General features: G+C 40.8%; 2 protein-coding genes across 3 annotated transcripts; one reads left to right on the top strand and one right to left on the bottom strand.

The window, feature by feature from the left end:
* Nucleotides 1–13970: 13970 nt before the first annotated feature.
* On the bottom strand, nt 13971–56205 carry scn8aa (sodium channel, voltage gated, type VIII, alpha subunit a; the record flags this gene model as incomplete). 2 transcript variants are annotated; one of them, XM_080030505.1, is made up of 26 exons in its annotated part: nt 13971–15127; nt 15280–15550; nt 15672–15776; nt 15870–16007; nt 16526–16579; nt 16941–17225; nt 21725–21847; nt 26311–26484; nt 27097–27251; nt 28015–28132; nt 31245–31745; nt 31897–32253; nt 32465–32638; nt 33460–33698; nt 33934–34069; nt 35558–35863; nt 37209–37490; nt 37575–37781; nt 41747–41888; nt 42055–42118; nt 42386–42607; nt 45533–45624; nt 46847–46975; nt 47580–47660; nt 49040–49209; nt 55930–56205. In XM_080030505.1, the coding sequence occupies 26 exons, from the start codon at nt 56203–56205 to the stop codon at nt 13971–13973; spliced, it is 5958 nt and encodes a 1985-aa protein (XP_079886631.1). The 2 variants fall into 2 exon arrangements, with proteins under 2 accessions (XP_079886631.1, XP_079886632.1); XM_080030506.1 differs by having other exon boundaries at nt 31272–31745; nt 35588–35863.
* A 7397-nt stretch (nt 56206–63602) lies between these two features.
* LOC307253617 (transmembrane protease serine 11D) lies at nt 63603–71867 on the top strand (the record flags this gene model as incomplete). Its single annotated transcript, XM_080031730.1, has 5 exons — nt 63603–63612; nt 66042–66225; nt 68096–68370; nt 71403–71545; nt 71634–71867. 5 exons carry the CDS (start codon nt 63603–63605, stop codon nt 71865–71867), a joined length of 846 nt encoding a protein of 281 aa, XP_079887856.1.
* Between the last annotated feature and the right edge of the window lie 222 nt (nt 71868–72089).

Genomic DNA, 72089 nt, shown 5'->3' with positions numbered 1-72089 from the left:
CAGCACAGAGGCCCTGTAAGCATGACCCTCAGCTATATGATCCCTGCATTCAACTCCCTATCTTCTCTTAGAGATAATATGGAATATAGACTCAAACATTTACACTTGTCCTCCCTAGAGGTAATGCCAGAGGAATATAGCGGGGTATGAGATGTGAGGTAGGGGTGTCTGTGTGTGTATGTGTGTGTGTGAGTGTGTGTGTGTGTGTGTGTGTGTGTGTGTGTGTGTGTGTGTGTGTGTGTGTGTGTGTGTGTGTGTGTGTGTGTGTGTGTGTGTGTGTGTGTGTGTGTGTGTGTGTGTGTGTGTGTGTGTGTGTGTGTGTGTGTGTGTGTGTGTGTGTGTGTGTGTGTGTGTGTGTGTTTGTGTGTATCTCAAGGATCCAGCACATTCCCTATTAATACTAGATTAAGGCAACATCTCAACATCTACCAGCTACCAGATATTCTTTTGGCAGACCAAACTGATCAAATATTTGCTTTTTCTCACTTGTGTCTGGAATCTAAAAATCCAAATAAGCGTCAGCGCTGAGCAGGTGTACGGACATTTTAGGCTGCATATGCAAGAGCGGATTTACTCATGATTTACGTAGATATAGTTTACAAGTAGACAAGATTGACGGTATTTTCTTAAATTGATTTTCTTCTTTTTTTTCCACATGGTATTTTCGATAAGTAAAATTGTTGAAAATATATAAACATTTGATTTGTATACAATTGAAAATAAAATTTAAGCGAGATAATTGACAAAGACTTGCCAAGCTGTATCAATTGTTGATGTTATAATAATTTCAGACCTAAAAACAAGGTTCTGGTCCAGAAAAGGTTGAGAATATAACTCAATTTAGAGTGAGAGGCTCCGCCACTGGCCAAGTCAAGAATCTTTGCAGCAGTGCTGTGAAAGTCTGACACCTAGTGGCCAGGGCCTAGAAGCGCACTCCAAACAAACTGGCATAATGTTAAACACAATCCTTTAAAATAGGCTATCTATATTTAAATTAATTAATCAGATACAGAGGCAACTTTATAAAGCTAGGAGAGTCTATGTTTACCATTTCCTGTTGATAGAGTTGTTAAAGCAATGACAACAATCTTTGACAAGACCGAGTTGTAGGTTTGAGTTGTTAGGGACGAAAATCTTACCTTAAAATGGAAAAGGTTCCATTTTCCATTTTAAGAAAAAAAAAATGGAAAGGTATGCCATCAGGTGAAGCAACATCCCATTCCCTCGCAGGCTGTTTAACTGTGAATGTTGGAGAAGATATCATCTATCAAGTCTCACTGAAATTTGAAACAGATCATCTATTCATTTTTACATTATTGTTACTGTTTAAGCTGTAGCATGTTTTGAACAGAAGTGACACAAGCCCGTTTATTTGCAAACATAGTAAAATGTAGAAAGGATGTCATCCCTTTGCGTTTTATTGACAGTGTGATTTAAAATTTGTTTTTTAATGTGTTGTTTTTATACGGCCCCAAAAAGACTAGTGGCCACTCTGTGCAAACTAATGGGGATCCTAATAAAGAATAAGGGTAAATGCAGTCTATTACACATCCATAAGTAGGCTTAATCAGTAAGTGTGCTAGTTGCTAGCTGAAGGCTTCCGCTAGCACAATCAATAGCCTGAAGCATGATTAGCTCACTGATAGACTTAGGCTACATTGTTTTTTATGTTTTGATACAGACAGACACAATAACATACCTACCTCAAAACAACTTTTTGGATTTTTCTGCCAACAATCAAAGTGATCTTGATATAAAACGTTTAGTTTAGCCTACTCCTCTGGACGTGATCTGTGTGTCTGTGGTGTCATATCGCTCGTGGCAGTATCCTACAATTGTTTCCTGATTTATCCAGTAACCCTCTAGCGCAGGGGTGTCCAAACTACGGCCCGCGGGCCAACTGCGGCCCCCAGCCCGCTTTTTATTGGCCCGTGGCCGATTTTAAAGATATAATGTAATATGGCCCTTTGAAAAAAAAAAATATTTTTTTTTTGCATCTCTTAGTTAACCCACTAGTACAGGGTTGTCAAAACTGATTGATTGGCCTGTGGCACATTTTAAAAATATAATGTAATATGGCCCTTTTAATTTTTAAATAATTTAAATGCACTCATTATATTACAGAGAAATATGTCCCATAAAAGAAAAAGAGCACCAAGCCCATCCCAGAGATAATATTTTATTTTAAATTAATATTATTATGGAAAATCTATGTGTCCTTCTCCAATAGCTTCTAATTCATCTGGCACAGTGTCTCCATTTTTTTTCATACAAAATTCTTCAGCTTTAGCCTCTTAATTTCCCTCTCTAAGTGCACCTGATTCATGCATTTCACTTTAAAAACTTAAAAAAATCTCCCGGGGGGGCATACCCCCGGACCCCCCTTGGAGGGGCGGGATCTCGGCTGGCTACTATCTCCACCCAGCTGGACATTGGACGCAAAAGCAGAAAACACTGGGTGTATCAATGGCATTTAACAAGAGGGGGAATGTAAAGTGTTGCCGTGAAGAAGGATTACAATTTACCAAAACACTATGAAACTAAACATCAGAGGAGCTACATGTCCTGATAAATGTGTTATTTTTGCAAAGTGGCCCGGCCCTTCGTAGATTTTTCTGTATGTGGCCCTCAGTGAAAAAAGTTTGGACACCCCTGCTCTAGCGTAACAACACAATATTAGCTTACTATTATAATAGAGCACAGGAATTACAAAAATAAAAGTTTAGGAGGAAGTTTTTGCGCGAAAATAAACTCGAAATGTCGAGAATAAAAGAGGAAATAAAATTCCGTGAATAACCCCGAAATAAAATGTCTAGAAGAAACTCAACAAGTAAAAACTGAGGTAAAGTTGTAAAGATAGGCCTGGTTGTTCACCAGAAATGTATCTAGGACCTTTATCCTTTCTTTATACCTTATCACAACCTAGGTGTAGCTTACAACGTGCTACTAACCGTTGGAAAGCTAAATGGGACGGAAATAGCTATGGTTTAAGGGGAGGATAAAATTGTAATTTTTAACTTAGAGATATCATCATGAAACTTTTCCAGTTGAGTAGGCCTACTGACATTAAAACAATGATTTTGTGAATTGATGTTTTTTTCAAAATTGTTTGAAAATATATATGCAAATTTGGCATAGCCGGCTACTTCACTAATTATGCGTAGACTACATTTGCAAATCTTTAAAAAACTAAAATCTAGATGTTGGATGAAGCCAGAGTTAAAAATCTTCATTGCATTTTTACAACATGTTAGTGTCCAAACAGAACAGATTTGGGATACAGCTTTTTTTTCATTTTATAAATAAAAAAATACCATGTAGCCTATAGGTCTTAAAAATGCATTTTCATCATGTTTTGAAGAAGAAAATGTCTCATAAATCAGACAATAAACATATGAACAAATGCTGCTGTAATAACCTTCAGGATTGGTGCTTAAAATTATTATGGAAAGTTTAGTTGATGCTAGTGCTTTAGAAGTTGAGTTGTTTGGTTCAGAGTATTGAAAAAAACTATCAAACCATGTCTATCAAACCAAAATTATCACACGATTTCACACAGAGGAAGTTTGTTATCTAGAAACTTATCACACTAATATGTTGTCAAACTGCAATAAAGATTTTAACCCTGGCTTTATCCAACATCTAGATTTTTGTTTTTTAAAGATATGCAAATGTATGCATAATTAGTGAAATGTGCCAAATTTGCATATATTTAAAAAAAAGAACTTCAATACAAAAAAAACATTGCTTTAATGTCAGTAATCAATTGAAAAGTTTCATGATGATATCTTTAAGTTAAAAATTTCAAGTTTACCCTGCCTTAAACTGTGTTCTGATTTGCTATTTCCGCCCCCTGTAGCTTTCCAGCAGGTAGTTGACCAGGTTGTCCAACCAGGTTGTGATCCTTGAAGGTCCTAGATACAATTTTTGGTGAACAACCGTTTACAACATGCCATTCCCATAAAATCACTTTGCCCCCTGGGTATTTTTCTTTGGCATCGTCATGGCAAACAATGGGTTGGTTACAACCGGCTACAACCTAATTTTAACTGAAACCAGACAAGCATAGCTTATTTATTTCAGGTAGGCGGTAGGCCTAAATTTTCATTAACACATGTAAGCCTAAATGTAGGCTATTAAGAAACAGTCCCTATTGTTTTTTTGAATGACACAACTGACAAAGTAGCTTAGGCTTCAGTCAATCAATATAGCCTAAACTACAAACAAGAAAAGAAAACACCTATTGAATATTGGGGCCATGGCATTATTAAAGTAGACCCGTAAGCCATTTAATTATGGGCTATTTTTTTGGTTAATGTGTGTGTGTGTGTGTGTGTGTGTGTGTGTGTGTGTGTGTGTGTGTGTGTGTGTGTGTGTGTGTGTGTGTGTGTGTGTGTGTGTGTGTGTGTGTGTGTGTGTGAGTGTGTGTGTGTGTGTGTGTGGTGTGTGTGTGTGTGTGTGTGCCACAGCCACAGACGAACCCATCAGAAGTAGCCAAGAGCCATGGACTTTTTGATTCTTCATCCTCAAGGGCATAAATGTGACGTCATCGTCGAAATCGACGGACAACTTAAGAAGAAGAGTGTGTGCCTAAACAAGACCACTTGAGTAGACTATGAATGATCTCATCTCAAATGAATTTCCAAATACAGGGCAAACAAATCTAGGCCTACTATTGGATTCATTGTGAACCCTTTTGAATGGATTCGGTAGGGTGGATAGGATAGTTCATGGTTTAGGTAGGCTTAAGTTTTTTTAGACTGCGTCCAGAGCCGGCCCAAGCCTTCAGGGGGCCCTAAGCGAAATATGATTAGGGGGCCCCTCTCCAATGTTAGCGTTGCTGAAACTATAGACCTTTGTTAAATATCATTCACACACCGAGTTTCTTTCGCTAGTGTCTCCACTGTGCAGCTGTGCACATTTTTTTTAACCTTTTTAAAGTGAAATGCATGAATCTGGTGCACTTTGAGAGGAAAATTAAGGAAATTTTGTGTGAACAAATAATTTGGAGACACTGGGTCAGATGAATTAGAAGCTATTGAAGAAAGACACATGGATTTTCCATAAAAATATTAATATAAAATAAAATATTATGGAGGGTCCTCTGGGTTGGGCTTGGAGCTCTTTTTCTTTTACGGGACATATTTCTCTGTAATATAATGAATTCATTTAAATGTAGTGATAGGAACGAAGCAGAAGAACTCTGTTGTCCAGCTTTCTTTTTTTACAGACGAGGCTGAAATAGGCTATAGACTATACACAGTGCATGGGCAACTGAGGGCAGCCCCATTTCCAATTGTTTTTAAATAAACTCAATACACACTGTGCATGGATGTGAACGTGACATGATCAGATAATTTCGGATTACCTCCCAGATGAACTGATTAAATTTTTAGGCTATTAATTATTTAGACCAAAACATTTTATTCCTTTTTGTGTATGATAACTTACATTTGCATAATATGATGTTGACATCAAACACACAAACAAAAAAAAATATATAAAAAAAAAAAATTTTTTTTTTTTGGATGGGGCCCCCCTGGCGGTCGGGGGCCCTAAGCAACCGCTTAGTTCGCTTATGCCTCGGGCCGGCTCTGACTGCGTCACTATCTATTTTTATTAATTCATTTAAGATTTATGTTGTAAAGAAGAAAAAAAGATGAGCCGAGTATTTCCTGGAGTCCTTGAATATAAATGCAGCTGAATACACTTTAAGGTGAAATGTTAAAGTTTATGAGTCATGATCATTGACGTCAAACGTCAAAACCACAGATCCTCACACCTGCTGCCATCTGAGTAAGTGAGAATGGGCTCTGACCTCTGACCTGTCTGGAGAGCACATGCCATTCCAGTTCAGGTAAGCTATGATCCAAACCACCATAATGAGGGAGAGGGTCATGTACTGTGGAAGGTGACCTGTGTGTCACGCCTGTACACCTGCTGTCTATATAACGTGTGAGAGATAATCAGTCCTCGCAGGTTGGTCCACTCCCAGTCTATCTTCAAGGCGCAGTTTCAAGGTGTAGAGGGGGTTCACCGAGGCTTCATTGATTATTATTAACATAACAGTCCTTCACTGGGATCGAGTCGCAGTTCCCTAAGGTAAGTTTCAGACCATTCAGACCTAAACCTATCTTAAGAAATGCATTTTTCCCTTATATTCTTATCTTATTTTTCAGGATAAACACTGTGTATGTGTTCTTGGTTATGTGTTGACTAGGAAACCTCAGGATGAGCCTACACGTGTGGTGTATGTTGGTCCTGTTACTCTGTTCAAGCACTAAAGAGATGGTTGTGATTAAAACCAGACCAGCAAGGTATTAAAAAGTCTCTTTCTGAAAAAAACTAGCCGGTTCAGACGTTTATCAGCACTTTTAATTTTGTATGATTAAGCAAAATGTGTAATTATCTCCTAATAAATTTAGTATAGCCATTTTTACTGACAGAAAAAAACATAACTATACTGTAGATATAGATACTTGATAGTTTGTTGTGAAATATATATATGTATGAAAATAGTAACATGATGTGTAGCTCTGAAATTGACTGTCATTCACCAACACTGCCTTTCTTAGATATTCCTATCGGATGGAAAAAGGACAAGACATAATCCGAAGCTTCAAAAGGCATTCCGACGGGACATTCACCAACGACTTCACTCAGTACCTTGATAAATCTAAGGCTAAAGATTTTGTTGAGTGGCTGACCAGCACCAAACGAGAATGGTGAGCTGGGAAAGCGACATTTATACCAAAGTTGCTACTTTGCTGATGGTTTTGATTGAACTGTAAGAGGGAAGTAGCCTACTTAAGTTACAGCATTTGTTTTACTGCAGATTGTATAAAAAATTAAGAGAAATGTTACAAAGTTAGTCATTTTTGTGAAAAAATTCTACTTTTGCAGCGACTGAACATCTCTGTGTGGTTTCCTATTAAAGTAAAAAGGGCGCAGATGTTGTTTGAGTCTTTTACATTATATTTATACTGGTTTTGTTTCACTCATACTCATATTTTACTCATAGATGCCATGAAGACCTGGTACAGGTTGCAGCAGAGGTTAAAGATAGTCCAGATTATATGTACTGCAAGCTTGCTTCACGACATCGAGCTGCATCAAAACATATATATGATTTTTCTGCAACAAAAAAATGCTGGTCAGTTTATTTATTCAGAGCTATTCTCAGAAAAAGCTACATTACGTTTTTGATCTTTTGATCTCATTAACTTCAAAATAAAAGTATGATGAGATATAATAACTGTTATTTCAAATGTTTGTTGATGTTTTTTAATTTAAGAAAAAAAGCATTCATGTTCAGTTACCATCAACTTACTGAGAACACATGCTTTATTTCTTATTTTTATTTTGGTTTTCTCTCCAATATAAATAAACTATGATGAGAGAGACAATTTAAGATTATCAGAATCAGATAATCTATTCAAGAACTTTTTCTGAATGCATTGTGAATTGTGCCTTTATGCCTTTGTGATGTTGTGGTGCATACAAATGTATTTTCAAAAATTACAAAGATTTTACAATAAAATCTCAAAGCAGCCATGTTTTTGTGTTGACAGTCCAGATTGATCATAGGTTATGTCAATGCTATTCAAAAGAACTGAAAAGTTGGGGCATTTAGTGATCTGTATAAAAGGATACATTTTGTACATGCACAGGTCTGACCAGAGGTGGGTGCTGTTGTTCAGCAAATAGGAAAAACTGGGCAGCCAAACAGTTCAGACTCTGCACAGATTAATTTGGGAAATATGAAGAGGAAAAAAAGTCAGTGTGTGGGTGTAAAGGGATCTGTGCAGGTTGTATATGCACTTTGTTTAAACAAATGCACATTGTTGCGCAATAAGGTTGTGTGGGGCCGGGGGATTTTTTAGGTAAGTAGAGAAACTGTATATGGCATTAACTGGTGTGTGTGTGTGTGTGTGTGTGTGTGTGTGTGTGTGTGTGTGTGTGTGTGTGTGTGTGTGTGTGTGTGTGTGTGTGTGTGTGTGTGTGAGAGAGAGAGAGAGAGAGAGGGGGGGGCGGGGGAGGCGGTTTGTATGCCTCGTTTATGATGGTGCAGCTGAGGTGAGGCTTTTGGCTGCTGGCCATAACCATGAGAGCTCCCTCTTTGGGCTCCGTCCTCCCTCCACAGTCTGACTCTCCGGGGAGAAAAGGAGAAAGAACGGGGGAGGGAGGGAACACCAGCAAAACACAAACACAACCCTCTGATATCAGTCAAAGGTTGAAACGGGATCAGCTAGTAGGAAACCCCCCTTTAACTGCTGGATATTCACATTTACTGCCTGTCTGGTATTTACCAGCAGGGCTTCATCACATGCACAATATCACAGTGCAGTGGATAAAGAGTCCTTGTAGATTAAGTAGCCTACAGGTCTCATAAAAGGACTAGGATGACATTCAGTGCCACTAGGCAATCACTTGCTATATTAAAAGCCAAAGCATATCCTCTCGTAAAAAGCTAATCATGGCTACAGAAATGATGTGACAAAGTTAATCGTTATATTTAGCCACGCTCAGGCCAGGACCCACAGAGAAACCACATGCTATGTGGCAAAATACTTGAGAGGAAGGGCGGAGGGATGAGAGGAGTGTGCGAGCGAGCAGAAGAGGAGGAGGGGAGTGTAGGTGTGGCTGTCTCCGAATTAGGTCGAGCTCCTCTGCACAGTAAACACTTTTTTAACGGGTTGGTAAAGATTCACTCCGAACAGCGCTGTTGTCTTCCAATCCAGCCACACCCCATGGAGGCTCGGAGCCGGCCACAGGATGTTCGTCTTCGCGGTACCACCTCCAGCACCAAGGACAGCTCCTCTTCATACCGTCGGCCAGTGTGCAGCAGCACCGGCTTCCGACGGCACTTAACGCTCTCGGAGGTCTAATGAGCCTAATTTTAGGAAGTAATGTCCTTTTTTATTTTTATTTTATTTATTTAAGAAAAATGTGTAGCCTATGGGGTAGCCGGTGTCCTAGGCAGCCGTGCATGAGGACAAGCTGATGGAGGCACTGGGCCAAACTGGGAGTGTGCTGCTGACTCAGCCTCGACTGTTGCTTAAATTTATCTGCACTGCAGTGCTCCACCACCTCCCTTCCCTTTTACTCACCCCCCCTCCCCCTTCCATTTTTCTCTCTCTCTCATTCTACCTCACTGCACTCTCACACATCCATTCTGGAGCATGGAAGTGAAACGATTTAGAGAAGGGGGGCGGGGGGGGGGGTGTAGTCAATAAGAAGCAGATTCCCATGTGGAGATAACAGAAAGAGACACAGATTTTTATTTTTTTTCAAAGGAAGGGGTCAATAGAGGAGGGAGATGCCGAGTGTGGAAGACACCATGTGACTCAAGGGAGGGAAAGGTTTTGTAATGTGATTTTTTTTTAAAGGGGTGGGAGGGAGCTCCATGAAGAATTTGCCTTCCACTCATGGTCTACAATGTCTGAAGACAACTCCATACATCATTAACATACAATTCCACCTACTCTCAAAAATAAAATCTTCTAACCTCCCCCTTTTCGAAAAAAAAACAATGTGAAAAGCGAAAAACAGATCAATATCCCCCCAACATGACTGTTTCTACCTTGTTCATGAAGCTGCGAAGTCATGGGGGGGGGGGGGGGCGGGGGTGACTGTAATATCATATATGTTCTTTACGGTGGAGCAAAAACAAGAGGATCAAAGTACAGATGGACTGCATAATAATGGGTCTATAGTCCATCTTCTGCCCGTGAGGGGGATGTTAACACGGGGCTCTTAACAAATTCAATAAGTCCATTACGTTTGAAAGGCTGCCTTTCATGACACTTAACGCAGAACCACTCAGCTCCATTTCACGGGACTTTTTGTGATCCACTTGCATCCGCATACAGCACCACAAAAGTAAAATAATCCACACAAAATGGTGACCGCTACATTAAGTGCACACAATGAATTTTGAAAACAGCCTGAAGGAAAGTAGGAGGAAATCGAGAGGCTCTGCCATGTCAGTCTGCACTAAATGTCTTTCAAAGGGCATTAAATATCACTTGTTAGCTAAATTTAACATTTAATTAAAAAAAAACTACACACACATTGTAACTGGAAGGCTGCTTTATTGGTAATAAAAAGGTTCGTGCTCAAATGAAGACAATCTTTCATATATTCTTACCAAAAGTCCAAGTGGTTGTGCAACACACCATCATAATGTACTGTATATCCTCTTTTAACACGGTGTCAAATGATTACAAGTTTGAAAAGCAATTTTTAATTTTTCAACGAAAAAGAAAAAACGCCCATAATAAACCATGCTAAAAAAGAATGAGTCCTATGATCAAATATTGATACAAAAATAAATTTCAGATGGAAACAGAAATATTAAAGAAATAAAACAGAAATATAGAAGGCAAGCTGCTTTTTCACAAGCCGAGTGCGTGACACACATAGCACTAAGAACAGGACATTTTTGAGTTAGCCGTTTTGTTTTTTTCCATCACACACGGTTTTCAATATTAAGATGAAGTGGGGTGTCTAGATGATCCTTCGGCAGTGTTTCTGACTTGACATCCCTGATTAATGTTGTGCTCACCCCAAACGCCCACCCTCCACAATTTGGAAACATATTTTTACTTATAGGCCTATAGCCTATTTGTTTTTTGTCAGTGTGGCATCAACATCCAAATTCGCAGAAAAAGCAGAAAAAAGGCACATGCCATTGAGTGGAACACTAGGAACAAATAATTCAACAAAATAAATTATGAGAAATGAAAAGATGAGAAGCCAGTAAATGATTGTATGCATATTGAACTGTAATGGCACTGATGTGTGTGGTATGGGGAGAAGGCCCTGGAATAGGGACCCTCTCAGGGTTTAAGAGGCCATCAGTCACACCAGCTGAAGTCCTCCAGGCAGAGATCACTGGTAAAGTTGGTGGGCAGTGGGGGGTGGGGGGGTCAGTCACTTGTGTGTGTTTTTGTGTCTATGATTGTGGATGTGTCCTGTATAATCAGTGAAGGTGACAGATATGACAGTAAGTGAGGAATGTGCTGGTAACATAATCCTTTCATCATGATCAGGCTACAATCCATGGCAGGCAGCTCCAGTAACATCGCACTTGAGCTATTTCCCAGCATAGAGGGTGCTGGAAACAACCAGTTTTAGACATCCACTGAACGTGTTGCACATAAATCCAATGTGACAAACAGTGTTCTTCTGTTTTATGTATATACATATTGACATATATGTATACATGTATATATTTTTTGTATTATATATCTATATTTCATTCAACTTCCGTCAACAAAGTGAAAAGTGTCTCAAAAAATCCAAAAAGGTAACAAATGTGACAAAGGACATAGCTGGAAGCCATTCTATATTATTGTTATTCATTTTTTGATTATTAGTAGTAACATTTTTAAAATTCCTTATTTACAAAAAAAACACAACGAAGCATGCTGATAAAATAAAATATAATACAATATTTATAGTTTCTCTCAAAAAGTTCTTTCTTTTTCAGCGATTGTGCCATTTACATAATAGCCTGCACTGTACATATATGTGTTTTTTGTGTTTTCTTTTTTGTCTTTTTTTGCTTGTTTTTCTTTTTTTTTCCAAGTGTGAATGTATCATTCTAAAACATTACATCCAAGATGAACATGGGTAAATTGGATTACATTATTCGCTCCTCCTGTGGTTCTCATTAGGAATGTATTTGGTTTCAGTGTGCAGCAGCCAAACTGATTCGTAGACCTCATATTGTAAACAGACCTCAGTTGTTGTTACAGACAGAAGGGTTCTGGTACAGGCAGTGTTAAACACACCAAATGGCATAAGTGGTGTGGTGATGGATGACAGATTTTTTAGTCAAGTCATCCACTTATATATGGGACCATAACACCTGTGTAGAAAATAAATGGCAGGAACACCTAAGGAGGCAGTTGTGTTCCATATACCACTTGACAAATTCTCAGGTTGTGGATTTCTATCCATTCCATCCATCTCTAGCTAATAATTTTTGAAGCGGGTGATAGTATTTGAAGGCCTGCAAGAATGTGACGAGATGGTGCGAGCCCGGGTCCAACACCACACAGTGTTTAAGAGGTCCCACAAAAGCACAATGATACACTGACAAACATGGGACTTTCAGCACTTTAACTCAGACCAAAGCAATGTTCTCTTTGTCTGCTCTTCCATATTTTTCTTGTTCTAATGGCAGTCAGTCGAAAACCCTGTAGGGAGGGGCTTTACCTATTTATTGGTCCATACTTATACTGTGTAATGCATCACCAATCCACCTCCCTGAAATACCAGACAAAATCCATTTGTAATACAGTCCAAACCACAAGCCCTTCATGGCGATCCACCTTTCATACATGCTAGGCACAACAAGGCATGTCCTTGTCGTGCCTAATTCTCTGCTAACTCTGCTGTTTTTCGGATGGTCAGTGTCACTCTCACCAATAAAAACCTTTTCTGAGAATGATTGCATCAGAAGGACATCAGCGAAGGACTTCAATGCTTTGTTTTTTCTAAAGCTTGCAACTGATATTGTCCAAAAAAGCACTGCCTCCTAAGACATCACTCACTGTGAAATTCCGATGCGGGTCTACAAAAGAGGAACTTGAAATTAGTGAATCAGTAAGAGTACTGTCTAATGTATCAACCTTAATGCAGTTTTTCAGTTCTTCCACTGGCCAAAAACAAAACAGCAAAAGGAATATCAAAAAACTTATAGTAAAAACTTCCATCTCTTCTCCAGGAACTGTGGAGAGCAGTAGAGAGGACACCATATTGACACTTGTGCATAACAGACCCTTAATGGTGCCAGATATAGATTCCTAGGCGTGAAACATCGCCTGCTCTCATTGCAAATACAGGGTCCAAAAAACATTTTCTAGTTGGTGATGTTGGCTTATCTGACTGAGACCATGCCTTTGAGTGCTTACATCCTTCATTCACCTGACATTTCAATGAAAGACTAAAAGCTCTGTCAGTTGAAAAGCAAAACTAGTGAGGGGCAGGAGGATACAACTCATTCCCCTAAATTTCTATATATAGTTACCAAAATCATAATTTTCAAGGTTTAATTCCCCAGTGGACAGTCTCAAACTGAAGTCAAACCACTGCAGTGAATTAGTGTCTTGTGGACTCTGATTACTCATGCATGATTCCTGATCAAAACATGCCTTCATGCAAGTATTATTATATATTATTTGTCTGGAACTCGGCCTGAGCAAGTATCCTTCAGTCCAAGTCAAAACAATGACTAATGACCCTTACCCAGTCAGCGTGAAAGCACATGTAGAAAATGTATTTTTCTATGTCAGTATAACAAAGAGGAAATGAAAAGACTAGTGACATGGGCATTATGTCATCCTTTTTCGCTGCTCAAATAATGGAAAGATGCAAATTTACTTGGCACAAAAAAATAAAAAATCTTTGTCTACGCTTCTGGTTTTGCCTCCCCCTCGCTTGAGTTTCCATTGTATCTAAACTTATTTTTGATGAAAATTGTAAACATGTGTAAAAGAAGCTCCTTCAGACTGACAATACAGTTCTAGTGGGTTCTGTATGATCCAGTCCCGTAGCATTGGAGCTTTGTTGCGTGGGTCCACACTTGGTGGTGGCAGGGATTTAGCAATTCTCCAATCATCTAGAAAACATTTCTGTGCCTTGGCAGTTGGTCCCCAAAGAAATGTATGTCATTGCCCAGCACACTGAGTCACTGTTCTTAATTTTGTAATTGTTCCTCATCTCTATGAACTTGGTCACTATGGAGCATAGTTCCGTGGTAAACTGATTGTGTTTGGTTCAGCTGTCTTTCACGACATAAGAAACCACTTTGCCTCAGTAGTATTTAAGTCTTTAAACATATCTATTTGTAAGATTTTTTTTGTTATTTCTAACTTGCAAATGATAACTTTCTACTTTTGTTGGGTTTGGGCTCAGAGTCTCATCTCTATGTGTTTTATTGAATTCTGAGTCACTGAATCCTAACACTTTGATTCCCATTCATCTTTTTGGTTTTTGTCCTTGTCTTTCCTGGCCCACTCCTCCTTGTTTTCGTCCCGCTTCTCTTTGTCAGGTTTGGTCACGCTATCATAAGAGGGGAGAGAGGCTGTAGATGGTGTGCTCTCCTTCTCTTGGTTTGTCCCACCGTTCTCGAGCTTATTGTTCCTAAAAAGGTGTCGCCGGAAAATGATGCCGCGCCTTATGAGGTGGGTACGGTAAGCATTCTGGATAATTCTGGAAGACACATCCTCCTGTTTGCGGCGAAGAGTGGTGGTGATGGGTTCATAAGACACCTTGGAGGGGTTGGCTGCCACAAAACGCTCCTCCATTTGTTGCCTTAGCATGTCCAACTCACCACTGTCACCCAGGACTCGCTTCGTGAAGGCAAACAGAATGTCCAGGCAGTGAATGCGATCGCCGCTCACCATGGGCAGGTCCATGGCAATTAGTTCTATAGTGTTGGGTTTTGGCACACGAAGAGGGTGCTCCAGTGTGTCAGCAAAGTCAGTCAGCTTGGTAAAAGTAATGAACTGAGAAGCAGTGGGGTCAAACTTCTCCCAGATTTCATAGAAGGTCTCAAAGTCGTCCTCACTCAGGGGATCTGCACTTTCCTCTGTGGCCACACTGAAGTTCTCCAAGATAATGGCAATGTACATGTTGACCACAATCAGGAAAGAAATGATGATATACATGACAAAAAAGAATATGCCCACTGACGGGTTACCACAGTCGCCCTTTACGTTTGTACCAGGGTTCTCCCAAGTAGGATCACAATCCGGTGGGTAGTTTAGGATCGGCAGCAGCAAGCCATCCCAGCCACCCGACGTGGTGATCATGAACAGGATGATCATGCTGTTGCCAAAGGTTTCAAAGTTGTACAAGTCGTCAATGCCTGCTCCATGTTTTACATAGCCAAAGTTAGACATGCCAAAAATAGAGAAGATGAACATGACAAGGAAGAGCAGTAGGCCAATGTTGAACAGGGCAGGCAGTGACATCATCAGAGCAAATAGTAAAGTCCTGATGCCCTTAGCTCCTTTGATCAGACGGAGGATACGGCCAATACGAGCCAACCTGATCACCCTGAACAGGGTTGGTGACACAAAGTACTTCTCAATGATGTCAGCCAAGAACATGCCTGAGAGAAAGGACAAAGGAAATTACGAGAACAGGAAGAAAAAGGGAAAGAAGAAAGGAAGAGAATAGTATCAGAATATACAACAGACTCGTACAGGTGACATTCTAGTGTTGCTTTGTCATTGCCCCATGTCATCCAACTCCCTCACTCACCGACAATAGAAAGGATGACCACCACCACGTCAAAGATATTCCAACCATTTGCGAAGTAATAGTGTCGAAGGGCAAAGAGTTTCAACAGGAACTCTGTGGTGAAGACTACAATGAAGATGAAGTTAACCCAGTAGAGGACGCCCTCCGCTTCATCTGACTGATCGTCTGTTTCCACCATCATGGTCACCATGTTGAGGCAGATGAGTATCATGATGGATATGTCAAAGACTTGCTGTGTCACAAAGTCAAAAACCATGCCCTGGATCATGTTCTACAAGGAAAAAGGACATAAACAGGAAGAGTTAAGATTTACTGATGATTCAACTAAAAGCATCATATGTTTCATAATCTTAATCCTTAGTCAAAAGGAGCAACAACAAGAAAAAACATACCTGTGGTCGAGGAATAGGTTTTTGAGGCTTTTTGGAACCCAATTTTTTCATCGCATTGTAGTACTTTTTCTGTTCCTCTGTCATGAAGATATCCTGACCTCCAAAGTAAAGGGACAAACAAAGATCTGGTTATAATCATATTATGGCACTTGGAAACTAATTAAGCAAAATAGGGGATATGAATAGAAGGCGTCTTATCTTTTTCTTCTGCTGGTTGAAGTTGTCAATGATCACACCAATGAAGAGGTTTAGAGTGAAGAAGGAGCCAAATATGATGAAAACCACAAAGTAGATGTACATGTAGATGTTGACTTCATAGTCAGGCTGGTCTTCCACCTTGGAGGAAGGGACATCGTTGAATGTAGTGTTGTATTTCATTAACACAATTTTGAGAAATACAACATTTCCTGAATTGCATTTATTGAATATCTTGCTGAGAGTCAGATGAAAAGATATCCCCCTCATACAGTATCTGTACATTAAATATGAAGCTACCGTCTGCAGTGGGCTCACTTAGCTTAGCACAAAGACAGGAATCCAGGGGAAACACCTAGCCTGGCTCTTTCCAAAGCTGACAAAATTATCCGTCCAGCACCTTTAGAGATCACTCAAGTTGAGAAATGAATTGGTTTAATCTGTACAAAAACTATAGGTCCGGGTCTTGTTTAAAGTCTATAGTCCACTTAGCATACAATCTTCTCATCTCAATCTCAGCAAGAAAGTGTCATATTTTCCAAAATGTCAAACATTTCTTTGAAAACATTCCTAAAGGCTGAGTCAAAGTCAAAGTCTGACATACAGTTAGATAAATGACGATAACAATCGTTATTGAAAAAGCAATGAATATAACCTACATTTCTGGAATCCACAGCAGCGTACATAATGTCCATCCAGCCTTTGAATGTGGCCTTTAAAAAGATTGATATGATTAAATACATTTCACAACAAAAACGAATATACAAATAAAACAATTGAAAATCAAAGCAACTCAAACTCAAACCGAAACTGATGCATGTCCTGTGGTACAGCTTGTGCATGGAAAGAAACAAGTAGATGAAGAAAAGGACATGGAGAAATACCAAATATACATAATGAATACGAACAATAGACAGCCTCAGAATTCTGTCAAAGCAAGTGGAGTTTGAAGCAACAACAGACCCTCAGGTGATGAACAGTAAAAAAGAAAAACAGTAAAATGAGAAAAGAAACCAAGTTAGCATGAAACAAGAAATGGAGTCAGAAAGAGAGAAGAGGAGGAATTACACTCACTATTTGCAACAGGGCCAAGTATCCCGCGCCCACATTGTCAAAGTTAATCTTGACATTCTTCCACCTGACCTCGGTGAAGTTTTGACTTATGAGGGCCTCACACTGGGTCTTGTTGTTGACCACGTCCACAGGAAAGTATTCCTCTGCTGTCTGATTGAAACAGTAGTAGTACTTGCCCGCAAACAAGTTGACCCCCATGATACTGAAAATCAGCCAAAAGATGAGGCAAACCAGCAACACATTCATAATGGAAGGGATGGCACCCACCAAGGCGTTGACTACCACCTAGACCAGACCAGGGAAGAGAGGACATGACATAGTGAGAACCAGTTAACGAAAGCAGCATCTTTTTCAACCCTTCAGACAAGACACTACATACTGTTATGGCGTTACAGTAAGTACTTCAAAAAGGCTATTCGACCCTTTGTTACAGGTGGTGGTAAGAGCAGCAGTTCAATCCTATTATGATTTAATGTAGCTGCAAATAAGCACTGCACACCACTGTGTTGTACAGTGATGTGTGAGGGATTAAAGGGAAGGGGAGCTGTATCAGTCTTATTAGAGCAGCACTGATGTGACTGAGATGCTCTTTGATCTGCTGAAGCATACGGATAAAACTTCTTCAGGGATACTCAAACACACACACACACACCAAGTCAAATACTGCTATCAATAAGAATCATGTTCATGATGTAAAATGTACAAATTATAAACTTTATATAGGAAATAATAATCTTGCGCCATTTTATGATTTAATGATTACATCCACTTCTGTACAATGCACACTTCCAATTTATGTAGTATACATCGTAGAATAGTATGTCATATTGTTGCACATGACATGGATGTCATTGACTTAAAGTGTGTTGGACTAAATCAATACAGTGTTGTAGAAAAAAGTCATTAATATAATAATAATAATAATAATAATAATAATAATAATAATAATAATAATAATAATAATAGGCATGATAGTTGCTATAACTTTTTAAGAAAGAAACAGACATGTTGAGTGTATATTGTCATATCAAATTATATTCATATATCATAATTGATATACGGCAACAGCTTTCACACATACATACATTAAACACACACTTTGATAGTAATTATTTTATAATGCTGTTTACTGTTATTATGTCATGCTTTAGGTAAATGTATTAAAAAGAATCCTAATCCAGAATTATAAAATAAACATAATGGGGGAATTTGTGAGAAATACAGTTTTGTAACGTATGGATAAAAAGATCTTTTTTTATATATAAATAAATAAAGCTTACAATGTCAGTAAGTGTTTGCCATATCACTATGAAGTGTCAACTCTCACCACTCCAACCTTAGACAGGCAATATTCTTAATCTTACTTAAATTTTTCTTAATCTTACTGAAACTTTTCAGATATGAGCAGTTGAAAAAAATCTATCTTTTAAAGCATTATAATTTCCCACCACCACCCCAATATCTAGGCCTGTCCAGCAATCCAATCGGATTTCCCACAGTTTGATCATAGTAAGTAATAAGCTCAGCAGATAGCGAACCGCTCACTACCAGTGTTAGGCAGGCCAACCAGAAGCTCTCAGGCAGACAGCTGAGCATGCATGTCTTTTGGCAGACTCGTTTTGTGGAGCAATATTCCCTTCTCATTACAGACAGACAGGGAGGAGCTCTAGAGCAGGATTCTCTCAGCGTGTACACAACCTTCAGTCTGACTCGTGTTGACTGTAGACACCTTTAATAGTGTCCAGAGGGCACACTGTTAAAATCATGTGTAAAAATGGAAATTTCTTAAAAGTAATTGCTTCATGCCGATATTTTTCCAAAACGATTATAGTCCTAAATTAAACACACACATCCTACTTTAAAGTATTTTTTGCCCACAGTGCTGAACTCGCACCCGCTGAGAGAATGACTGCTCACTCTGAGGTACAATTGAACCACTTTCAAAAAAAAATCTGTGTTTAAAAAAAGAATTAGGCCATGCTGTGTGGAACGCATTCTCAGAAAGAGGGAAAATAACTTTCAAAAATGCATGATGTGCATCAGCAGCTGTAGTTCATGCGTGTTACATGGCATTGTGAAATCTCTAGAACCACTCAAATCAATCAATAAATAAATAAATAGAGAAATGTGTGGATAGAGAGATCGCTGTTATAGAGATAATGGTTAAAGCTGTCCTTGCTTGTGTGTCTGACGGGCCCTTCTGATATTTACATGGTTGGTACTGGTGTCTGACAAATATCTACAGCTCAATATGGCTGAGCTGAGAGACCAACACTTTTAATCTTTAACAAGCCTTGTTCCAGGCCTGCTGATGGCGAAGACAGGGGACTCAATTGATTTGGGTTCAGAGGCTACATCCAAAGGCCCCATAATTACCTATAAATGTAATAAGTGGCATAGATTAAACTACCAAAATCATCGTCAAAATCTTTTGTTTAATTTAAAATTCAGCAGGTTGGTCAGAAAAAGGATATACTGAAACCCAAGTAAAGGAGGCTAGAGATGTTGCCATTCCTGTACAATGCATTGGTTCAGAATGATAGGATCAAGTTAACAAAGCAGAATAAGGAGAAAGTGAGATCAAAGAACAAAGTGGGAGCAGCCCATAATCATTGCATGTTAGGCAGTGCAATGTGTCCAATTGAAGCTGACCTACTCACTCGGTGCTGTTGATTTGCGATGCAACATACAGTACTTTTCAACCAACTGGGGATACAAAAGTTCTTATCATTCTAACTCTCCAGAATCTTTTTCATACGGTGTCATCTCTCCATTCATGTAATTCCCTATTCATTCATTTATTGCTATGACCTCAAAGTGTTTTAGTCCAAACAAAATCATAACTCAATTGATGAACATAGACATTAGAATAAAAAATGTAAACTTCAGGATCAAATTCCTATGTTTGTTTCCCTTTGCGCTACCCTTACCTCTCCTACCACACACACAGTGAATGAGGTCATTCAAAGGGGCATTGGTACTGACATTAATACACTCTACTAAAGCAAATGTGCCATGATTTCTAACCCCAAAACTGAGAATTGTATTGACAGGTCTATTTCCCATCCCAAAATGAACAATTAAACATCTAAAATTTCAGTGAAACACTCCTGACAGCATCCATAAAGCCTATCCAGTGCCTAAAAGCATTGATGTCTGCTCATGTGCAATGGCATCACATTTTAGTCGCTGGATATTTAGTATGAATGAGAAGCCCCAATCCACCCTCCTGCTGGTCTGTCATTTTTGGGCGTGCTTAAGAGGGGCGACACATTGTTTGTCTAAGGTAAAGTGCTGTGTGAACGCTATGGTGCAAGTGAACCTATTGGCCACCACCCAGCCAGACCCAGAACTCAAAAGAAAGAGTTTAACTGGGCCAGTTGTTGCCTCTTAGTTTCACTTCCCGTGGAATGAAAGGCAACAGGAAGCCAGGGCCTGCTGTATGCTCTACAGTATGTGGTGCCATGACATGACAGAAGTAATGCCTTGTGTGAGATGGCAGCCTGGTATATTTGCTAAGCTTCTGCCTGCATTCCCCAAAGGAAAGCTCTAAAAGATTATTTGTAAGTATTAATAATATGCACAATGTAAATGTAAGTATTTAAACTAACAATCTGCCAACAGAATTTACTGTTAGCAGATCAATGGGGTCGATGGTATGAACCAAAGTGCTGGCAGAAGCTTGACAAATATTTTCCTCCCAAAGCCAAAACATGGCGAGTGCTAGTGGGTGGATTTCTGTCTCAGTCCCTGATGCAGAAAGATGCTGGACAAGCAGGAGAGAGTGTGGTGACCCTTCAGCAGTCCGGCCCAGACAAACCGGGTCGAGGTAGAGTGGAGGGATAAGTGGGTGCAGAAGTAGAGGAGGAGGGGAAGGAAGGGCAGGGTGGGGTGGGGCTGAGGTGATGGTGGTGGGGAGGGGCTGAGGTGAAGAGGAGAAGCTCAAGCTAGAATACCAGGCAACCATCTAAGAGCAGTGAGAGAACGATGGGGACTAAGGATGCGAACAACCAGGTGCAACCTAACGCTACTACCAGTCACAGTGATGACCAATCAGATGGGACGGCTGAAGCAACCAGAGGTCTTCTCTGTAGACCATCTGAGTGGTTGTTTGGCAGCCACATGCAGAGTTTTGGCGTGACTGGTTGGGCAGAAATGTTTAAGTGTCCCACAGCTCCCTGGTTCCTGCTGGTTGTTCTTGAGGCCATATGCATTGAGGGGATGGTGTGAGCTTAAGAGGGGGTTAGGGGGCAGGGTTGGATCAGGTCAAATGAAGCGCTAGTGGTGTATTTGATTTCAATGCTCTATGAGATGGCATGTACAGTACATTTGGTTAGCGTTGACCAATTAAGCATTCACTTTGGCCAATCAAGAACAAACTAATCAGAATTTCTACTTTTCACTTATGTGATGAGGCAGCTTTGTCAAAAAAATATTTCTGTTGCTCTTTGGGTATTATTTGTTATGAAACAAATCAATTTGTATAAAGATTTTTTTTGAAGACATTCAATTGAAATGCATGTTGTTCTGCTGGCAGTACAACTTGACATTTAATTAACTTAGTATCCCAGCTGCATCATGACGTTTTCGCTCTAACAAAGGCATGGTACAGGATTGCGCATGGAAAGGTGACTTCTTGGCTTAATTTTTTTGGTTTTAAAAACAATCCCCCAATATGTTGGAGTTCTTTTTTTATCCTCAGGTTGTTTTTAGATCAGTTCTAGCATGCTTTAAACTGTTGAATGGACATGCCGAAGGATCAGCTGCTTAGCTTTGGATCTTACCCTCATCCCTTCAAAACGTGACAAGGCTCTGAGGGGTCTCAAGGCCCTTAGTGTCCTGAGTGATTTAATGGGCCCTAGATCGGAGTAGCCCAGCGCATTAGCTACAAGGCTGACTATAGACACCTACACAAAAACAGAGAAGCAAAAGAGGTTCCAAACTGTTAGAAGTGAGAATATTCACTAGGTAAGAGAGACGGCCCTGGCATAGGCGGAGAGTTGCTTCACATACACACATAAATCTATGCATGTATATGCATGTATAATATTGCATTTATACATGTACATACACTGAGAGAGAAGGTCAATGTTTAGTATAGGTTTTATGTGCGTAGTATTTTTAGTAGAAGTAGGCCATTGGGATTGTTTGTCTGTTATTTTGGGGCAGTTGACGAGATGTGCAAAGTCCTTTGTACCTGCAAAGAAATTTGTGGTTGAGAGAGAAAGAGAGGAGATAGAGACATAAGACTCATATAGAGGGTAAATTAAGCAGAAAAGTGTGCTACATGATTTAGTAAAGATACAAGCAATGGGACTGGGCAGGAAATTGGAAGAGGATGTTGGGAGGTAGGGAAGGTGAGAGGTTACCCTGTAGAAGCTGATAAAAACCCAACAGACTTGAGAGCCTTACCCTTGCCCCTCAAACATTGTCTCTCCATGTCGCTCTTGGGCTGAGGCATAAAATCCCAAATAATTTAAGACAGAAAAACTAACGGAACCTAAGAGAAAGAATACAAGTAAACATGTACAAGTGTGTCATTTTGCCATTTCATCAAATCAAATGGTCAAACACAGCATTAATGATTCAAATAGGAAAGCCACTGTCACATGAACCACACACAAGAGACAGGGATGGAGGTTAAGGGCAGACCGAATATAGTTATTTGCACTGGATGGCACTGAAAGGACAAAAATACACAGTACAGTCAAGTTAACAACACACTTAACAGTTAACAAAACAACACACACCCTCAAAGAAACTGGTGCAGCCCCTGTCACGTCTGGCAGTAGCCACCAAGGCACTGTTACAGCCAAGGAACGCTTTGTGGCGTGTTATCTTTAGTTGGAAAAAAAACACACTTAATCCTCAAATGATGTAATCAATTAAAAATATATATATATCCAGCCATTCACAGGAATCATAAATGTGCAGAAATGTAATCATATTAATAAATCAATGTGAATGTAGGTAGAGTGGCATGAGTTATGGTTTGGTAATTGGGAATAGTGTAGTTCCGGGCCATATAGCCATAGCTGAACATACTGTATATAGTATTGTATTGTTAAGAAAGGAGGAAATGGACTATGGAGTGTGGTCAATAAGCTGCACTTATGTTCTTTGAGGGTGGGTTAGAAGTGCAGGAACAACTTAGCCTTGAGGAAGTCCCATCAAGTGTGTTCAGTCAGAGGGCCAGTGAAAGGAGTGCTTTGTAGAAAAATATTATTTGGCTGAATGCTGATTATTCTGGATGGAAAATATAAGAATGGGCAGATGTATTAGAATTTTAATTAAAAATATGTCAAATAGAGAACATTTATTTGGTAAAAAAATTAGTACACGATCCCAGGAATTGTATTTTTTTTAACTGATCAATTTTACCGGTCTGGATGCTAGAAGGACTGAAATAGGAGGAGAACCAGTTCCTTACATATAACTAAAATATCAACAAAGAACACATGTGAAAGCACCTCCAACCAGCCATCGACACCAACCGGTCAAACTCACCGCAAGAAGTACACAACATCCAAAGCTTACCAAAGTCACGGAGGAAGGTTTGTAACAAGCAAAATCTTCATTTTGACTGATGGCATTATCAGTGTTGATTAAAATACCAACTTTTCAAGGGGGTGGAATGCATTAAAACTATGGAAAGAACAGCTGAAAATGTTGTAGCATTGATCAGACTCCTTACTGTATATGATTATTGGACCATGTTCAAACATTGGGTCAAGGTAGTCCTAGATAGGGCCTTTTTTATATTCTGTACTTACTTTTTAGCATGAGGCCTGTTTGAATCAAGAACTGTGCCTCTTTAAAAAGTGAGTTATTCTGGTGGGGATGCAGTAAAATAAAGATTTTGCCTTGATCTGCACTACAGTGTTTTGGGTAATTGTCACCTTCAGCCTGACCCCTTGTAGAGCCCCCCCTTTGGGGTGCCTGGCCTCTGGCCCCCCGCTGGGCCAGCTGTGTGGTAGCACCTCAACGTCCTTCTCACAGAGCTCTGCAAGGCAAGGCCAAGCCAATGACATCTGGGGCTGTGATCCCATGATGACGACAGCACACACCCAACAGAAATCAAACAAACTAAAAGCAAAGGAAAAGAAACACAACAAAACAATGATAATAATATGAGTGGAAAAGAAATAAGAATGAAGTGTGACACCTATCAAGCTAATATGCCTTGGTATCACTATTAAACAATGAGTTCCTACCCTAGGTTTTTGTTTTTTCAAACTGCTAATATAATTCACATACTTTTATTCTAAGCAAAATCTTAAAAATATGCTTTTTCACTCCAAAATATTTGGTTGAGTTTAACAGTTACAATGCTTTTTTATTTCTAAACTGATTTAGCAAAACACTTTGCTCTCTTAAATTACATTTGTTCCACCCTGCCATTATAAGATAATACATTATCAGATACAAAAATATAGTTGTAGTGAAAATCAGGAAGATCAAAATCAAATGGGTAACTGAAAGATACAGTAACACAAAAGGGAAATGAGGAGGAACACACTCATACAAAAAGTCAGGCACATCCACACATAGAGAAAAACACAGGCCAGTCTAATGATGGTGCCCCCCCTTTGTGAGTCCATGGCAATGGTTTCACCTCACACACAGGACAGCAGAGGGACAGTCAGGCCACAACACAACCCAGACTCATCAGGCACAAGTCATTTCTCTTGTTTCTTTTCTGGAGGGGGAGTGCAAGTGAAGACCAAACTTACCGTTGAGAGCCTGTCACCCACCATCATTACATCTCAGCACAACATCACCACATTCCAGATGTTACACTTTTAAGAGGGAACAAGCAAAGGATGGGGTATGAGGAAAGGAGGGGATGCCACTCTTTGTGACATGTTCACACAGTAACCAGAATCAGTACAGATTGGTGCTAAATGCTATATGTGTGTTGTAAGTGTAAACCCTGAAAGTATGGTTGAAAAATAGCTGTATACTAAACCTTAACAAAGCCTGTATATACTTATGTGTAAGGTTTAAGCCACACAAGCTCTTACAGTATATGTAGATGTGGAACGCAAGAAAATGAAGTGTACATTATCTGTTATTGTATATAATAAATGTGTGTTTGCTGCATGGCGACTGCTGGGATACAGGAGGATATAGTGAATCAACATGGCAATCTTTGGCCAGTGATAGGAGTCCATTCACGGGTTTTGGCTGAGGTGTTGTACACTGCGGAGAGGTGGTTAGTTCAAGGAGAAAGTCAGAAATTCAGGGAAATCCTTTTTCTATCCATTGCAGATTATTCCATGATTAAGCATTTATGTAATAATTCAGCACTAAGCTTTCATCCATAACAATTATCCCCTCATTTCTTCCCCACATTAGAATTCTGCCGCCTTAAGAAGAGACAAAATGAGACTGAATCATGGTAATACGTGTCATTGCTAAAGAATAGATTCCAGGATATTCCCTGTTTCAGTCTTTCAGTCTTGAGTGACACAAGGAGCAAAGAAGTACACAAAGAGAGAGGATAAAGGCACATATCAAACATTGTACAGGTCAGAGACACAGGCAAAGACAGCTTTACAGGGACACATCTTTGACACGTCCCATTGCTCTGAGCATGACTTGAATATGGTTATTAGTAACACATTTCTAGTTAATAATCGGCCAATTCGAATTTTGGTGACATTTTAAAAGGCTGTGCGTTTACATTTGCAAAAATATTTTCTCATTCTGTCACAAACCATAACAATTGGCAGATATTAGCACTTAGTAAGGAATTAGATCAATGTTTCTTGCTTGTGGCCTACCGGGACAAGTGTTCTAATACATAATCAGATCAATTTTGTACATATTCAAGCATCTCAGAGTGATACACCAAGTACAAAATAAGGGATTTATTGCTTGATGGAGTTGTAAAAGGTGACTCTGGCATGTGAGCAATTGAAATGGACTGACTTCGGTAAAGTACTGTCCTGATAGCACAAGAAAATGTTAAATTATAGTAAAAGACTTTTTATTGTTAACAACATGCCCTCTCACCTAATGCATGCCATGAAGCAGATAATCAATCAATAACCACATGACCTTTCAAACCTAACCACACCCGACAGACAACAATAAGGGCAAAAGCATCATGTCCTGTGTCTTTATATTATATGCAATGCATATGATGTAGTTCATAATCTAATGCAGCAAAATACTTGTTTTTAATTTACATTTACGTCCAAAGCAGCAGGTATTAATAGACTAATAGATAATCGATTATTTAATAGACTGTAAACGTCTTTGAACCAGTGTGTTGCTGTTTGATCAGGGTGTGGTTGAGGACCAACTAATTACTCTTCTGTTCATGTCTATGACTCAATATAGAGGAAACAAGAGCTGGACTTACATCCACAATGAAGAAGTCCAGCCAACACCAGGCATTGGTAAAATACTTGACAAAACCATAGGCAACCCATTTCAGCAACATCTCCAGGATGAAGATGTAGGTGAAGACCCTGTCGGCGTACTCCAAAATGAAGCGAATTGTCTTCCTCTGCTCAATGTACACATCCTCAAAGGCCTGTGGAGAAACAGGAAACATACATCAGCCATTCCGAACGACAGCAAATGAAATGTAACACCTAATGATTTATGATTCCACTAATGAAATTGTGTACAGCACTACAGCCTGCTCATTGCTCATCACTAACAGTGATTTACAAGACTCAATTAAAACAAGCTCTGCATTAAATATTTTAACTCTATGGCTACTGTGGATTTGCAGTAGTCTAAGCTCTTGTTTTAGTCGAATTTGACTTGAGAAAAAGGCACCACACCTACCCTAGAAATAGATCACCAGTTTGATAAATTGTATAGTCCATTAATCACAGGAGCCCCTGGCCCATCCCCCAATCCAGAAGCTCCGAGTCTGAGTAAACTAACGGACTGCACCATTGATCACCTTGTTTTACCTCTTCACCGCCACACTGTATACGGACATTGGCCGCTTACCTTTATTATTTTTATTGAGGCATATTTATTCAATCTTTATATAGTTTGGATTTTCTCAGGTCAGCTCAATGTGTGTTTTATTCAGAGATTGTTATCATATGTGGTCTAGAGCCATTCACACATTGTATTACATTTTAAAAATGTTTTGCAAAGGATGCAGCTGTTAAGTAGGCCTCCTTACCAGGGCACCACTGCTGAGGAGGATCATGAATATGATGAGGGTCTCGAACCAGTTGTGTTCCACGATCAGGTAGCAGGTTTTTCTCAGGAACCACCAGGGCTTCCCCCAGCCCATAGTAATGCTAACATCACAACACGGATACTTGGCCACGCAACCTGAGGACACACAGGAGAAGAGACAGCATTCCATACAGTCAGATAGGATAAGATATTAATTGCAGGTTAGTGGATTATGTTTTGTCTACATTTTAATCTTTAAATGAATATATTGTTTCTGCCTACCCAAGGTGAATGCCTCTTTAATACTTAGGCATGCTGCATCAAGTCTGAATGTTGTTTTAAATGAGGAAGCAATAGGTTAACACATTTTATCTCAAATCTGGGATTAAGCAGCAACATATCTACAGTGAACAACCGCAGTTAACCTTCTCCAATGCTGACGGTTTAATACTTTGAATCGTTAGCCTCAACATTTCTGACAAAGACTTGATTTGAATTATATGTAGGCATTTACACATAAATAGCATTTTTCATATTCTGTTAGGCAAGTCATCTGGCTTTGAAGGTGAATTGTTCTACTTTTGAGGCAGGCAGCTACTAGATCCCCCACTGCCTCGACCTGCAAACAATCCCTCTTTAGTTTTTAAGTTTCCAATATTTCTTATTATCTCAGGATTTATACATAAATAATAATCTAGTTTTATTCATTTTTTTAACAGTGTATAAGCGCAAGCAATATAGATAGAGAGAATGATAGACTGAGAGACAGACTGATAAATAGATAGAGGCTCCATAGCTGAGTGATCCTTCTTTATGAAACTGTCCTTCACCCAGCTTCCCTATCACTTCCACACAGCCCAGGGGGAGTCTCAGCGCTGTGGAGTGAAGGTAATGGGTGCCATGGGAGAAGCGGTCTCACCATCTGTCCAACACGCATCTGGGTCCAAGTATTCCTCCACCGCCTCCACCACCACCACCTCTTCCACATCTGGCTTGATGTCGATGGTACTGCCCTCTGATGAACTGGTGTCATCCAGCTGCAGAGACGCAAAAAATGTGAGCACACACGCGGGCTGGTACACATACAAACAAACACGCAAGCATGAATTCACATGAGGGCAGTTGCAGACACACACATGATTAACACAGCACGAAGATTCAGTGATTCCCAAACATGATTATGGAAAAAGCTGAACTCATGGCACCTTCTGGGATCTGTCAAGAAATGTAGATTTGATGTTACAGTATTTCCAAATTGCATTGGCTAAATCTTTACATATAAAAAAAAAAATATATATATACAGTCAAAACTGAAATTATTCATACCCTGGCAAATATTGACTTAAAGTTACTTTTACGAAACCAGCAAGTTTTTTCTTGATTTAAAATGACACAGCCTTCTCCCAAAAGATAATAAGACGAAATAAAGAAGCATCATTGTGGAAAAAAATATTATTAACATTTAAAACAAAAATTGGCATGTCCAAAATACCATACCATTACAGCACACAATAAACAGAGAGCCGCACGTAGACATTTTACGCTAAACATAAGACACCACACGGCGGTTTAACACGGAAATTATTCTTTCAACCAATCAACAGACGGCAATGTGTAGCTGTTTTCTACTTAATTCCTATGTATGCTGCAGATTCCAGTGAATATCTTTTTGTCATTTCCTCTTTCAAAGGTTTTTTTATTCATCAAAAGAATTTGCAAAGCAAATACAATACAATGATTAATTATTTTTTTCCCCTTTTTTCCCCCCCCGAACACACCCCGCCCACATCCCACCCCCACCCACAACCAATCCTGCAGCACATAAAAAAATATATATATATATAATAATAAAAAAAAAAACAATACACAATGTTAGAAAACTACATAGACAAAATACACACTACAAGAAACAAAAAAAAAAAAAAAAAAAAAAAAAAAGGAGGGGAGGGGGTTGCTACTCCTGTAAAATTGTTGTTCGTCTATCAAAATAATTCATAAAGGGGCGCCAAATCTCGTCAAATTTAATCTCCGATCCCTGGGCCGTATAACGTATCTTCTCTAAATTCATACATGACATAATGTCCTTAATCCAGTATGAGTGGGAAGGAGGAGCAGGATCTTTCCACTTGAGTAAAATAGCTCTGCGAGCAAGCAGCGAGGTGAAGGCCAGAACCTTCAGCTTCACTTTAGGCAAGCCCGGAGTTGGAGCAATGCCAAAAATTGCGGTGAAAGGGTTCGGCTCAATTTGATGCTGCAATACTTCAGAGATTGTTTGAAAAACTGATGTCCAGAACTCAGTCAAGGTGGGACACAATCAGTACATGTGAAAGAGTGATGCCGGTGCGTTCTTACAGCTATCACAGGTCGGGTCTACATCGGGGAACATACGAGCTAATTTAGTTTTAGACATGTGGATACGATGTACTACTTTAAATTGCACTAGAGCATGTCGTGCGCACATAGAGGTAGAATGTATCTGATCCAAGACTGAATCCCACATGTGATCTGTGAAGGCAGAACCAAGGTCCTGCTCCCACAGAGTTCTTATAGCTGCTAATGAAGGGCTATGCAACTTCGAAATAAGGTTGAAAAACACAGAAATTGAGCCTTTTAATGTGGGGTTTACAGAAAAAAACAAATCGGCATGATTGGCTGGGGGTTTGTGAGGGAATTGGGGAATTAACTTTTGCGTAAAATTCCTGATTTGCAGATATCGGAAAAAATGCGTCTTTTCTATACCAATTTTTTTTGTCAATTGAGAAAAACTAACAAATAGATCATTAATAAATAAATCACCGATGCATTTTAAGCCTTTTTTATGCCAGATCTTGAATGCACCATCCACAGTCGAGGGAGTAAACAAATGATTAGCTGCAATTGGACTAAAAAGTGAAAAATTCTGCATTCCAAAATTCTTCCTAAATTGGGTCCAAATTCGAAGGGAGTGCTTAATCACGGGACTACTGTTGGGAATCGCCGAAGAGAGTGGAAGTGCGGCGCTTAAGAAGGCAGATAGAGACAGTGGGCTAATAGCGCTGGACTCCATTGTTACCCAGACTGGGGCTGAGTCGTCAAGGTGAAAATGCACCCAATACATTAGAGAACGGATATTAACCGCCCAGTAATAGTATTGGAAATTAGGGAGAGCCATTCCACCTGTTTGTTTGGGTCTTTGAAGAAAAGCTTTCCGTAACCGAGGATGTTTACCATTCCAAATATAATTTATCATTAAAGAGTCAAGGGCCTGAAAAAAGGATTTGGGAAGAAAGATGGGGAGACATTGGAATAAATATAGGAATTTTGGGAGTAATGTCATTTTAATTGAATTTATTCTACCTATAAGAGAGAAAGCCAGAGGAGACCACTTCGATAATATTTGCTTCGCCTGGTCCAATAATTTGAGGAAGTTATATTTAAGTAGGTTTTTAAAATTTCTGGTAAAACATACCCCAAGGTAACTCAGATGGTCTGTCACCACTTTGAGTGGGAGAGCTGTATAATCAAGTTTAAGAGCTTCTTTATTAATCGGAAAGAGTTCGCTCTTACTCAAGTTAAGTTTATAGCCAGAAAACTGACTAAAGACCTCCAACACAGAAAGAGCCTCCGGTAAAGAGGAGGCTGGCTTGGCGACAAACAAAAGTAAGTCATCGGCGTACAATGATACCTTATGTTCAATTCCTCCTCTCCATATCCCCTGAATCTGTTTGTTACCACGAATGGCAATAGCAAGTGGTTCGATTGCAATAGCAAAAAGGAGCGGGCTCAAAGGACAACCCTGCCGGGTCCCACGGTGCAGATCAAAACTACTTGAGTAACGGCTGTTTGTTAATACTGAGGCAGAAGGACATGCATATAATAATTTAACCCAAGAAGTGAAAACAGGACCCAAACCGAATTTTTCCAGGGTGAAAAACAAATAATTCCATTCTACTCTATCAAATGCTTTTTCAGCATCCATAGAAGCGAGACATTCTGATTCAGTATTTCTGGGGGAATATAAAATGTTCATTAGCCTGCGGGTATTATAAAATAATTGGCGTCCCTTTATAAACCCAGTTTGGTCAGGAGATATGATAGAGGGGAGAGCACCCTCCAATCTATGGGCGAGAATTTTAGCAAGTATCTTTTTGTCATTTCCTGCCTAAACACTAATATACATGTGCTCCTCTCACTGACCTCTTTGCTGTTCTCATTTTCAGACTCGCTGCTGAAGTCCTCCGTGTTGAGGTTCTCAAAGTCAGACTCTCCAACGGCTATCGGCACGCAGACGGTCAGGTTGGGGTTGTGGATGAACGACATGTGGTCCTCGTCGATCAAGTACTTGCCAATGCTGCTGCCAATGCCACTGGTGGTGCCGTTACCATTCTTTACATAGTCCAGGTCCCGGTTGATGTCCACGCCGGAGTGGTTGGCGATGCAGTTCAGCTTCTTGTCATACATGTCATCCAAAGGTTTCTGCTCATCCTCCATCAGCGGCTTCTTCAGCAGACTAGCCATCACTATGCGCATATTGGCTTTAAACCACGCAATGCCTTTCTTGATGCGTATGACGGAAATCTGCAGGTTGTTGAGCTCGCCGTCGTCATCTGTTGCAGCCAAGTTGTCAGCGCTGAAGGAGCTCAGCAGCAAGGCAAGGAACAGGTTCAACACCTACGGACACAGATTGAGAAATCAGTAACTGGATGTCGAGAGCGAATTTTGCAAGCTCTGACCCAATGATTAATTTTTAAAGCTGGCTTGTAGAGCCAACAATACCATTCTTTACTGAAAAACCCTGCAAAATCCCAGTCTGGACACTCACCACCAGGTTACCAATGACCATGACCATCATGAAGACGAGGAGGCACATGCCCTGGCCCGCCACTTCCATGCAGTCCCACATGGTCTCGATCCACTCACCGCACAGCACCCGGAAGACCATCAAGAAGGAGTGGAAGAAGTCATTCATGTGCCAGCGGGGAAGCTCACAGTCTAAAGCAATCTTACACACACAGTCTTTGTAGCTCTTGCCAAACAGCTGCATGCCCACAACAGCAAAGATGAATACGATGAGGGCCAACACCAGAGTCAGGTTTCCCAAGGCTCCCACAGAGTTACCAATGATCTTGATCAGCATGTTGAGGGTAGGCCATGACTTGGCCAGCTTAAAAACTCTCAGCTGAAGAGGGGTGGGTGGAGAGAGTAGGAAAGGTACGATTTAGTCACAACATTTAAGCTTTACTAAAATGTACAAACTTACTAACAGTAGAAACATACAGGTGTGTTGTCTGCAAAGCACATACAATGAATAAAATAAACTAGCAAGCAGTAACTCTACATGCTATCCCTATTTGTTTTTTCTCTAGAGAGGAGCAAAATTGAGCGTTTACCAATCGGAATGACCGCAGGACAGAGAGGCCTTCGACGTCAGCCAGTGCCAGCTCCACTAAACTCAGCGTCACGATGAAACCATCGAAACAGTTCCAGGCCTCCTGGAAGTAGTAGTACGGATCCATAGCCATCAGCTTGAAAAACATCTCGCCTGCAAATATCCCCGTAAACACCTGTCAGGATGAAAAGAGAACTTTTGCTAAACACCATGTTACACTTGACGGATATGTGAAGCATGAAGGTTGGTGAACTACTGTACATGATACTTGCAATTCCGGAGTTGTACATTGTAAGTGTTAGTGTAAAAGAAAATCTAGTGTGTATGCGTGTGTGTGTCATATTTGGCATCAGGGTGACCTAGACATTTTCACTTATACCACCTACTGGATTGTTATGGTAAATCATTCTTGAGCAATGATGAAGTGGTAAATAACTAATTTCTGCGCTTTCAGTTGCAACAGTGGTGCCTTTGTAATTTGTAACACGTCTCACAATGCTGAGTGACACACATAACATATGCATGAAAAGTAAATAAACTGTTAATTCAGCGCAAAGTCTCATATTTACTCAGTTTATTCAAAAAATCGAATAGTGAAAATGTCCAGGTTGAGTTATCCATGCCATGATTCAGGCACCATTTTAGAGCAACTCATCAATCAGGCTCAGTGAAATATTAATGCAGGCCATTCAGCCAACCAGCTAAGAGTCAGGCTGATCCCACCGAAGCAACCAGACGCTCCGATTAACAACAGGAGAGAGAGAAAGAGAAGACAGGGAACATGTATGTGAAGAAATGAGGCCTGCATGCACACAATAAGGAAGCAGTGGAGTTAAGAACTTTTTATTTCTTTCAACTCAGAATCTGCAATCAAAGAGCTGCCAATCATGGCACTAAAAATAACACCTCTCTGTGAGCTGCAAAGAACAAGCGGATGAGATTCTTAAATCGGTAAAAATAAGATAAAAATAAAAGAACAAAAAGATTGACACTCACCAGATTGCCGACAGACAGCACTTCCTCAAAGTGGGGGGTCATGGGGTAGTGCTCCATGGCCATGAAGAGGGTGTTGAGGACAATACAGATGGTGATGGCTAAGTCCACGAAGGGATCCATGACAATCATGTTCATAGTCTCCTTGATCTTAAGCCATCCGGGGAAGCAGTTCCAGATCAGGAATGTGTTAGCAAACTTATACCAGCATGGCGGACACTTGCGCTGAGACTCCTCCAGTTCTGAAGACATAGCGCGGATCATACATCAAAACCAAACATACTTGTGTGCTTGAGCATATCGCATGCAATGGAATCAAATGATAGAAAGAAATTGTATGCATTGTATGTATCTGATACTGTTGGATATGCAAAGCAGATAAGCAGGAAATTCATGTCAAACTCATCAACCAATGAGAGCAGCCCTAGTTAAAGAATAATGAAAGCAGGTTAAATAGCTGGGTTAAGGTGGTAGTACCCTCCACTAGTGTGTTGGTAATGACGCTCATGACACTGTTGGCCCGCTCTTTCCGCCCAAAGGAGGTATTGAGCTGGTCCACAGACACCATCAGGGAGCCAGACAGCTTCTTCTTCACCTCAACCTCAGTAGTCGGCTGTCAGGGGGAGAGGAAGAATCAAGTACCCATGGAGAGGACATGAACACCATCCCACAGCACCACCGGTGGCCGGCGGAGGGAAGTGCATAACAGCATTGGCAGGAGAGAGTAGTCGAGAATTAGAATTTTTGGAGTGGGGGCAGGGCATGTATCATTCTTTTCTATCTCAATGCTGGTTTCAAGGAAGATGTGTGTATGCTGTAAACGCATGCAGGTCTCAGCCAAAGTGGGAGCAGTGTTCTAGGGCTACTTGACCTAATTGTGTTTGAATGTAATTAGCTTATCCCGATTGAATAATAAATGGATTGTGAGATACTGTGCAAGGAGAACAGCTTCTGCATGAATGCATTTTCAGTTATGTCATGCAATAAAAGAGGCTTTGCTACCATTGCAATATAATCATCAGGTTATTTTACAAAATGTCTCCCAAATCTGGCCATTTTTTATATTACTTTCAAATCGATGCTACCATATCTTCCCTACTTTGAAACCATACAACTTATATTGCAACCATCAAGACAAGAGCATTGTAATCGAGATCATATGAAGGCAGGTATTTAAAATCCATCCAGTTGTCATGCAGGAGCATGCTCCAAGTCAAAGAGAAGGAGAGGAAATTACAGACACCATAGCCGTTGTTCTACTTGTCTAGGACATGCTGGTTCTAATCAATGGTTTAGGTCTACCATGCTAACTTGTATGAAACACAACTAGATGTTGACCAGGGAGAGTTTGGAACAGAGAGAGGGAAAGACAGACAAGGACAACAGCCCTCGTTTTGTCTTAAAATAATAATACTAAGGTCTGATAGGATGGCCTGTGTTACTGTATCTGCTTTTGGTTATTAACAGTGTATTAGGGAAGCAGATTCCTCCGCCTCCTACTGTAGATCTACCCACACAGGCTAGCAGAGGACCTCGATGCCTGGAGGAGGAACACATCAACACACTGAAGCATGTTAACTCATCATTATACTGTAGGCTGTTTGTTAACAAACAAAAATTGTGTTTTCTTAATAGAGGGTGTTACACCGGAACTTAATGAGAACCCACACTTGAAGATGTGTATTATACATTTTTCAGGCATTGATATATGTGCCAAAATCTTATGGGCCAATTGGAATGCACAAAGATAATAGAATCATTAATTTGTTCCCGTTATGAAAATTCAAAACATTGACATTCATCGTTCAAATCAAACATCGAAATTGCCTGGAAGTCATTGATAGACCCAGTTTCACTGACCTATCCAATGGCTATAGTCTAATTCAGTATAAAATACATTTATTTCTCCATCCTTTGCCTATTGTTGGAGGGCAGCATACACTGCAGGGACTGGGGGAGGGGAGGCACGAGCGCTTAGCCAAGAGATACATACGGACTTTCGAAGATGACAGAGTAGAGGATAGAGAGCAAGAAAGAAAAAGGAACGGACGAGAGAGGGGCCATGCCTACTGTAGATAGTTCTACTCATTGACTTCCTTACACTGTCGTCAGCTGCCTTATCTATTTTCACCTCAGGCAGAAGGCGTCCACCGGGCCCAGGGCCGATGAGCGACACCACGCCGTTGCAATCCACCGTGCTGTTCCTCTTCCCGTGGAAGCCACTGTAGCTGTTCCGCCGGTATGGGCTGAATAGGGACCCCCGGCGCTCCTCAAACTCCTCCACTGTGCTGTGTTCATCGTCTGCAAATTCGTTCTCAGAGTCCTTACCGCGGCCCTTGAAACTGAAGATGCTGCTCTTGCTGTTGTGGCGGGACAGGAAAGGCGAGCCGGGTATACTGAGGAGGGACTGCAGGGTAAGGAAGTAGAAAACAGTTGTGTGACTGATGTAGCCCAGGGTGTTTCTGAATTACAACTGATTGCACCATCATTGTTATGCTGTTTGTCATCAGTTTGAGAGGTCATGATGAAAGGCAACATCTGTGGGGTGTGAGATGTTTAATGAAATCAGGAGGCTTCCCCTTACCCACTGTGCCAAGGTCGCCCAATCAATTTGGGAACTTTTTAAACAAGGGAACCACATAGTTAGGTCAGCGATATCCTACACTGTCAAGGTCACACACACACACACACACACACACACACACAAACATTTGATCCGAATATTAGGCCTCTTACAGCTTCAAGCTCAAAGAAAATCACATTGTTTGACAAAACTATCCCTTTTGCAGAAGGTGGATGTAAAGCGAAAAAAGAACTTCTGCATTTAAAGTGTAGCATATTGCCAGTTTGCCTTATCTTATTTGTCAAATCCTACACTATAAAAAGGCATAACAAGAGCCCAGTAAAGCCCATGTGAGGCTGAAACAAAGCTGCGGGATTGCTCCCTTTGAAACATTCATGTAGTCGCTGTGAATAATTCAGGGCCTGGACTTATACTTATTTTTCTCTGGTCACTATATGCTCCTCTGTATAGGAGCATAGGCAACGCCACACTGTACGGTAGCAGCACTCAGTCAGGAAAAAACACCTCTCCTTTAGCAATATTATTCACCGACATCTTGATTCTATTCTTAGAGAAAACTATTAAATTCTAATTCTATTGTTCTGATATTATGGTCTTGGTTGGTCACTTTAGTGTTTGACACTAAAGCATTGTTTCCTCTGAGTTTGGTTTGGTACGGTACGCAATTATTTGCATTTCCCTATCAAAAGTAAAAAAATTATTGGTAACATACCGTACCTATTTTGGTTACCCTTTCTATGGGGTACCAAGCGGTCCCAAAGGGTCTGAGGAGGGTGGATAAAAAGGACAAACACAATACCTGCCATGTGTAATCTCCTTGGCAAGAGTGAATTATTTTGTGTGTGGAGAAAATGTAAGCCCACATGCAGCTCTTTGTTGACTGTGATGCATTCTTCAAATCATTGAATTTATTTGCGGGCTACATCGTGTTCCACTGCTATGATGTCACGATACTTTTACATAAAAATCCAAAAAAGGCGAGTAGGGTAGAGTAGAGTAAGTGCCATGTAAAATTAAGTGGTTTAGCGTTAACAGCACTTGCCACGCCTATCGCCATCCGGGGTACCCGCCTTCAAGTAAGGGTACTGTCAGCATTGGAAACTGCAAACCGCAAATCAAACCAAATCAAACCATGCAGTCTGAACAACATTAATCCTGGCTTCCTCACCTGGTTCATAATGGAAGACTTTCGGCCGAGGCGATTATCGGGGAAGCGGAAGCGGCTCTTCTTGATGCCGTCGTCCGACTCGGACTTCACAAACTTCTCACTGTCGCCTTTCTCTTTCTCCTGCTCTTTCTGCCGCCACTTCTTCTTGCGATTGCGTCGTTCTTTGGCGCTCTTGGAGCTGAGCTTGGACATCTCGGAGGAACTGCATGACAGACGCCCTCCCTCATCGTCCTCTACCGCATCCTCTGAACACGTGCCCGCCGAGGTTGCCATGGCAGCAGCCTGCCGAGAAAAGAAATGCACGAATGAAGTCAGGAAAATGCTGTAACACGACTCACGACTCATTCTGTGCTCCATCCAACTGACCTGGGCATCTTCCTGATTCCTCTTGAGTTGCTCCAGCATGGCCTTGAATTCCTCCTCCTTCTGCAGAGCCTCTTCCATGGTGGCCTGATTCTGCTCCTCGTAGGCCATTGCCACCACAGCCAAGATCAGATTCACCAGGTAGAACGAACCAACAAAGATCACCAACACAAAGAAGATCATGTAGGTCTTCCCTGCCGCCCTCAGGGTCTGTTCGGAGGTGGTGGAGCAGAGTCGGGGTGAAAGGGGGGAAATAGGGGGGTAGAGCAGAGAAACTTATGACATCTGATACATGACCTCAACCCCGAGACACTGCTCGTTATTCAGTGACATACATTTAAATGTCTGTTCCTGGCATGGGTGCCAATACACTGACATAAGATTCTGCGATCTCATCCAGTGATGCATCGATACACAACCATCCATTATTGGTCTGCACAGGAATCATTTTATACCCTGTATTCATTTAGGTTCTCAGCATGAACCCAAGGTTGTGTTGTTTATTATGGGAAGCCATGCAATATGCATTTTGACCTACTTTTACATGCAACCTACTGTATACCAGCCATTGCACAACCACACAATATGCTATGGATTGGGGCGCTATCTGCAGTGAAAAGGGAAGTCAGGAGCCTGAGCTGCCTTTTGGATTTTCTCATCCAAAAGGCAACAAAAAGTCTTCAGGGAGAAGAGAAAAAAGGAAAAAACTCCCTGGGATGCAGAAGTAAAATTATCTCACACATTAATTATGAATGTATGTAGTGCTTGGAAGTGTATACAACACAACATTTCCAACTAAAAAACACAAACTAATTTGGAGTCCAAATGAGTTTCAAATCATTGTCTTTTGGTCCCACACATTAATAAATCTCTTGTGGACAAGTTAAAAAAAATAAACTCATCAACATAAGATAGCTGCATAATCATTTTTCTAAAGATACAGCAGGATTACAAAGGTGGTGTGTGTGTGTGTGGGGGGGGGGGGGCGTGGGGGGGGTGTATGAGCCTTAATGCTTCCATCAGGTCTCATCTTCCTCATCGGCCTTACTGTAATTCTGAACTATTAATAATGTATACTGCCTCATTCCACTCGGCCTGCATATGTGGAGGCAGCAGTGTCTCCATAGGCTTTGTGTGGAATAGGCTGACAGACAGGACGGATGTGGCTTGGCTACAGTACGCAGATAAGACGAGCCAAAGTGGGAACATGGGAAAAAGCTAAAAGCAGAATGATCCACCATTTTCTGAAGTGGAGTTACACATGCACATAAACTGTTTGCATGACGACAAGCACTAGTGGGAAGAAGGGGGAATCAGTGGAGGAGATAAAGAACCCACAGGATGCCAGGATGCATACTTCTCTTTTTACTGTCCGTCTTGGCTTGGGATTTAATTTACAGTGTGCCTAACATTATGAGATTAAAATATTAGATGGCCCATCTATTATTTAACAATTTTACATTTCCTCTGTCAGACAGTCTGAAGCCCATATACGTTTATGGTACAGTGATGTAAATTGAAGAAAAGCAGTAAATGGTCACAATTGAGGAGGAATCCACAAATATTTTGCAATTTTGCTAAATAAAACGACTTCTTTAATTGTTCTTCTACTGATAGATCAATCAATCAACTACTCATTTCAGGAACACTAAGCAGTTTTACTATGAATAGGTTCATACAAATAATGGATCTCAAATTTAAAGAGTCACTAAAATATAAATATCTCGGCATCTGGATAGATGAAAAACTCTCTTTTACATTTCACATAAAAAATCTTGTCTGTCGTCTGCGACAAAAGATTGGATATTTTTATAGAAACAAAGCCACCTTCCCGTTGTTCAGTAGGAAAAGGATTATTGAGGGAGTTTTTATGTCTGTCCTTGATTACGGTGATGTGGTTTATCGGCATGCATCTCATTCATGCCTTAAACTCCTAGACTCTGTTTTTCACTCTGCTTTAAGATTCATTACAGGAGATGCTTATGACACACATGTTTTATATGTGTTTTATATGAAAAGGTTGGGTGGTCCTCCCTTAAAGAGAGACGTGATGCACATTGGCATATTTTTACAGTGGCTTGCAAAAGTATTCATACCCCTTGAAATATTCCACATTTTGTCACGTTATAACCACATACGTTTATTTATTTAATTGGGATTTTATGTGATACACCAACACAAAGTGGAGCAACATTGTGAAGTGGAATGAAAATTAAACGTGGTTTTAATTTTATAAATAAACTGAGAAGTGTGGCGTGCAAAAGTATTCAGCCCCCTGAGTCAATGCTTTGTAGAACCACCTATCGCTGTGATTACAGCTGCAAATCTATGAGTATTTCTCTACCAGCTTTGCACATCTACAGACTGATATATTTTGACCATTCTTCTTTGCAAAATAGCTCAAGGTTCAGATTCAGCATCAGATTGGATGGAGAGCGTCTGTCAACAGCAATTTTCAAGTCTTTCTCAATATTCTCAATTGTTTTTAGGTCAGGACTTTGACTGGGCCATTCTAACACATGACTATGCTTTGATTTAAACCATTTCATAGTAGATCTGGTTGTATGTTTAGGGTAGTTTTCCTTCTGGAAGGTGAACCTCTGCCCCAGTCTCAAGTCTTTTGCAGACTTTAACAGGTTTTCTGCCGTGTATTTGGCTCCATCCATCTTCCCATCAACTCTAACCAGCTTCCCTGTAACTGCTGAAGAAAAGCATCCCCATAGCATGATGCTGCCACCACCACCATGTTTCACTGTGGTGATGGTGTGTATAGGGTGGTTTGTAGTGTTAGTTTCCGCCACACATTGCATTTTGCATTCAGGCCAAAAACTTCACGTTTGGTCTCATCTGACTATGCATGGCTTTTGGCAAGGGTTGGAGGAAGGTGCTCTGTTCAGATGAGATCAAAATTGAAGGTTTTGGCCTTAATGCAAAAGGCAATGTGTGGTGGAAAACTAACACTGCACATCACCCTATACACATCATCCCCACCTGGAAACATGGTGGTGGCAGCATCATGCTATGGGGATGCTTTTCTTCAGCAGGTACAGGGAAGCTGGTAAGAGTTGATGGGAAGATGGATGGAGCCAAATACAGGGCATAAAACCTGTTAGAGTCTGCAAAAGACTTGAGACTGGGTGTAGGTTCACCTTCCAGAAGGACAACTACCCTAAACATACAGCCAGATTTACAATGGAATGGTTTAAATTAAAGCATAGGCATGTGTTACAATGGCCCAGTCAAAGTCCAGACCTAAAAACAATTGAGAATATTGAGAAAGACTTGAAAATTGCTGTTGACAGACGCTCTCCATCCAATCTGATGCTGAATCTGTAGTTTGAGCTATTTTGCAAAGAAGAATGGGCAATACATATCAGTCTGTAGATGTGCAAAGCTGGTAGAGAAATACTCCAATAGATTTGCAGCTGTAATGGCAGCAATAGGTGGTTCTTCAAAGCATTGACTCAGGGGGCTGAATACTTTTGCACACCACACTTTTCAGTTTTTTATTTATAAAAAAAAATTTAAAACCATGTTTCATTTTCATTCCACTTCACAATGATGCGCCACTTTGTGTTGGTGTATCACATAAAATTCCAATAAAATAAATGTACGTATGTGGTTGTGACGCGACAAAATGTAGAACATTTCAAGGGGTATGAATACTTTTGCAAGCCACTGTATATATAAAGCCCTGACCAGAAAGCTACCACTCTATTTGACAGAAATGCTGCTTATTTCAGATGGGCTTTATCAAACCCGCTCAACTGACATGCTCATGTTATATGTTCCATACGCCCGGACTGAGCTTGGTAAAACTGCTTTTAGCCACATTGCCCCCGACTCCTGGAACAGCCTACAACATCAAATTAACTCATAACTGTTAAACAATTTAAACATATTGTTTTGAATCAGTCCCACTCCACTTCTAACCGTTTTAATTAGGCTATTGTTCTGCTTCATTCAATTGATCTGAATGTTTTAATTGTTGTTGTCTCTTTGTAAGCTTGTGGTGTATTTTCATTGTATATTGTGTATCTGTAATTAACTCGACGTCATTGTAAAAGAGGGTCAGCCCTCAATTGATCTTTCGAGGTTAAATAAAGGAAAATTAAATGAAATTTAAAAAATTGTATTTGAGAACTTGTGTGTGTTCGTTGACACAAAAGCTTTACCAGCATGTAAAGGTTCTCCCAGAAGTCCTGTGTCATGAGTCTGAAGAGAGCCAAGAAGGCCCAGCCGAAGCTGTCAAAGCTGGTGTAGCCATAGTTCGGATTCCTCCCAGCTTTCATGCATGTGAAGCCCTCCGGGCAGCGGCTGAGGGATGGAGAAAGAGAGAGAGACACAGAGAAAGAGAGAGAGGGAACGGGGGCACCCAGCCCGAAAAATTACTCAGCACTATTTACTAATAACGTAATCTGACCTCAGGCAAGATAGAAAAGCTACAGCAGGTCTTAGTTGGATCAGCAGCATTCAAACTCACCCAGAGTCAGAGCTGTTCCCACAGAGAAGAGCATCCAGCTGGCCAGGCAGGAAGTAGAAATTAGCTGAAGAGAAAACAAACAGCCATATGAGTCATTTCGCTCACAATCTGCAACAGATACAGCTGTTTATTCTGTGACTGTCTGTAATTCTGTTCAGACCCATTTCTGACTTCAGTTTGCTCATGCATTCCTAGATTCAGCGCATTTAATTTCAGGCCAGTTCTTTTTGTCTATCCAGTGCCAAAATGACATTGTTTTGTAGTTCCAGCATGCGGGCGGAATCATATATCGCTGCCAGATCACCATTGGTGAGACCGTGCTGCTACTTACTGTCGTTCATGATGTACTCATTCCAGTCAAAGCCCTTGCTGCCGTTGGGCAGGTGAGGCTCAGTGATGTTGATTGGCCAGACCACACACTTTTGGCGCAAGTTGCCCATAAAGAGCTGGAGGCCGATCAGGGCAAAGACACTCAGGCAGAAGACGGTCAGGATCATCACATCTGAAAGCTTCTTCACAGACTGGATCAGGGCGCCCACAATGGTCTTTAGGCCTGGAGGGCAGCAGCCACACACACAAGTACAAAAACCACACAGGTGATACAGGAGATGCTGGTGTTCCAGGTACAAATATTTGGAATGTCTACTTCAACTAGAACTGATCTTTTAGAACTACTACTGGTAATATTCTAATCCCTTTTGGGGATATCACAGGGTAATATCCAGTTTGACTTAATTAAGGTTAAAGAGGTACACTGCAAAGCTTTCCTTAACTTAATACTTAATTAGTATTCATCTTAAGTATTTGAGGAAATTAATGAATATTAGTGAATTATAAATGTAATAATATATCTACATTCTAAAATGGGATATCGTAATGACTTTCTTGGCCCCAACAAAAGGGGGACTTTACATGAATAGAACTTAAACGGGAGCTGAATACATTTTGGACAAAACTGAAAGATTACATAACATCTCTAGAAACAAAACAAACAGGAAATATTTAGGAGCCTTCCCACTCTTTTCAGATTCATTCTGGTACAATTTGTGACAGAAATCCAATCAAAAATTAATTTTGGTCTTTTTAAACAGAATAATTTTGCCTTTAATTGTCAATGATTAACTAAGTGAAGAAGAGGGGGAACACTGTAGAAAAGTGAAAGGAAATTCATAAGGAATAGAGCACAGCAGCACAACGAGAGGCAATAAGAAGGACAGAGGCACAGGCAGGGGGGCTGGAAAATACATGCAGGTCATTTAAACTCCAAGGCTGAATAGGGGCAGTTAAATGCCAGCGCCAGGGTGGGCCCTTTCTAGAACGGTCTTGTATAAGGTGTCATTAGCTAAGCACTCCCCATATAGTGGACCCTGCAGTCTGTCTCATCCACAAATTCGCTAAAGACAGAATCCCTTCACCATCCCGGCATCCTCTGGGAGCGTTCGCCCATGGGTCCAGGAGGAACTCAAACATGGAAGTAGGATGACCCCAACCCCTTCTTTCTGGGCTTTACCAACTGTATACTGCATGTTCTTGCAAAATGCGGTCTCAATTTAGGCCTACTTGTTCATGTCATCTGAGTAAAAGTTACATTAGCTAAGCAGTCAATTCACAAACAACAGAAAGCTATTCTTACTTAAAACAAAACAACTTTTCTTCTCCAGAAGTAGGCCTACATGACAGGATCTCATGGAGCAAGTACAATTAAGAATCAATTCGATCAATTTATCAGTATAATATATTTAATGCTTACATGTTTTAGATCTTCTGAAATGTCCATTGCCCTCCTCCTATATCTGGACTAAATTTACACTATCAAAGCAACATTCTCTACTCCAGTGCGACAAGCCTTGACAAATTATAGTTAAAGGAATAGTGTGACATTCCCCTTTCAGGCAGTGAGTTAGATGAAAATATCAATACCACGCTGCTCAAGCCTATAAGTTAAATATAAAAGCTACAGCCAGTAGCTAGTTAGCTTAGCTTAGCACTATGACAGGAAACAGGGGGAAAATGCTAGCCAATTCGGCCATGTCTAAACTAAACTTAATCCACCTACCAGCACATTTGAAGATAATCTTATTAGTTTAAAGGGTGAAAATGACAGTTGGCAGTTTTTCCAGGATATAACATGTTATTACCGAATTTTAGAAGAGTTGGTGTAGGTGGATTTTGTTCCCTTTTGGACAGAGCTGTTTCCAGCCTTTGTTCTAAGCTAAGCTAACTGGCTGCGGGCTGTGTATTTAACGGACAAGTATTGGAGTGGTATTGAACAGGTCAAGAGGTCATTCAACCATTCACATCGGTGTCCCAAACCTCTACAACGTGAGCACACCATTTCTTTCTCTTTTTTTCCCCTGTGTGGAATATCATTCAAGTAGGTTGTCAAAAAAGAGAGAAAAATCAATATTCAAACTAAAAAACAAAAGAGGGCAAATCAAACTTTCAATGCCATTTGTCAGCCAAGCTTTCGGTCAGCTAATATTGTAAAAGCAAGTGACTGAGAAGCAGCATGCAGCATAAGAGATATGTTCACAAACTAGGCTTGGCAGTCTTCATGCATAAGTAATGGTTTCTGTGGGATCTCTCTCAGGACTATGCCATTTCCCATATGAACATCTACATATACAAGGCTTGTTTTCGATCCCGAAAAACATGGAATCATCTCTTTCCAACTCAATCACTGGTTATAAATGTGCAACAAAATTATTGATCTCTTAATTTCACTTGCACAAATATTTTCCTAACAAAACAAGGATTTCTGACAAATTTGAGGAGCTATGATATATGCTTAACTGATTACTATCAATTATAATCACCTATCTTTTTTTATTACATTTATTATTTGCTACAGAACAGGACATTTGGTTATTCTGAAACCTGGCGGGAAAGGAGTGGGTTAAAGCTATTTCTGAAGCGCAACACAGATGCCTTGGAAACAAGCCTCATAATGAGAGTGCTACTGGGGCAGGAGATAGTGCAGACACTTTAGAGGGCCCTAGAGGAGACTGCAAAGCCTATCAAAAATGTATTAGTACCATTTTTGATAATTTTGGAGGAAAAATAAATAAAAAAATGGTTGTCTCCAATTCTTCCGTTGTCAGTTAAATCATAATCGTAATCATAATAGTGAGTAGAAAAGAAAGTGTGAGAGGATCAGCCTTAGTGTTTAAACTGAGTCTCACCTGGAATGACAGAGATAGTTTTCAATGCTCGGAGAACTCTGAATGTTCTCAGCGCAGATACATTGCCCAGGTCCACAAACTCTGTTATATATCTGAAATAGGGGAAGGATCACACACAGAACAAACACGATGACAAAAACCACACACGCGAAAGCACAACACCACCGAACCAGGAGGAAACGACGCCACTCACAGAGCCTGTCCACTGAGGAGAAGGGTGGAAGGTAAAAGGAAAGAAAGACACACACACCTAACACCAACCCCGCCCCACCGTCCCCTGACCCATCCTGTCTTACCTGGAATTACAGAAATAGTTTTCAATGCCCTCAACACTCTGAACGTGCGCAGAGCTGAGACATTGCCTAGGTTTACAAACTCTGTTATATACCTGCAGGATCAAACCACAGTAACAAAAGCTTATTATTTACATGAAGATATGAGGTGGAAAGGTAAACTCACACAGCTGACAGCCCTACAAACAATGAAGTTGTATTTTACATGGTGCTGATCATTATTTGTTGGATGTATTTTGCAGGTATATCTGGAGTGGTCTATAAACAACTGGGGGTAACAGATAGGTGGCGCTGGGGCACTGGGCCATAAAATGGAATGAGTAAGAGAAAATATGAATGAGAGGGAGAGATTGGTGACAAGAAGAAGAGAAATGAAAGGATGAGACTGACAGTGTTGGGAAAGTTCACTTTCTACGTCAACTAGTTCAAAGTTCAGTTCACACACTTTAAAATGAACAAGTTCAGTTCATAGTTCATAATTCAAAATTTTGAACTAAGTTCACAGTTCAAAAATTAACTAGTTCATAGTTCTTTTTTTTAAGGACAGGAGTCCTTAAGGTGCACATGTTTTTCCATTTTAATAATTTTAAATAAATGCCTTCATTTGCTTTGCCTCCATGCTTTGCATTTTGATGGGTGTTTTATCCCCCAAACTGAACCTTGAAGGCAGCGCTGCCCCCCGCGGTTAGGGATAGGGCATGGTCATAGGGCCAGCCAGGCAGATGTGCCTGGCAAGCTCCGTTGGGGGCAACAAAAAAAACATAAAGAATTTTGATGATGCAGGCGGCGGGGCGATTCTGTGGCTGGTGTTGCCAGTTTGGGTGTTTTTTACGCTACACATTAAGGTCTGTTTTAGCAGGGTTTCTATGGAAATCTGGCACTCTATTGAACGACGAACTGAGCGCCGTTCACAAACGCCAGAATGAAGGCGTTCGCAATAACGTTCATCAGGCAGAAAACAGTCAGTTCAGTTCACGTTCGCCCCCAATATGAACGAGTTAATGAACGATCGTTCATTGAACGCGTTCAGGCACAACACTGGAGACTGAGGTGTAGTAAGGTGTTGTCAGGAAGGCCCCAGAGTACAGGATTGAAACATTCAATCCCAAAGAGAAAGAGCGAAGAAGTCTCAGATCAATGGAGGAAGGACAGATGGGTTATCAGACAGAAAAAGAAAAGAGTAAGTAAGAAAGACGGAAAGATGAACAATTTGTAGCACGTAAGTCTCAAATTCTTTACCCCACCCCATTTAAATAAAATCAATAGAAGAATTTGTGCACATGACTTATTTTCATCATTCACCAGCAGGATACTTACGCCATTGAAATGACCATGAAATCCAGCCAGTTCCATGGATCTCTAAGGAATGTAAACCCGTCTATACAGAATCCTCGAGCACAGATTTTTACAAGAGATTCAAATGTGTAAATCCCCGTGAATGTGTACCTGAAAGAAAAAGGGTTGACAGGTTCAGTTCACCAGGCTTATTTAAAGTTTCTTCATATCTTAATGTTAGAAGCTGTTGAAACACCCTGTTATACACAAATGTTAAAAGTAAATGGTCTCATCGATTGTTTTTAACAAAGCAAATGTGTTTATTTGCTTTCTTTCTTTTTTACATACATTTGCATGATCGCTTTACTAGAGTTAGCAGTATGCTAGCCCCATTTTGTGCATCTCATTTATTTGTATTACATTCTAGTCAAATAGGTAAAGAAAAAAACAGGGATCACCAAAGACATTAGGATCGATCTTCCAAAATGTGTTTTATTATTCAGTGGAGCAAAACAGATAGATTTCTGTCCAGATAGCTAAAAGAGTATTTGAGTGGTTGGGAAATACTGTACATTCAAAGCAGCAGTAAGTTTTGTTCAACGACCTTTGGGCCTTTTCAAACATTGCAGGGTAATTTATTTTTCAAATAATCTCATGCTTTGCGCTCCAATGATATGGTACCATTCAGCATATGGTTAAGACTGAGGGCAAAACTGGGGTTAGCGGTTAGCATAGCATTCATACCATTGAGTGAATATATTAAACTTGTACTTACTCGACTTGTTTTGACCATTCCGGAGGATCACTAAAGGTCATGAATATACAGTTGGTCAAAATAGTACACATAATGATCATGCTGAAAAGAGTACCATGTTAAGGAAAATGTGGATTAAAGAGGAAATCACAGACAACATCAGACCTTATTTAAAATGTCAAACAGAACAACACAGAATAAACCCTCATAAAAACCTACAGTGCATGCATCAACTGTGATTTCTATGGTCTACTCAGGGCTCAACATACAAAGTTGATGTCCTAAAACCTACTCATAGCACTTAACAGACCCTACTATACTATTTTCCTTTAATGTTGCATTATGTATGTGACAGTGACTATGTGTTACAAGCACAGCATATTCTGATTAAGGTCGATACTCCGGTTAAGACAATATTCCAAATAAGGTGTTTACGTGGTCAGCAGCTACAGGGATATTCCCGTTTACTAGTCAATCAACTTATTCTGAATATTCTTTCTACAAAATTCTTTGGTAGAAGCGTCATGATGTCTGACGTCAGACAATATTTTTCCCGTAACATTCCTGTACCGGCCAAGGAAAATTAACATTTTTTATGTCATTATCGTTGCCTTGCATCGTTTTGTCAGCCAAAAATGACACCACTTCTTTTAAGGAGCCTTGTTGCATGTTAATACACTCTAGTTTAACAGCCATAAACCAGGGCAAGTGTCGCTTATTGCGACAAATGCCGAAAAATGCAGAAAAAACTCTGGTCGTAATAATTATTCTGATTAAGGGGTATACATGCCACAATGATGTGATTAAAATAGGAATACTCCACGTGTCTTAATCTGATTATGGCTGGAATATGAGCTTATTATGATTAAGGTGAGCAGAAACTGCTGTTCACATGGCGATGTCTTAGTCGGAATATGACCGTAACCGGGTTAATATCGGAGTATTGCTGTGCATGTAAACACAGTCACTGATATAGGAGGGCAATGATAAATCACCGGAGCACTCTTTTAGATTTGTGTTGTGTATTGCCTCTTTTGGGACAGCTTGTTGTTTATATATATTAAACCTTAGCCCAGTAGCCAATGGACAGGTGCTGGATGGGTTATAGTATCAATAGGGGATCCGTTTTAATGTTATTTTCACCAAGTGGTAAATCATTAAGTAGATTTCGAAAGTTTTTTGGAAATAAAGCTTTTAATCAGCTGAAGCTTGTAATCCAATACCTCTATGTATAGAGGGGTCTAACCTTAAAACCTTTGATCAAGGTAATGAGATGGAGGGAACATTGCTCGACTATAATAGGCTCATTTCAGAGATCTAGCCTGGTTTACTGTTAAGGATGACTCATACTTTGTGCAAGACTTCCCTTGCAAAAGATGGAATGGCTAGCTAGCACCTGGCTTCCTGAATGCTCCTGACATCCAGACTCACACTATAACAGGCCAATTGTTGGTTAACATCTCATATCATGAATAATACACGTGAAAAAAAAAACTTTGTCTTTGCAGTTAAGACAGCATTTGAAAGGATATGAATGTATCAAAATTTTAATAGCTATTCGCCTAAGCAGATTAAAAGGACTTATGAAGTACAAGGCAGGGTTGGCACTAAAACGGAATATGGTCTTCCCCCTATTTAGCACTATAAATGTCTGTGGAGAGAAGAGAAAGAGAGGGAGGGAAAAAGAGAGAGGGGAAGAGGGAGAGTGTTAATCAATGAACCATCAAATAAAAATAAACAATTCACAATAGATCATTAAAAACAAAGACCAAAAGCAACATAATTTGATCAAAAAACTAAAACTAGATATGAAACATAAACATATACCTAATATGTAGCCAATATAAAACATAATATGGGTGCATTTGTTCATAAAGGAGCAAGTAGTAAGTGAATGTATTCCATGTCACATAAAATTAACTGAAACATATTTGAATGGAGCGGAAATGGCTGCCGCGATATGTTTTATGTTGTCCCAGTCACTCAGCACCATGCACATCATGGCTTCGGTGGTTTCAAGAGAAGGAAAGAAGCAAAAACCGAGAGGTGCGGGCAAGCCTCTTTCTGTGGACAACCTCATAATTGTTTAAATAAAAGATGGCGATGTGCATGAAACTTTAATGAGACTGTGCATTTGCACAAGTGATATGGGCCCTTGTGCTTTTAACAAGGCATCCCTCACTACATTAGGCCCTGCAGAGCTCCACGCTGAAACAGTGGAGACAGGAGGAAGGGAGAGGAGGAAGAACGGGAGGGCAGCTCTACTGTAAGAGACCTCATGGTAGTCTCACATGCCTTCATGTTATCTGTTATCAACAGAATTGAAAAATTATGTGTAAAATGTTGTAACCAAGAAATAAACATCTCAGGAGGAACGATGCAATCGAAACAAAGACCTTTTTCCACCCGGAGGACAAGACACAGATCTGTCAGTTGACCCCCATGACGTTAATTTGATTAAGATCTACAGACAACGCAGAACAAGCCAGTGCAATTTAACATTATATAATCTTACTCTCTAGTTACTATTGCAGGTCAGAGCAGCAGCCTCTCGCCCGAGTGTTAATATACTCTCATTTATGCTGTAAACATTCCCAGTAAGCACTACAGTCAGCCATAACGTTGCAAATGGAAACCTCATAACTGCCTGCAGCATGACAGTTATTTTAAATACAACCGAACCAATACACACATGTTGTGTGCATATGCATGACCAATACAGATATACTAATGCACATGCACACACAAGCTGACACCCGCACCCGCACACACACAAACACACACGGCTCAACAAGAAACCAAACTAGTTCTCATCCAACACACACACGACTGCCATACATGTAGAGTTTTTTTTTTGACGCATGACTAAACTGCTGCAAAGCTACTGAAAATTTCATAATCCAGAGCTGAGCAAAGAGGAGAGCATAGGAGAGGCAAAGCAAGGCAGAAAAAGCGGGGAGATGAAGAGCGAGTGAAGCAGGCAGGCAGGCAGCAACTGTGGCAGCAGCAGGCTGAGGGGAAGCAGGGCGGAGGAAGCCGGGCAGAAGACCGATAGGAGAAGGGGGGGAGGAGGGGGGATGGGCAGGAGAGAGCCAGCAAACGAGCAAGCAGCTTCGAAACGGAGGCTCCAGCCATCAGGCCAGGCTGCAGCATCTGCATTCATGGGGGCCACAGCAGCCATTCAGAGAGCCTTCTTCTTTCAAATGGCAAATGGTAAACGTGACTGCGATTTATGGGTCCTTTAGTCCAAGAGCCTTCCATTCAGACACATTAACACAGCGATGGCCTAGGGCTCAGCTGCCATGCCAGGTGCTAAACAGTTCATGTATTCCTTGCCGTGCACTTTTCCTAGTCACTAAATTACCAGCGCAAAAAATGCGCTCATTCAAGAGATATTATTTCTGGGTGGGTAAAATTTTATTTTCAACCAATCTGGAGACATCCAAACAGGTCCTGATCTACATATCATCTTCGTTTAGATTAAATGTCATGGTCTGCCTCATGCCATCTGTGACTTTTGAGTTGGAATCATTGTAAATATTCATCTAAAATCCAAGCAGAGGACAGAAGAGCAGATGCTGCCACTATGGCCCTGTTTCCACCTGGCATTAATATGTGGTTCTGAGGAATCCGATCGTTATATGTAAATGTAATATGCTTGTTCACACCTGGCCTTAACAATGCGTCTTCTATGCGCGTTTGCGATCCAGATTCGAATTCCCCGCGCTGTATGGAAATCAGCTCGTACATCATTTCCGCTTATACACTCCATCTTCAATGTTTTCTGTTTTCTGTTGTCTGTTTACCTGCAACGGTGCGCTTTTATGACGTAAATTGTCGCGTGAATGAGTAGGCGTTTCCGCCCAGTCACTCGCCGCAGTTGAGTGGGCGGGGCCTAATGTGTATGAGATGCGCATACGCGTTTCCACTGTTAATGGGTATGTGGATAAGTGGTCTCAAACCACCTCCGAATGTGGATAATTTCAATGCGCATTCAATGCGCATTGAGCGTGTTTCCACCTGTAGTTAGCGCGATCGGATCCTAAAAACCACATATTAATGCCAGGTGGAAACAGGGCCTTTGAAACGTGTACCCTAGTGTGGTGGGTAGGGTATTTATTTCCGTAATAGGGCTCATTTTATTTAATACAAATAAAGAAAATCTTGCAAGGCCCTGTAGTATTTATGTTAAAAAATGCACCTTCAGATCCCCCCTGCAAAATGCCTTTCGGTGAGTCTGACAGCAGGGAAAAGGAGATCAAGTGTGCTCATGCATCCTCGCAGATGCCATCCATTTAATCCCTATCCTAACTTCCTCCCTCCTATCTCTTTCACTTTGCCTTGAAAATGATCTATTTCTTCAGCATTGTTCATTGCCGCCAAGCTTGACGTGGCATGGTGGCCTGGTGGTCTCATTTATAATACTGTGCGTAGAATCCATCCTAAAACATTGCATATTCCCGAAACTAATAAACAGGGCACTTTGACTGACATGAGAAAAAAAGGGAGGTGATCAAGCGGAAAGAAACGTCGGGGAAGGAATAAAGCCTGTGCCGTGTGCCACCATAACTGGCACACACACACACCCTGATTACAATATCATGGCACAGTCATTATAGTTTTTGTAAAGCAGTTTCACCCATATTTGTACTGTATGAAATATCTCGCATTAGCCTTCCTGTAGGCCCATATTATTGATAACATGATTTTATCTCACATTCCATAACAGTTTTAATTCATATTTGCTGGCCTTAACTTTGACAAAGCTACTTTTTCCACACTGTCTAAAATATATATTGCTCTCCTACTGGCCATGCACACACAAGGACACACCCCCCCAACATATCTAGCGCTGTAAGATTAAACAAAAAATAATCAAAACATGTTTAAGTCTACTTGATAATTAATTCAACCTACATCAACTGCATGCCAACCATAAAAAACCATACAACCAACTTACCAACTATAAGTAAGCTTATACATTGTGAAATATATTTGGTGCCAAGTGTTTCATCGTTCATATGTGTTTTTCTGATGACTGAGCTTTATTTCGTGGTGTTGCCATTGAGGGTAGCTGATTCTCAGAGTCGGGAAAAAACCTTGTGGGAGTTGAAAGTTGCAGTGGGACTACGCACACTTTTCCCGCATAGAATCTTTCTTTAAATACCAAGGTTTGCGGTGAAATGTGCAAAAGCAGCCTGGCCTGCCCCCTCTCCTCTCAGTGACAAAGACACAAGAGAGCTGTTCTTTCATCAAGGTCACCACCTGATCTGACGTCACGTTGGCTGACCCAGCTGCCAGAACCAAAGCAGCATCAGCTCCCTTTGGCTGGCATTGGAACTAGACTAGATCAAGAGGGCCATAATTAGATTTGCCTGAAGCTGAGAGCTGAAGGGACTGCTGATGGAGGTGTAGAGACAAGAAGCAAAACACAAGAAGCACAAAGAAGCTTGCACAACTTGCATGCACCCGTGACAGCAATGCATGGACGTGTGTGGACAGGAAAGCAAGTGAGCTGTGCATTCAGGGTTTCCCGCAGCGCATTATGGTTTAGGTGACAGCCTAAACAACACCAGGTGCTGCACAATTAATCTACTCAAAAATAAACGCATGATTACACGTAAGAAAATGTAATTTTGAAGTTTTGCTGTCTGTAATAATGCTGCTATTTTATTATTAAAGATCTATGCTTTAAATACTAGACTAACAACGGTTGTGGCGCAGCTTCACGCTGTCTTCCCTTCTTATTGCTCGAAGCCATAAAGCCTTTCTTTCGGCGGGATTTTTGGGGGCATTGCAAAGGAATAAAACAAAAATGTTTGTTTCTTACTTTATTGTTGGTGCAACCAACCACGCAACAACGCTGGACAATGCGGATTGAGATAGACCGGCATATTTTGAATGATTGCGCTGTCCTTGTCTATGCTATTAGCATTATAGTTTCTCCCAAAAGGGGGGTTGGCGACGGGAATCCGCTCTAAATGATGTATTGCCAGCCTAACGTATGAACACCTGAGACAGCACAGAGAAAAGTCATGAATGCAGGAGAGTGATGGCCCAGGCAAGTTTAAGTTTGCAGAAGTGCCACACTACTACTGGCCTTGACCTTTAAAAAAAAAGGCAATACATATTCTACAACTAGCAGATTTATTATAACCATTAATCTATTAAAAGGCTATCGCAGTATTGTCCATAATAATACCACAACCCCCCCAGCCCACCACCTTAACTAACAACCCACAACCATAACTAAAAGAACTGGCGTTAATGATCAAAAAAGCAGGACTTTTTTCAGTGACAAAAAGGTTCATGCTGTATAACACTGTCTCAGAATACAGTGCAGAGTGCATAGATGGCTCTGATTTTTCCAAAATGGGTGTAAGTTTCATGGAATATTGGATATTTCCTTTATTCAGCCTTATTTGACCCTCTGTCAATATTTGAGGGTGACAATAAGTTTTTCTATCCACCATCATTATTTCTTGTTTTTTTAGCTATTTTGTCAGAGGCTGATTGGTCATATGGTCATCCGTGCTTAGTTGTCCTATTTAGCAGATTTGGTTGACAGGTACACACGATGAGGGGCTCTTCTCTCAAGGTCAACCCGGACGTCCTCACACCGAGCTCAATGATGACGAAGCCCCAAAGAGACATGTGTGTCCTCTAAAGGCCAGGACACACCGGTCCGACTACCCGAAAATGGAGTCTGCCGTTTCAGGCAGCTCCAGTCTGCCCGTCGCGGCCAAAAAAGTGCCAAGAACACACCGAGCCGACTGCTGACTTTCCGTACGCTCTGCGCTTGCGCGGGACGCAATGTCTCCATAACAGCAGGCGGCGCTAATCTGTTTTGTGGCCCCAAAAAATACGGAAGCCGGAAATGATGGGAAAGCTCTCTAGACCATAAACATAGATAGAAATACGTATTTATATTTATGGACCATAAAGAGCACCATTTTTAGCAGAGAGTGTCGAGCATGGTGTCGAGCAGTCAACAAGGGTTGATGCATGTGAGTACTCGCTGAACGAAACAAACAAACACATTAAAACAATGGCTAGCTGTTGTTAGCTGTTTGAACTACCCGCCTCACTTCCGGGCTTCACTGATTCGCTAGCCCTCCACCAATGAAATTGCTCCAACTGAAAGACTGCCCGCTGCCCGACGACATCTACGACGACCGACGTCACGGCACACACCAAACAGATTTGTGTCCCCGCCCCTTCCAGACTCTCCGACGGCGATTATCGGGCCGGTGTGTCCGGGCCTTAAGACTCCTCTAGGTGCTGCTTTTCTCTACTGCCACAGATTCATATTTTGAACAATTAGGAAAGTCGGTCAAGTGGAACACAAGTCTTTCAACAGTTACTGCTTCTGACCTTTTCCCCCAGAGTCCTGTAAGAACAGCAGAGATACGTCAAACTGCCCACTCAACAGCTCAAGAACTCGAGGAAGAAAACTCGAGGAGGAAAACATAATAACATGCAACCTTAATCATGATATTAAAATAACTGTCGACACAGCACACCTAGAAGCCAAACAGCTCAAACCGCACAACGTCTCGCCATCCAACCATAGCCCATGACTCGCCTTCACATCATGAAGCCACTCATCTAACGACCATTATGTGAAATATTATTTTAAATGTTTGTGCTGAGCTGATCAACCACAATACCCGTCTATCTGCCTAAGCATCAAAAGGGGCATGTGTGCTGATCCATCACCGGAAACCACTTGTTAAAAAAAAGCAGTTCCTGTTGCAGTCAGACTTGAATCATTTTTAGCTTAAAATTGCCTCATTAGAGTGCTTGGTACTTTGATGATGCCACACCCTCTGTTTTGAAGTAAGTATTATTTCAAAAACAACACCTGAACTGACTTTGCCACCTAAACTGAAAACATTTAAAACCGGTTGCAAACGCAAAACAGGTCAGACACATAGAGCTGAGTGGGTGATGTGATGAAATGTAATCATGTTCTGACTGAATAAACACAAAATCGGGATTTTCGACGCCTGAAGTAGAGAGACGAATACCATTCATAAATAGAGTTGGGTCTATCTTTTGACATTTTCTGATACCAGTGCTGATACTATATGACATATATCCAAAATATACACTGAGAAATATTAACAGCCTTTTGTACAACAACCTTTAATGTCAGATAAAGTTAAACGTTAAGTAGACAAGACATTGAATCAGACATTTGATGCAAGCAGCGTTTTAAACTCTTTTGTTGTTTTGGACAAATTTTTTTATCGCCATTCGATGCCCAGCCCTATTCAGAAACATTGTTTGGTTTAAAAAACTCAAGCAAATGTCAGTTGACATCAGTATGTGTGTGTGTGTGTGTGTGTGTGTGTATTTGTAAACTCACTTTCTGAGTATTCCGGTAGAATGGGTCCAGGTCCTCCAGTGGTGTCGCCACCATTCCTTTAGGGATGTCCCCGTAGATGTAGGGCAAGCTCTTCCCAGTCTCCAAGTCTCTGTTGGGCTTGGGCTTGTTGTCGTCGTCATCGTCGCGGTAGCTACTGTCCTGCTTGGGTGGCTTTTTGTTCTTCTCCTCATTGATGCGCTGCTCAAGGGTCGCCAAAGATTCCGAAGTGAAATACCTGAAGCTATCAGGTCCTGGCGGAAGAAGGGCAGCAGCCATGTTTTCATCCTGCAGCTACTTGGTCTTTAGGTTTGTACCATCCACAGTAGCAGCTCTGCAGGAGAAGCAGACAGAGGAAGAGAGGTCAACCAAAAGCCTTTTATCTGGCATGTTGAGAAAGTAAACACCATATATCTAAAAAAAAAAAGAGCAATTGGATGTTACTTGTGATGAAATGCAATACAACCACTGTAAATGTTAAACATTCGATTCCACTGAAAGAATATACTTTATTACTGCATGAGGAACTACAAAAATGGCAGCCTGAAATGGCAAATTATTTATCTACAGAAAATTCCAATTTTTTCATACAGGCGACAAATAAAAGTTCCAGAGTAGGAAAAAACGATGAGAAATCCTGATTATAAAGGGTAATAGGACACAACGTGTTTTCCACAGTATTTTAACGATCATTAAGAATCTTTGAGATAAATATTATTTCTAAACATTTAAATTTTGTTTCACTTGAAGTATTTATGTTTCACTCTTACTAATTAAATAAAGATTTAAAAATATACCGTTATCTTAGTATATTTAGATATTTAGTTTCATGTCCACAAGGATTCTTTTTAGGCAGGCAAGAAAATGCCAATGCCAAAAAAATGCCAAAAATTAAAAGCTACGGTGCTTATAGTTAAGTGAAATGTGTCTGGACACCTTATCCTTCACTCGCTCCCTTAATTTTTCTTTATCTCAGTTAACAAGATAAGATGATCCTTCAGTGTTTCGGTGCTGAAGAAAAACAATGATAAGGGAAAAATATGTTTACAGACAAATACACACAGCATAACAGCTGCTCAGTGTGTGGCTGGTTAAACAGACTGGTATGGTTTGAGATCAAATACTGGGGCGATGGCCCTTGGAGCATAAGGTAACAATAGGTTAGCAGATTTAGTAATCCCCCATCAGAAATCTGTGTGTTTGTGACATGACTTTTGAGGGGCGAAAGATAAATATGATAGTAAATAGATCCTGGATGATGGTATCAAACATATTCCTGCTACATTTTGCATTCTATGTTAAGTACTTTGTTTTGTAATGAATCCTATGGTCTCAGAGAGAAAGATATAACAAAATGTACATATCTGAGAGACATTTTTGTCCGTTATGCCTGGTCTTCGTTCAGGCAACAACAGCATAAAGACGCGACTGAATGAGCAGACATTTCCCCTCCGATTTTGAAAACAAGCTCTACATGCGGGATTAAACGCAAGAAACAAAGACAATGGACCCATTAAAGGGTTTGGACTGCTTGTGATAGTTTGGACAGCCATGGAAACGCTAACAGAAACCTCAGTGCAATAAATGGCTGCATGAGTCAGTAGAGCCTTTTTCCCAAACACATTCACATGAAACATAGCCACACCTGAGCTGAGACATTGACATATTTGAAAGATGACAAATGGCTGTAAGGATATCATTTTGAGTTACATTTTCAAACATCAGAACTCACCCTTGTTCACACTGACATTACACACAGACACTAACCGGGGCCTATGGGGAGTGGTGGAGGGAAAGGTGGGTTCAGTGTAAGGAGAGACACCACCATCAAACATATCTTAATGGAAGGGCCTGTCACCTGGCCTAGTCTACTCTCTTGCATAACCTTCCCTCGGGGATCAATAAAGTAGTAGGCCAAAACAGTCTAATGAAAATAAAACAAAAGGTGTTAAGCTGATATCACATCACACACACACACACACACACACACGAAAACATGCAGCCGGTGAGAGCCAGGACGTCTGTTTTAAAATGGACCCCGGAACCTTGCAGTCACTGAGCCTTCTGCTTGCACTGCTGGCGCTGTCCGCTCCAGCACCACAGGAGCACGCATGCACACACAACACATATATGCATGAAAACATGATACATTGAAGCCTGATGTAGAGGCATCGTCCTCACAGAGGAAAGAGGGGCACATTCTAGCATCTTCTCAAATCATTTCTAGCATCCACGACAGACGCGGTGAGAAATGGAGACTTGTTTACAAAATATTTTAATTAAGGAGAGCCTTGCTTTAGGCACAATGATGTGCTAGTAACATCCCCTCATATATTTTAGTGAATAATATATTTTTTAAAGACCTGCTTTGCCAAAGAGACGCGTACAACCTCGCGCCCAGGGAAGTGGCCCGCTATAAGCCAAATTGGCCAAAGCGCTTCTGCTGCCGCTGCAGTGGGGGTTTGTATGTTGAAAATGTCACGCTGTGGTAAACGCTACCTGGGATTTTTCAAAGTCACATGTGTGATGTCAATGTATCGTAATAAAATAGAACAGTATGTCCCTGTTGTTACAGCATATAGCCTAGGCTAAGATTACTTTTTTCCATTCGGGATATTCTGTGCGTTTTGCGCGTTTCCTTGAATGATCTGCACCACACCCGTGAAGCCATGACGACTGCCAAATCAATCAAGGCTCTATCTGTGCACAAGATAGCTGACTGATGAGTGTGAAGCTAGATATTATATATTTTAACGCGATTTGGAACACGAGATGAAACGTGAAATAGGCTATAAAGCTGTGATGGTGCCACTGCCACACCAAATTCACCTGGAGGGATGTATCCTAGATTTCTTGGCGGTTGATGACGGAAGGAGGATCAGGCTACTCACATAGCATCAGCCCCATCTCGAAGCGTTGCGATGTTTAGGGTATATTATCCTCTAGTCCGCAGGGTTTCAAATAAAATCAAAAACAAGTGACAACAATTAAAAAAATTATTTCCCGTTTTGTTGGACCGGTCAGACGGAGCCCTATCTGAATCAGTGCATTTTCTCGAATCAGTGTCTGATCCTCGACGAATTATTTAATCCGACAAAATCCGACATTTGACATCAATTGATCAATAATTCCCTTTTTCCCTTTGCCCTGGTCCGACTGAAAGATGCTCACCAAACGCAGACACCCTCTTCCATCTCGCTCCCACCCAGATACAAAAAAAGGAAAAAAAGATGCGGGGCAGTGTGCAGCTCTGCGACATTTACGCAAGGATACCGACCGAGAGACAATCTGCCCCCGCCTAACAACACATTTTTCCCACCCGATTATAAACGAAAGATACTCACTCTGTAAGCTTTACAATTAATCCAGGTAGCCGTTGCAGGTCTGCAGATGTGGAAAATGTTGGGGAGAAACTGCGGTTGTCGCCATATTGTTGCTGCTATCTTCCCCCTCAGCGCGAGCAGTTACCCTGCATAATTGATGACTCTCAGCAGGATGTAAGGGAGTGTCGGCATGTGCAGCTTCGAAAATTGCAAAGGTCATTTAGGCCTGCAGCCCCCAAACCTCAGCGCGTGTACTACTCACAAAATAACAGGCACCCTGTGTTCAGAAAAACGAGCCCGGGGTGCAGTAAAACACACGCAAGGTTTTCCATGACAAACGCATTGTCTCGCGTGTGTTCAGGGCTGAGGTTATAGTGCAGGAATTGGCTGCCAGACTGTGGTCATTCACTCAGCGGCAGCTTGAATGAGATACAGAAAGAGGAAGACGTGTTTTAAAGCTATGGTACGTAAAACATTTTTTAAATAAATATCGTTACAATCAAGTCATTGTCTAATGTGTTGACACAATGTTGATCAAGCCCATCAGCTCCATAAAACTTATTCTGGCATTATCAGTGTACATATTCCTACTATACAAGGAATAAAATGCATGCATAATCATCAAAGGCTTAGATGCAAACTTGTAATTACTCCGAATTCCTAATGGGGGCGACAGAAGTTAATACTAGTAACTTCTGTCGCCCCATTATGATTTCTGAGTATAGGCTATAGCTTTAAAATTGTATTCTGGGGCATAGTTTATCACTTTTCTTTTTCCATGTCCCATGCATTCAAAAACATTTTATGTGTCTGGGTCATGGTCATGGTCTGGGTAGGCTTATTTTTGACTATGTAACCAGGGGTGGATTACTGCACGGGCACACCGGGCACAGGCCCAGGGGCCCAAGGGCTCAGGGGGGCCCTTAGCCAGAGATACTAAATCAAATCAAATCAGTTTTATTTGTATAGCCCAATATCACAAATAGATATTTGCCTCAGTGGGCTTTACATTCCATACAATATGATACAATATGACACCCTGCCCTTACACCCTTAGCTCGGCTGAGAAAAAAACCTCCAAGTAAAAAACCCTTTACCGGCATAACATTTTTTTTTTTTTGACGAAATCTCAGGGAGAGTCGACAAAGTAAGGGATCCCTCTCCTAGGACGGACATGCTGCAATAGATGGCATAAGTAGAGAAAATCACAAAGGAATTTGATCATTGACCAGATGTTTACATGGTAATACTAAAGTAAAGCGTGAATAGTGTGGATTAGGGCTGGGCAATATGACGATATCATATCGTGGACGATATGAAAGTGTCTACCGGGAGAGATTTGGCCATACCGTTTATACCGCGGAGAAAAAAAGTTCAAGTGGCGGGAGCTTAGATAGAGCGGGAGGCAGCTGTCCCTCCGAGTCCCTACAGTTACACTGCAGTTACACCGCCGCGCCACACGGGGGCTCTGCAGCAGAGTTCTGGGCTGCAATACAGCTTCTCTACCCGCAACAGAAGAAGCCTCATCTGTTGCTCTAGCTTTTAAGCTCCGGTGCGCCATACAGTTAACAAACCAACTCCGTGTCACGGTGGCAGAGCAGCTGGTATTAATGGTCAAAAATGTCATCGGGAAAAGGAAACTTGCTGCTGTGTGCGGCGCTTCAGCGTGCTGTTGCCGTGATGCAGAGTTGGCTTGTTTTAAGCCGCAAACTACATGGGTTGGCTCTCGTGAGCTAGCTGGCTAATAATGACATCTTTAGCCTACTCGGGGCTTCACCCCCGTGCTGTTATTGTTGGAGACAGCCAGCAAGGCTGGTTTTATGTAACTTTAAAACATGTCAAACTTGAAAATATTATTTGTGTTGAAGCTGGAGTGAAAGTATTACCAGACATTTGCTCATTAGTTAATGTTGTCAGCTTTTTTAAATGAAGATGAGCAAATACTGCAGGAAAATTCAAGTCTTTCATTATTTTGATATAGGCTACTATCAATTGGAAAATGTAGGCTTTTTTGGTTGATGCTGTCATTTTTATTTTGCACTGACTAACTAAAGCCAGACTGATGTGGTATTTTGCACCAGTTTCTCTTTTGTATGGAAATTTAAGTTCCAAGCTAAAGATGAAAATAATCTAATGTGATTAAAGTTCAGTATGGTTATTGTAATCCATTTAATTTAAAGGAAACATACTATATTGTGATATATATCCATATCGTGATATAAGATTTGGTCCATATCGCCCAGCCCTAGTGTGGATGAAGGAGGACTTCAGATGCTGCCAGAGGGGGGACCGGATCCACAGTCTCGTTTCACCAGGGAAAACTAAGGTTTCCAGCGCCGGGATTACATCCCACGTCTCCAGGTGGCGTCCTTAACCGCTGACGATCCATTCTCAGATGCTGCCAGAGGGGGGACCGAATCCACACCGTCTCGTCACCACCAGGGAAAAACTGGAAGAGGACAGAAAGACAACCAATGAGCGAAGCAAAAATGTATTTAAAGATTGAACAAGCATGCGAGTAGAAAGAGTACTATCCTGATGGACAGTGAATCAGTGCTGATGTGAGGCAACAGCAGGCAGGGAGCGTCCATTCCTAGGACGGCTGATTCCGCACAGAGCTCAGAGTCAGTCGAGTAGCATGGGGAGTGCTTGGTAAGGCCCCCGAGCGGCACCGGGCAAGCGGTCTTCCGTACACCACAATTCCCACGTCCGCCTGTCGGACGGGGATTCGGTGCTGGGCTCTTCCCTCTTTGCTCACCGCTACTGAGGGAATCCTGGTTTGTTTCTTTTCCTCCGCTTAGTAATATGCTTGAATTCAGGAGGTTGTCTCGTCTGATCTGAGGTCGTAGTCAAATGAGCAGTGGCCGAAGATGGGGAGTCTCACGGAGCTTGACGTAGCTGGGTACCCCGCCGCGGGGAGGGCCGACACGTCCCAGCCCACCCAAACCCCAGTGGCTACCCATCCCCAATCCCCCGCTAGAGCGACACGTCGAAGCTTAGGCAGGCGTAACGCGGTCGGCACGGAGTACCAGAGGTCCACCAGCAGCAGCGCCCGACTCATGCGGGCCCGACGGGCCTGATAGTAACTTTTCATGTCGCATAGTCAAAGAGCTCAGTCACTGATTTCAATAACAGGGTCCAAAAAGGAATAGCCTAAATAGAAGGATACTCATTAAAAGCTAGTTAAAAACAACAGCATTAGTAGCTCTGTCTAAAGGGCTCCATGAGGGGCCTTGAAGGCACCCTCACACATACAGAAATAAGCTTTCTATATGTAAATGATATACTGTTACATATAAAGTAGCTATCCACCCTTTATCTGTTGAAATGGGCCCCTCCATCATAGAACATGGGTCTGCAGACCAATCTACTGTACTGTTTTTACAGTTGCAGAGTAAAGAGTGCTGCCTGTTTAAGAAAAATCTGAAAAATAATGTTCCTTCTGCATCTCAGGATTTGATATAGCCTCTAAAATTTCCTTTCATAGGGCAACAGATTGATGCATTTTACTCCCTCCAACAGTATCCCAAAATCCTGTGGGAAACACTGACTTCCTTAATATGTTGTTATCATTAATTGTGTATCTGTGTGGAAAAGTCAGTGTACGTGACTGGATAGGGAGGAGAGGGGGGCCCTTTAAGAGTTTGTGCCCAGCAGGGGCCCATTATCTCATAGTCCGTCTATGTACAGTTGTGGTCAAAAGTTTACATACACTAGTGAAGATCATGTATGCCATGGCAATATAGGGTTTTTTTTCAATAAACTCTACAACTCTTATTTTTCTTTGATGGAATGATAAGGAGCACATATTTCTTTGTCACAAAAACCATTCATGAAAAAATTTTCTTTTATGAATTTATTATGGGTCTTTTGAAAATCTGCTGGGTCAAAAATATACATACAGCAATGTTAATATTTGGTTAAATGTCCCTTGGCCATTTTCACCTCAATTATGCACTTTCGGTAGACATCCACAAGCTTCTGGCAAGCTTCTGGTTGAATCTTTGACCACTCCTCCTGACAGAATCGGTGCAGTTCAACTAAATTTCTTGGTTTTTTGAGTCGGACTCGTCTCTTCAGCACAGTCCACATATTCTCTATGGGGTTTAAGTCAGGACTTTGGGAAGGCCACTCTAAGACCTTAATTCTAGCTTGATTTAGCCATTCCTTCACCACTTTTGATGTATGTTTGGGGACCCAACTACGTCCAAGACCCAACTTTCTGGCTGATGATTTTAGGTTTTCCTGCAGAATTTGGAGGTAGTCTTCCTTCTTCATTATTCCATTTACTTTCTGTAAAGCACCAGTTCCACTTCCAGCAAAACAGGCCCACAGCATAATACTACCACCACCATGTTTGACAGTAGGTATGGTGTTCTTGGGGTGAAAGGCCTCACCTTTTCTCCTCCAAACATATTTCTGGTCATTGTGGCCAAAAAGCTAAATTTTTGTTTCGTCTGACCACAGAACTTTCCTCCAGAAGGCCTTGTCTTTGTCCATGTGATCAGCAGCAAACTTCAGTCGAGCCGTAAGGTGCCGCTTCTGGAGTAATGGCTTCCTTCTTGCACGGCAGCCTCTCAGCCCATGGCGATGTAGAACACGCTTGACTGTGGACACTGACACATGTGTTCCAGCAGCCTCCAACTCATTGCAGACTTGCTTTTTGGTGGTTCTTGGTTGACTCTTGACCAACTTTCTCTCAGCAGCAAGTGATAGCTTGCGTTTTATTCCTGATCGTGGCAATGATACAACTGTGCCATGCACTTTATACTTACAAACAATTGTTTGCACAGTTGATCTTGGGACCTGCAACTGCTTTGAAATGGCTCCAAGGGACTTTCCTGACTTGTTCAAGTCAATGATGCGCTTTTTCAGATCCGTGCTGAGCTCCTTAGACTTTCCCATTGTAGTATTTCTAGTGAATGTGTCAAACAAGCCCTATTTACATGGACTGAAAGAAGTCACCAGCTGGAGTCAATCATAATCACTTGTAAGAAGTTAGGAGGCCATGCCAAAAAGCAAATAGGATTGAAACAACTTTTTCTACATCATCAAATTGGTAATTCAAGGTGCTGTATGTATATTTTTGACCCAGAAGATTTTGACACATTTTCAAAAGACCCATAATAAATTCGTAAAAGGACCATTTTTCATGAATGTTTTCTGTGATAAAGAAATATGTGCTCCTTATCATTCCATCACAGAAAAATAAGAGTTGTAGAGTTTATTGAAAACCCTATATTGCCATGGCATACATGATCTTCACTAGTGTATGTAAACTTTTGACCACAACTGTATGTAACTCATGCCTAGCTAACATGTCAAGCACATGTAGGCCTATAATTTAAAAAAAATATTTTCAATCTATTTCATATAGGCTATGCTAGCTAGCTCACTCTTCTGCCCACCTCCCAGAAGTCTGCCATTTAATAGGCTATCACACACTAATATGTAAACAGGCAACTATTCATTTGGTAAACTAGCTGCTGCCATCTGCATTGTGTCGCTTTGTAGGCTACGAATGAACAAAACTGAACAGACCTTAAAATAGGTGGGCGGCTAACACTTTACAGTTGTTTTTTCAAAGTTGTAGGCTATTTTTCACGAGCTCGTTTCTCTTTAGCCGCCGGGCAAACGACCTACACGTGCACGTGACGTCATGTGTCGGAAGGAACGGAAGTTGTTTTTGTTTTCGGTCAAAACAAACAAACAAATAAGTCTCGATGAGGGTTTCAACTAAATGGAGTTAAAGCTGCTTTTGTTGTCTTTGACTGCTCTGTGTTTGACTGCAGTGACTTCACCGCAGCACAGTGAGTAAAATCAGAGCCTGGACATAGCCAAACATCCTCTATCTTTTTTGTACGCTATAGACTATTGTTTGGCTTATAAGAAAACGTATTTTGAATTACATATACAGCTAATTTTAAAGGGCGACTGTTACACAGCAGTCAGGTAACTAGTAACCGCATGTGCTTTAAAGGCGGACAAGAGGGCTTTATCAGAATCTTTCTCATAAAGCAGAGATTGTCACTAAGATTATTTAGCCTAGATGGTAGGCCTACAGTAGGCCTATATGGATAGACCAATTCATAGTCAATAAGTCTGATTGACAATAAAGCCACTTTTGATAATTCCTCTTAAGTAGCCTGGTTGAAAAGTTTACTAAAATAATATGTTGTGACATAGATAGCAGCAGGAATAAAACTCTTTAAAATGCAAATAAAATTTCAATAGCAACAAACCCCTGCTCAGTTTTAATACACTCGGGTTCTGGTTTTTACCAGTTTACTTTGTCTGGTATGACCAGAATTATACTGTAGTACATTGGGTTTTGTTATTTTCAGTCATAAAACATATTAATTTTAATTTTTTAATTTTTCCTTTATTTATCCTCGAAAGATCAATTGAGGGGTGACCCTCATTTACATTGATGTTGAGTAAAAATACAATACACAAACAAACACAATGCAAATATACAACAAGCTGACAAAGATAAGAACAATTAAAACATTCAGATCAAATGAGTGAAGCAGAACATAGCCTAATTAAAACAGTTACAAGTAGAGTGGGGCTGATTCAAAATAATATGTTTAAATTGGTTAACGAATATGATGGTATTTATTTCAATTTGATGTTGTAAGTTGTTCCAGGAGTCAGGGGCACTGTGGCGTCACAGAGTCACACACATTGAACACACTGCTGCTACTGTCACATGAGTGACTCCAACAGAGTTAACTACAGGATGATCTTTACAACAATAACATGGAGACTTTATTTGATTGTGTTTGTGAGGCTGTGGGCAGCGGCCCCTGGTCAGCCACCCGGGTGCTTCTCGTGTAGTCGGTGGCCGAGAGGCTCGTGTGGGCGCGTGGCCCTGGCAGGTCAGCATCCAGATCCAGTCCAGGCACCACTGCGGCGGGACTATCATCAGTAGCCTCTGGGTGCTCACTTCCACACACTGTTTCTACAAATACCAGTGAGTATACTGCTTTTTACACACCACCCTGATGTGACCCATCGATTGGTTTACAGCAGACTCACACTGTGCACGAGAACTAAACCAAATAATGTGAACACATAGCATGTAAAAACAGATGCAAATGTGAGAAATGTTATAGATAGATAGATAGATAGATAGATAGATAGATAGATAGATAGATAGATAGATAGATAGATAGATAGATAGATAGATAGATAGATAGATAGATAGATAGATAGATAGCGTACTTTATTTAAAAGTGTTTCAGTAGTAATAATACAAATCATTCACACAAAGGAAAAAAACGACATAACTTTAAAAATCCCAGTTGGATGTATACCCAAGCTGTTAAACATGTCTGGCACCCAACACCTTTGTTAACGAAACCACTCATAAAGCTTCAAAGAGGCCAAATCACCTGGGACCTACGTTGTACACCCGCACTAGTTTTAAGAAAACCTAACATCATCTAAACATTTATTTATTATTTGAAAAGAAAGAGGCTTTGAATAGTAAACTAAGTTATATATATGATACGTACAAGGCAAAAACAGTACTTATTATACTCTCACCAATACAATAAAGGATCCAGAATCACAGGGATTAAACCTGCAGTGTGTAGAATTTTGGGTTTTATTTCCTAGCAGATTTTGTAGAAAGTAATTATAATGTCCATAAGTACATTTAATTTAGTGCATAATAGCTGAAAAAAATGTTTTCAATTATTATTTTTCCCTTAGAAAGGGTCTCATATATGTCCATATTTCTGCATATTTTGGACCAAGGCCTAGTGCCGCCATCTTGAAAGTGTCATAGTTGGAATGTCATCAGGTGCATTGTTTAAAATTTAGAATTGTTCTTGTCCTTGAAGGCCACTGTAGCTTCTGTTATTATTCGAAAGGGTTGGGGTTACCCAGGGAGTGTTGCATTCTAGAACTTTGTAGAACTTTCTTGATGATGTCATATTACACACTGCACCTTTAATAGAACCTGCCTTTGTGTGATCTTTAAGATGGTGCAGCTGGCCTTGCTCGTAAAGGAAAATAGGGGTAAGTGGGTGAGAGTTGGCGTGAATCAAAAGCAGTCCTTAAAGGTGCAGTGTGTAATATGACATCATCAAGAAAGTTCTACAAAGTTCTAGACTGCAACACTCCCTGGGTAACCCTTTCGAATAATAACAGAAGCTACAGTGGCCTTCAAGGACAAGAACGATTCTGAATTTTAAACAATGCACCTGATGACATTCCAACTATGACACTTCCAAAATGGCGGTGACAAGGCCTTGGTCCAAAGTATGGAGAAATATGGACATATATGAGACCCTTTCTAAGGAAAAAAATAATAATTCTAAAAAAAAAAATCAGCTATTATGCACTAAATTAAACGGACTTATGGATATTATAATTACTTTCTACAAAATCTGCTAGGAAATAAAACCCAAAATTCTACACACTGCAGGTTTAAAGGTGCAGTGTGTAATATGACATCATCAAGAAAGTTCTAGAATGCAACGCTCCCTGGGTAACCCCACCCCTTTCGAATAATAACAGAAGCTACAGTGGCCTTCAAGGACAAGAACAATTCTAAATTTTAAACAATGCACCTGATGACATTCCAACCATGACACTTTCAAGATGGCGGCACTAGGCCTTGGTCCAAAATATGCAGAAATATGGAAATATATGAGACCCTTTCTAAGGGAAAAAAAATAATTCAAAACGTTTTTTTCAGCTATTATGCACTAAATTAAATGTACTTATGGATATTATAATTACTTTCTACAAAATCTGCTAGGAAATAAAAACCCAAATTCTACACACTGCAGGTTTAAGTCATAAACAGTCATCTTCTTCTCTGTTGTGTTCAGAAGGTTCAGAAAGCATTTCCGCGTGGTAGCAGGACTTAATGTGTTATCCCCTCGGGAAGATAAAGCCCAGATCCGATCCATCAGCCAATTCAAAATGCACGAGGGCTACAATGAAATCACGTGGGACAGTGACATGATGCTCCTTCTCCTCAACTCTCCCTTCAACTTCACTGACCGCGTCCAGCCTGCCTGCTCTCCTCACAATGTGTCTCACGAGTTCCTCCTCAACTTTAGCCACTGCTTCATCACTGGGTGGGGCAGCAACTCCTTCAAAGGTTGGTATAAAAAGGTACTCTGAAAGTTATCATTTACAACAAGACACATTAGCAATCACTAAATCAATAAGTCATTTAAAATGATAAATATCTCTTTACATAGTAGATTTAGCATTTCTCTTTTATTACATTGTCAGACTCAGGATGGGCAGTTGAAAAGATCACTAGATTCAGCAGAACTAAAGATAATGCGCTTTTTATTCAACAAATTCTTCTCCTGGGTTGCTTCATTGCTCACAATGCAACTTCACTGGATTCACTAAAAAGTTGCCTAAAGCAACTAAAGAGAGTTCTGGTGAGTTCACTTTGTTCTGACTCCACGCTCCAAGATTTATTTTCCTCCAAACATTTATCAGAGTTCATGCAGCTCCCCCTGGAGTCACAAAAGGCTTCATGCAACTATGTATGTGCATATTAAAACCAGACTTCATCAGTAAACAGTAGGGAACACAATATAAACTATCTTAGCTAACAAAGCTATTGCATTCTTCAATCATTGGCTTTCATGAAGTGTTTATTAATGCTTATTTTTATTTATTTAGGTAATTTTTAAAACATTTCTAAAATAATTGCATCGACGGAAAAGGTATGGGCCGAAGCTAAGGCTTGTTACGCCTAAACTTTCACTTTGTTTATTCAGATGATCAATTATTTTAAGTCATTATTTATTTATTTATTTATGTTTTGCAGATCAGGACTGACTTTTTATAATAGAACAATTAAATTGATGTTTATTCTTTAGTAAAGCTACAGCGTATCAGGTCCAAAATTCATTTGATTAATGACATTTAGAAGCTGCAGCCTGGACTGATCCTTAAAAACTTTGATTCTTTATGAAAGATTTGCCACGGCAGATTTTTTTCTCCAAGATTTTTTTACTAACATAATCCACCATAAGATAGTGGTCATATCAAAACACGTATGGCTGCAGCAGCAAAACCCCTGTGTGTGGACATTCGAATGAGGGTGCTCTTAATGGCTTATGAATTGACCTTTTGATTTGTAAGAGGGAGAATGTGTAATTTCAACTTTCAAAACATACATAGTCTCTCCTATTTTCTTATTTGTGCCTCTGATTGATGCGATTTGGCTTTAATCTTAGTACACAGCTGTGAATGCACTGAAACTGTTCTACTTCTTTGTCTTTCTTTTGTTGTTTTTTACTGTAATGCAGTTTTTTAAATTGGTGTCAAATGTATTAGTTTAAAGACATTTAATGAATAGTATACAGTATGTCACAAAAGTGAGTACACCCCTCACATTTCTGCACATATTTTATTATATCTTTTCATTGGACAAAACTTAAGAAATGACACTTTGATACAATGTAAATAAGTCTATTTACAGCTTGTATAACAGTGTAAATTTACTGTCCCCTCAAAATAACTCGACACACAGCCATTAATGTCTAAACTTAAGGCAACAAAAGTGAGTACACCCCTGAGTGAAAATGTCCAAATTGGGCCCAAAGTGTCAATATTGTGTGTGGCCACCATTATTTTCCAGCACTGCCTTAACCCTCTTGGGCATGGAGTTCACCAGAACTTCACAGGTTGCCACTGGAACCCTCTTCCACTCATTTATGACGACATCACGGAGCTGTTGGATATTAGAGACCTTGCGCTCCTCCACCTTCCGTTTGAGGATGCCCCAAAGATGCTCAATGGGGTTTAGGTCTGGAGACATGCTTGGCCAGTCCATAACCTTTACCCTCAGCTTCTTTAGCAAGGCAGTGGTCATCTTTGAGGTGTGCTTGGGGTCGTTATCATGTTGGAATACTGCCCTGCGACCCAGTTTACGAAGGGAAGGGATCATGCTCTGCTTCAGTATGTCACAATACATGTTGGCATTCATGGTTCCCTCAATGAAGTGTAGCTCCCCAGTGCCGGCAGCACTCATGCAGCCCCAGACCATGACACTCCCACCACCATGCTTGACTGTAGGCAAGACACACTTGTCTTTGTACTCCTCACCTGGTCGCCGCCACACACGCTTAACACCATCTGAACCAAATAAGTTTATCTTGGTCTCATCAGACCACAGGACATGGTTCCAGTAATACATGTCCTTAGTCTGCTTGTCTTCTGCAAACTGTTTGCGGGTTTTCTTGTGCATCATCTTTAGAAGAGGCTTCTTTCTGGGATGACAGCCATGCAGACCAATTTGATGCAGAGTGCGGCGTATGGTCTGAGCACTGACAGGTTGACCCCCCACCCCTTCAAGCCCTGCAGCAATGCTGGCAGCACTCTTGCGTCTATTTTCCAAAGCCATCCTCTGGATATGACGCTGATCACGTGCACTCAACTTCTTTGGTCGACCGTGGCGAGGGATGTTCTGAGTGGAACCTGTCCTTTTAAAGCGCTGTATGGTTTTGGCCACCGTGCTGCAGCTCAGTTTCAGAGTGTTGGCAATCTTCTTATAGCCTAGGCCATCTTTATTTAGAGCAACAATTCTTTTTTTCAGATCCTCAGAGAGTTCTTTGCCATGAGGTGCCATGTTGAACTTCCAGTGACCAGTATGAGAGAGTGAGAGCAATAACGCCAAATTTAACACACCTGCTCCCCACTCCCACCTGAGACCTTGTAACACTAACGAGTCACATGACACTGGAGAGGTGAAAATGTCCAAATTGGGCCCAATTTGGACATTTTCACTTAGGGGTGTACTCACTTTTGTTGCCTTCAGTTTAGACATTAATGTCTGTGTGTCGAGTTATTTTGATGGGACAGTACATTTACACTCTTATACAAGCTGTAAACTGACTACTTTACATTATATCAAAGTGTCATTTCTTCAGTGTTGTCCCATGAAAAGATATAATAAAATATGTGCAGAAATGTGAGGGGTGTACTCACTTTTGTGACATACTGTATAACATACTAAAATGTTTTGTTTTTTCCTGTACAACATTTGTCAACAACTATAACTTCTCCTATTGCGACAAATATTTATTTTTGACATTTGCGTTTTAACATATTGTGATTCACTATCTGTTTAAAAAACTGCTTATGAATGCTAAATTGGTACTGTAGGCAGGATGCTGAACCGGTTACAGGAGGCTGAGGTGGAGCTCATCGACAGGAGAACATGTAACTCAATCACATGGTACGCCGGCTCCATCACGGAGAACATGGTCTGCGCCGGTCTTGAGAGTGGGGCGGCAGATTCCTGTCAGGTGATGACTATGGACGTGTTTTTTAAAGTCACAACAGGCCCCTGGTTTGATTTCATTAGACGTGTGTTTGTGTGTCTGTGTGTGTCAGGGCGACAGCGGTGGCCCCCTGCAGTGTTACAGCGAGGACGAGGAGAGGTTCTACATAGTCGGCGTGACAAGCTTCGGACAGGGGTGTGGACTCCCTCACAAGCCGGGGGTGTACACAAGAACCAGCCGGTTTGCAGGTTGGCTGAAGACGAATCAAGCGGCCTCAGAGTCTGCTACACACAGACACAACATAAGACTCTCAGCTCTGCTCATCGCCGTTCTTACACTGCTCTGAAGTAAATAAATAAAAACAGTCTGTCAGCAATAAGTATAATAAGTAAATATTACTGTAATACATCAGAGTTTTTAAACCTTCACTAGTTTGTTTTGCCAAAGTAAGAACAGTTTTGGTGCACATTTTAAAGTTAATAAATAAATATTAAAAGAAAAACTTTGCAGGTATTGATATTTCAAGAATCCAACTTTAAACAACTTATGAACATTTATGGGGGCTTGG

Source organism: Ammodytes marinus, assembly GCF_949987685.1.
Source record: "Ammodytes marinus genome assembly, chromosome: 7".
Lineage (NCBI taxonomy): Eukaryota > Metazoa > Chordata > Actinopteri > Uranoscopiformes > Ammodytidae > Ammodytes > Ammodytes marinus.
Note: the sequence above shows the minus strand (reverse complement) of the source record. Positions and strands in the feature narration are given on the sequence as shown.